The sequence below is a fragment of the Mus caroli genome, unplaced genomic scaffold, assembly GCF_978045245.1.
Source record: "Mus caroli unplaced genomic scaffold, Mus_caroli_1 scaffold_10, whole genome shotgun sequence".
In the NCBI taxonomy this organism is placed as follows: domain Eukaryota; kingdom Metazoa; phylum Chordata; class Mammalia; order Rodentia; family Muridae; genus Mus; species Mus caroli.
This window is the reverse complement of record NW_028227265.1, coordinates 107347426-107418252: the sequence shown is the minus strand read 5'-3', so window position 1 is coordinate 107418252 and position 70827 is coordinate 107347426. Positions and strand designations below refer to the sequence as shown.

At 46.6% G+C, this 70827-nt stretch overlaps 2 protein-coding genes and 1 non-coding gene across 5 annotated transcripts in view; 1 reads left to right on the top strand and 2 right to left on the bottom strand.

The window, feature by feature from the left end:
• The window catches only part of Plat (plasminogen activator, tissue type), a 24842-nt gene extending 1530 nt beyond the window's left edge, over positions 1–23312 (top strand). Inside the window, exons 2-14 of the mRNA XM_085844084.1 lie at positions 8061–8148; positions 9368–9410; positions 12604–12741; positions 13112–13222; positions 13542–13716; positions 14511–14602; positions 16474–16648; positions 17674–17759; positions 18986–19181; positions 19296–19432; positions 19538–19678; positions 21310–21473; positions 22418–23312. Of these exons, the coding sequence (XP_085700210.1) occupies positions 8074–8148; positions 9368–9410; positions 12604–12741; positions 13112–13222; positions 13542–13716; positions 14511–14602; positions 16474–16648; positions 17674–17759; positions 18986–19181; positions 19296–19432; positions 19538–19678; positions 21310–21473; positions 22418–22576 (1692 nt within the window). The 5' untranslated portion in view covers positions 8061–8073 and the 3' untranslated portion in view covers positions 22577–23312. The remainder of the gene's footprint in view (positions 1–8060; positions 8149–9367; positions 9411–12603; positions 12742–13111; positions 13223–13541; positions 13717–14510; positions 14603–16473; positions 16649–17673; positions 17760–18985; positions 19182–19295; positions 19433–19537; positions 19679–21309; positions 21474–22417) is intronic.
• Positions 23313–28339: 5027 nt separating this feature from the next.
• Ap3m2 (adaptor related protein complex 3 subunit mu 2) lies at positions 28340–46217 on the bottom strand. 3 transcript variants are annotated; one of them, XM_021170289.3, is made up of 9 exons: positions 46126–46217; positions 44339–44681; positions 40575–40746; positions 38005–38142; positions 34025–34110; positions 33671–33804; positions 32189–32396; positions 31825–31969; positions 28340–30405 (listed from the first exon to the last, which is right to left on the bottom strand). In XM_021170289.3, the coding sequence occupies exons 2-9, from the start codon at positions 44609–44611 to the stop codon at positions 30305–30307; spliced, it is 1257 nt and encodes a 418-aa protein (XP_021025948.1). In that variant the 5' UTR covers positions 44612–44681; positions 46126–46217; the 3' UTR covers positions 28340–30304. The 3 variants fall into 3 exon arrangements, with proteins under 3 accessions (XP_021025948.1, XP_085700208.1, XP_085700209.1); XM_085844082.1 differs by having other exon boundaries at positions 46016–46135; XM_085844083.1 differs by lacking the exon at positions 46126–46217 and adding an exon at positions 46064–46111.
• A 16935-nt stretch (positions 46218–63152) lies between these two features.
• LOC147002486 (U6 spliceosomal RNA) lies at positions 63153–63264 on the bottom strand. The gene has a single exon (XR_015048882.1). It is a non-coding gene; the product is annotated as a U6 spliceosomal RNA (small nuclear RNA).
• Between the last annotated feature and the right edge of the window lie 7563 nt (positions 63265–70827).

Here is a 70827-nt window from a genome sequence, read left to right as displayed (position 1 = left end):
TGAAAACACATGTGCTGTCCTCCATCTAATGGTGGAGGCTGCAAACACAGCTTATCAGCCACAGTTAATAGACTTAACCCCATTCACAGAGTAAAATTCACACACTTCCCTGAGACACCAGGTCTCTGCAAGTGGGAGCCTTTGGCGGTCTGAGCTGAAACAGTGCAATCTGAGTACTGGCAGCTGTGCATCTATTGTCCCAGAATAGCTTTTTTTGTTTCTTCTCCTTCTCTCTCTCTCTCTCTCTCTCTCTCTCTCTCTCTCTCTCTCTCTCTCTCTGGGCAGGAAATGCTGCAGGAAGCAACTAAATGCAGAAAACAAGAACTGAAGGCCAACTTTGAGCTGGCCATGGGATAGGTCTCACTTCAAACCCAGTCGGGTGCTGATGACCCGGATTTATAGAGGACGGAGCTGGAGTTGGGGCTGCAGCTTAGTTGGCAGAGAGTTCACGTGGACTGCAGAGAGTCTTTAGGCCTGATTCCCAGCACCAGATAAACTTGGCGTGGCAGTGAACACTTGTAATCCCTAGTGCTCAGGAGATGGGGGCAAGAAGAGCAGAAGCTCAAGGCTAGCCTGGGATAAGTGAGATCCTGTTTAAGGAGGAAAGGAAAGGAAAATTACAGGTAGAGATTCACAAAGCCTTAGTCAAGTACCATCATCTTTCGTACTGGCCCAACTGTCTACTTTCACGATGTCTGGGAGACTAACTTTTATAGATAGGAGTGCAAGGTAAGATGAACTCAATTCTTGGTTACTGGAAAAACAAATGAAGCAGACTGCTGGTCATGTCTCACAAGTTTCTCTGGCATGTTTAAAGGCACAGCCTAGGAGAGCTGTGTCAGCAGCCTAGGAAACACAAGCCAGCTGTTCCTCATATTCAGTGCTCCTGGGAGAAGCCTCTAGAGTTTTCTTTGGGGATTGACCTAACAGACCTGAGTCCACCCTGTGCCTCTGAAATGGTCACTGCAGGCATAGACTGGTCCCATACGTTGTAGACTTTTCTACTGCAAGTCTATTCTGTGGAAGCAAATATCCTGTTAGCTTATACCTTAATGATTCCACCGAAACAGCCAAATGTGTCAAGTGCTGATTCCAGATGCCCAGAGAGTTTCAGAGGCCCTGCTGTGGGGTGGAAAAACTGTCCTGAAAAAGGCAAATCAGGAAAACAGATTGAAGATGGGGATACAAGATATCACTCTGCTTTCAGGAAGTAATGGCTCCTGTGTGTACTGCTCTCTGACCCTGGTGCAGAACCTGGGCTTTCTATCATGTCATATGTGCGAGGAAAAAGGATTCGTTATTAACCCTTGAAGACCAGGAGGACTGTGCCCCTACACACACACACCCCAGAAAGCTTGGTACCTCTTCTTTATCAGTAACTTTGAACAACTTGAGTCCTGTTGATGAGGGCATTCACGTGAAGCCCGGTGCACACCGGCCGTGCATCAGGCTTCCAGGTTCTCTATCTATTGCTCCTTTAACTTTCAAAAACTATACAAGATAGAAGGGATTAGCCCATTGGGAAGCCCAGGAAACCGAGGCTCAGAGGGGCAACATTGCCCACCCAGACCTGTAAGTGGCTGTTGGGAGTCCAAGTTCAAGGATCCTGTTCCTAGCATTGAGAAGTGTCCGCTCTCTTTAAAGCCGTTTAAGAGTGTTAGCAGTAGGGCTGAGTTGCAGTTCAGTGGTTGAACATGCGCTTAGCAAATGCAAGGCTCTGAGTCCAATCCATAGCACCAGAAATTAAAACTAAAAAATGTCACAAACAAGGATCATGCAGATCGTTAGTGGGAAGAGCTCAGACAGCTCGGGAGGCAGGTGGCAGTCCTCAAACTACCACCTCGAGGAGTCCTTTTGAAGTTCTGTCTCATTTTCATGTCTGTAAAATGAGGTCAGAAGCCTTGAGTAATTAATGAACGTAAGGTGCTTTGAAAACTCAATGCCAGGCAAGTGATAGCATTCAGACCTCTGCTGAGTGCCTGGCTTCCATCCACACACATCTCCTATTCACTGTGGTGGCGCCACTTTCCAGAAAGGCTGGTGAAATTCAGATACGTTCGGAATGGAACGACAGAGTGAACCAACCCTTCAGACCGGGACCTCCTGATTCAAGAGTGCGAACCTCAGAGACAGGCTGAGGAATTGCCTAATTATTTCATTGTTAATTCATTGCATCTGGAGAGGGTGGTGTTTACTTTAGGGAGTGGAAGGAGTTGAGATTGGATGGATACTGGATTCCCTTTGTTTAGGCTCTTCGGAGTGAGCAGGCACTGCCTGGCTAAGCTTGCCTTTATCCTCGAAGGATATGAAATCACTAAACCAAGTTTCTTTTGTTTTTATCCCAAGAGGATGCAGGATACACTTCCTAAACCCACAACCAATGCTTGCTTGCTTCTTCCAAACAACTAGATCACCCAGTGGGAGGTAGAGCAGTGGATTCAACAAGGAGCAGGGTGGTTGTTGCAGGATAACCCCATGTAGCTTAGACGCAAGTCATACCTACATGCTAAAAATGCTATACTTCCTCTGGTGGGGGGGCACCAGAGAGAATTCGATGCAATTCCTCTTCCACCCTCTTGTAACTGGTCATATTATATCAAGAAACAGATTTTCCAGGCACCTGGGAGGCGGGGTCTGGAAGGTTCAGAAGTTCAGGGTTAGTCTTGGCTACTTCAGTTACATAGTAAATTTAAGGCCAGTCTGCTATTACGTGAGACCTTGTATCAAAAAAATAAACAAGCCGGGCGTGGTGGCGCACGCCTTTAGTCCCAGCACTCGGGAGGCAGAGGCAGGCGGATTTCTGAGTTCGAGGCCAGCCTGGTCTACAAAGTGAGTGCCAGGACAGCCAGGGCTACACAGAGAAACCCTGTCTCGAAAAAACCAAAATAAATAAATAAATAAATAAATAAATAAACAAACAAACAAAAAAAGCAGAGACAGAGAGACAGAAGGGTTGGGGGAGAAGGAAGGAGGGAGAGAGAGAGGGAGGGAGGAAGAAGGAAGAAAGGGAGGGAAGAAGCTGAGAAAGAAAACTTTCTTCTCTCCTTGTAAAGAGCTCCGTTCAAAATGGAAAGGAAAAAATAAGCATTTGACTTATGGAAAGTTACTTTTTTGAGAAGTTAAGAATTGCTTTTGGAAACCACAGGCTTGGGATTAGAGGATAGCTAGCAAGAGCTCTCTACCCCGTGGGTTTCTGGGATTTGAACTCACGGCTTCAGACTGGAGGCCAGGTGTCTTAACCTGCTGAACCATCTCATCAGCCCAAGAGTTTCTTATGTGATGGGAGAGTTTGAAAACAGTTTGGCTGGGTGTGGTGGTGCATGGCTCCAATACCAGCGCTTGCCAAACAAACACGGGAAGATCAAAAGTTCAAGACCAGCCTGAAGGGGACAGCGAGTTCTAAGCCAGCCTGCACTACAGAGGGAGATCCTGTCTAAAACAAAACACACAAAACCAAACAATAAGGCCGCAGAAGGAAAATTAAGAGCTAGGAATGTAGGTCAACGGTAGAGCCTAGCTTGCTCAGCATGCTCCTTTAAAGTATGTTCACTCCTGGCAAAAGAACCCATAGACTGAACTGTCATTAGGAGGCAGGGGGTGGGGTGAGGGTGGGGCTGTCTCTGCTTGGATAAGGAAAGGCAAGCTGATTTTCCTTTCTTTAGAGGGACTTTATGTTGCTGGACTTTGATAGTCCAGATCGGCCTCAAATTTGGTGTGGTCTTTTTCCCTCTGTTCCTAAGTGGTGCTGGGGTCCCAGGTGTGTCCTGCCAAGCCGGGCCCAAAGGTGAGCTGTTGTGGGACTCCCTGCCCTTTCCCAGGCCCAATTCCAACTCTAAAGCAGCTCACCTCACCTCTTAAGCTGTTCTAGACACATGTCTGTGACGGTGCAGAGGTTTGGGGGACTTTCCTAATGGGTTGGCATTCTAGGCTGTGGTCGTTGAGTGTCAGCAGAAGAGTGGCTTCAAGGCCATGTGTTATTTTAGGGTTATTATTCCTGACTCTCCGACTCGGATCTCCACAGGACTTTCGACAAAGTAATAAGAACCCCGAATGTCCTTGGCAAAGATGCAAGCAGTACAATCTAGCACATTGTACAAAAGTTGACAACAGGGTGGGTTCCCAAGTGGCCTTTCCTGGTTGGGCTCTGGCCTCTTATAACTTGTTGGCTGCTTTGTTCACATACAAAAGTTCAAGTACTTCTGGCTATCAACATGTAAGTAAACAATAGCAAAGCAGGCACACAGCCAATGTTTATCATTGACCACATGCATATACGTCCTTGATTGCAAACCACTTTCTGATATGCTATAGAGAAGGGACCGATGACCAGCGTATGAGTAAAAGCACTTTATCCATTTACAGCTGTGTCACCACTCAGATACAACAGAAGCTGGAAAGCTAGCTCTGGAGGAGGACTCTAAGAGTCTAGCCACTTGGATTTGCCTTGCTGGGAGTTCATATTCTCTCTCCGTATCGTTATTCATATTTCTGCTCAGTCACCTTTCCTTTCAGTGAACGAGTTATTATGTTCCATCCTAAGCACAGAGCTTGTTGGGGGGAAAGGGTTTTGTGAGGAATGTAAAGAGGACAGGGTCATACAAAGGCCTGAGGACATATCACCTGCCTTTTTCAAAGCTTTCTGTCAGTCGGCTTATTACTATTCCGGTAGCTTTGTCCGACCCAGAACCATGCAGTTACTGCCTGGCTTCCATCAAGTGCCATAGCCCCAGGTGTCATACTTCTGATAAAATCCCCACTTTCTCAGAATGGTCCATGTTCTTGACTCTTAGAAACAACAGTCTATCTCCATGGAAACAGTCTATCTCCAAGGAGATCCAGTTACTATCAAGCTCGCTATCTTCTTCCCTTTCCCCCCACCATTTGCAGGCGAGAGGGAAACTAACATATTTGTATCTTAAAGCCAGCCTCAGTTGCAGTCCTTAGACCCCACGCTGGCCTCCCCATGAGCACCCATGAATACCCCTGGTGAGTTCCCAGGGTCTACAGAGTCAAACCTCCCACTCTGTGGGCCTGGACTTTAGGTCCACACTTCTGCTGGTCACTTTATTTTTGGTGCCCTCATTGCCCGTGACCTTTCCAGCCACATCTCCCACAAAACCAGACGAGTCTTTCCTTTCTCTCCTTCCCTTGCTCTGGAACTGCACTGGTTTTCGTCTGGCATGTGACTAATTCCCCTGTCATCCTCCTCTTCTGCCATGTGGTCCATCCAGCAGCTTGCTGTGATTGTCTGCATGCAGTGTGGGTAGAAGCAGTTACTTATTAGCTTATGTGCAACTCATCATCACTGGCTCAAGGCCCAGCCATCCAAAGCCCAGATGGAGATAGGTAGCAAGTCCTTAGAACCTGAGCTCCTGTCCCTCCTATGAGGAGGAGCCTCCCATGATGCAGCTGATCGGGTCTCGGGAGGAAGAGGGTGGGAACATGTACCAGTGATGTACTTTTTGCTCTGCGTTTAACTTGACATCTAGAGAGCCTTGAGTTAGTCGGACATGGTGGGGAATTCCTGTAATCCCAATCCCAGTGTGGTGGTTTGGATGCTTGGGGGTGGACTTTGAGGTTTAAAAATCCCACACTATTCCCAGTCAGCTCTCAGCTACTTCTCTAGAGCTAAGGCTGCTTAATGCTGTGCCCTCTAACATGCCAGCCACGGTCTGACTCAGTCTCTGAAACTGTAAGCAATCCCATAGTTAAATGCTTTCTATTATTAAGTTGCCTTGGACTTGGCACAGTGTCTCTTCACAGCAATAGAAAAGCAACCAGAAACCCAGCCTTCCAGGGGCTGAGACAGGGTGGGCTAATTTCCCTGTCATCAAGACCAAACTGGCGACATAGCAAGATCCTATCTTGGAGGGACACAAAAACAACCCCAGTAACTTAGGAGGTGTCTAGAACAAAGACTCAGAAAACGCCCCTGAATGGGCTGATTGGTTTGAAAAAGAGGGGGTGCGTCTCTGAATCACACCTGCAATAGTGTTTGGTTTCTTCTCATCCCAAGGTTACCAGGTAACGAAGGCAAGAAAACCAGGGGAGAGTTACCTCTACATTTAAACTCGGTTTATTAAGGGTGAATTTAAGTGGAAGGTTGAGAAAGGAGGAGTCTGGCCGGCCTCCATTGTTACTTGTGTCCTTCTGGGATTGCCAAAAGGCAGGCAGTTGCTAGCCCAGAGGGCCCTCCAGTGAGAAAAGGCTTCCAGAGCCCTCCAGTCCGCCATGCTAAGGCAGATCAAAACTAGCAAAGATCCTGGAAGCTCTTCTGCTCCTGCCATGGGGGATAGTCATGGAGGGTGGGTCCAGCGGGGCAGGACTCCTTGTGAGCCCATGACCTGGGTTTTCTCACAGGATGACTTTGTTCCTTTCCCCATACCCAGCACCCCCACTCTCTCCCCCACAGCCTTGTGTTCCCTCCCTTGGGGCTCTGTACTCCTCCTTCCTCTGAGGTTCTTTGTTCCCACTACAGTGGCTCTCTTTCCTCCCCTGCCTGCCACCATCACCCCACTGTGCACTTTCTTATTGGACCACTTTAGCTCTGCGCCTTGTGCCTGACATCACTACCATCTCCCTGTAGCTCTGTCCACTGTCCCAGCAGCCCCAGATGAACCCAGAAGTTAGTGGTCTCCCAGCTCAGTTCCTCCTCACCACACCACCCCCTTTTTGTTTTCATCTTGAAGCTAAATGAATCTTGGGCCATGTGAAGAGGCGAGATGGCATCCTCAAAACTCAGAGCCTGCTGGCTCCAGGCAAGGTGGATCCTGCTGACTTCTGAGCCAGTGGGCTCAGGGACCCTGAGTGGCTAGTGGTGGGAATCAGAGTTGTTGTGACTGAAGGGGAAATGAGTCAGAGAAAGGAAAGTCCTGCTTTGATGTTGTGGACAACGGGGGAGTGAGAGGGCTTGCCAGACCACAAAAGATCCAGGCCAACTAACCTACTTTCAGACCGAAAACAGAAATCACTGGGAAGGCAAGTGGAAATTGGATTGGGGATCAAGGGAAATGTGAGTTCAGTAACCAGACAGTGTTTGCAGATCTGCTCATCACCAGATCTGTGAGTCTACATAAAAAGAGACGGATATTCCAGAGGGAACGGGGGCCAACGTGGAGGGAGCCTTCCCTTTGGTGGAAGAGGGAGGCCCTGCCCCAGATGCAGCATTAGCCATTGCAGTCACCAAGGCTGGGGACACATGAGACAGCTTGACCAGGCACCATGATGTGCCAGGAATAGAATTCCTGCAGCTACTTCTGAGAGAGTCAGACAGGACAGTGATGTGACTCCTAGCTCAGCCCTGGACAGGAATTCCTTCTCAGGAAGCCAGGTCCAGGTGATGTAGTACCTGAGCATCCAAGAAGCACCAGAGATGGCTCCTACCCTGCAGCCTACAGGGATCTCTGGGAAGAGCTACTTGCAGCAATCACTATCTATCAGCAGATTATGAGGCAAGCAAAATGGGGTCTCAGCAGACAATGGGCTATTGTTCAGGCTCAAAAAAGGGCGAGAACTCTACAGTGTGGCTGACCCTTCAGGATATCACTCTAAGGGGTCTACACCTACAAAGATGTAAAAAGGACGGACACTATATGATTCTGCATCTATAATACATACAGATAGTCAAACTTACAGACGAAGCAAGGGTGGTGGTAGACAAGGGTCAGGAGAACAAAGAGCCACTCTTCAACGGCTAAGGGATTTGAATTCACTGCGATGACTCTCTGGAGACGGATGTGATGGTGGGTTGAGTCCATATCGGTTTGTATATGTTGAATACCACTGAGCTGAATATTGAATTCTTAAGGTAGTAAATGTAATGCTGTTGTATACTTTTCACACACATGCACGTACATACACACACACAAAATCTCTCCTCCCACCCCACTCCCCGTCTAGACAGACAGATACAGATGTGTGTGAAATCTTCCAGATAATGTCTGCAAGAGTCATTGCTGGATGGGTCACCTGAAATGAAACGACAGCCCTGGATGTCCTATGATCCTTTGCCTGCCCACATCACGTTTTTCATTGCTTTTATTTGTCTTCCAAAATTTAAGGGACACAGAAGAAATGGGGAGCAAAATGAAGAGAGAGCTGCTGTGTGTACTGCTGCTTTGTGGACTGGCTTTCCCATTGCCTGACCAGGTGGGTCTACCTCCCTGCCTCACCACATCGGGTCTCCAAACTTACAGATGATGGCGGTGTAACCAGGAGTCTCCATGCGCCCAAGCAGCTCAGGGTGTAGGACAAGTTCCCAGGAGTGATCAGACACATAGCATGCACTCCCCTGTGGGTAGGATACTAAGGATTTGAGTTCCAGAAGTAGAATCTGGCCATGCCTCTGGCTTAAAGCCATTCTTAACTTGTGCCCCTCCCTGCTTTGGAGCCATTATGGAAAAAGTGTCTGTGCTTGAGTACAGTAGTGCACGCACATGTGCATTCCCATCAACCAGGAGGCCGAGGCAGGAAGGTCACAAGTTTGAGACTTTGTTGACATAGGCTTCAAAGAATCCATGGCTAGGGTTGAAACTCAGTGAAAAAAGAGCCTGCACAGGGCCCAGGGTATGATCCCCAGCACGGGTCGGGGGAGGAAATGTATTTGAATTCACCCATAGGGTACTAAGAAAAGACAGGCATTATGAGCCACTGAAGCAGGTTAGCTGATGGGGACAGAGGCTGTACCCACTTGCCGAAACCTTGCCTCAACATAGAGCACGATATACAATATACTATATGGCCAAGCTTACCTGAGCTGTGGGAAGTGCATCCGGGACTCGGTTAGTGGTTAGCGGTTAGGGTTTAGGGTTGGGGTTAGGAATAGGGTTAGGGATAGGGTTAGGGGTTAAGGTTGGGGTTGAGGTTAAGAATCAGGTTAGGGATAGGGTTAGGGGTTAGGTAGGGTTGGGGATAGAGTTAGGGGTTAGGGAAAGGGTTAGAGTTAGGGTACACAGTGCTCAGGCACAGGATTGATAGAGAAGGGAGGATCCCAATGTCTTCATGAAGGACGCAAGGACCTGCAGCTTTATTTGAATCCACTAGCCATGTGCCAATAACTTAAAATTTAAAATGAACTAAATCAAATTGGAATTCCAGTTTATCAGTCGCACTGGCTACATTTTAAGCAGTCTGTGGCCACGTGGCATTAGTGTCTGCCACACTGGTTGACATGAATAGGAAGCATTTCTGTTGTGCAAGAAGTTCTTCATGGGTGGGGACGGGCATTAGGCATGTAGGAAGAGCAGGTATTTGACAAAAAGGTAAGAAAGGGTATTCTATGTCTCCTTAGGTAGCAGCTGGTTGGAAGACTCTGGTTGGTCTTTCCCCAGCTCTTGCTGACCATTCCTCCATTCTGGTGTCTTTGCAGGGAATGCACGGGAGGTTCAGAAGAGGAGCCCGGTCCTACAGAGGTGAGTGGTGAAGGGAGGCAGACCCAGGCCTCATAATACTTGACTGTCAGAAGGTCTGTCTTCCGTCTGGCACCCACTTGCAGCATTGTTGAGAGGTCTTCCAGTGCTTTTGTGAAAAATGCCTGCTTAATCACTATTTGTCAGTCAGATATGGTCTTCCAGGGGCAGCTAATCAGGAGATAATAAAGCTGTGACTTATAGCTGGGTGGGGGTGGTGTGTGTCTATAATCCCAACACTTGGGAGGCTGAGGCAGGAGGATCATGAATTCAAGGCCAGTCTGGGGGCACAGCAGACACTGTCTCAACACGGCTCAAAGTATTTGAGAGAGAGAGAGAGAGATGAGAAAATAGCCCTGGGCTGGAGAGATGGCTCAGAGGTTAAGAGCACTGACTGCTTTCCCAAAGGTCTTGAGTTCAAATTCCAGCAACCACATGGTGACTCACAACCATCCATAATGGGATCTGGTGCCCTCCTCTGGTGTGTCTGAAGACAGCTACGGTGTACTTCCATATAATAATAAATAAATCTGTGGGCCTGAGCGAGCAGAGGTCCTGAGTTCAATTCCCAGCAACCACATGATGGCTCACAACCATCTGTACAGCTACAGTGTACTCATATACATAAAGTAAATAAAATAAATCTTTTTTTTTTAAGAGAGAAAGAGAGAAAGTAGCCCTAAAAAAGATGACTTACCTACAGCCAGTCATCTAGGTATTCCTGGGCTCTCACCAGTGCCTGGTCAACATCTACTACCATCCCCATGTTTTCATTACTTCTTGTTGGTAAAATTAATCAATTTCAATCCTTGTTTAAATTAGTAATTCCATTACTAATTTAACTAATTTATTTTAATGAATTTCATTTCTTCCAGAGGTAACTGACTTAGGCTAACACAGACACTCGAGAAGACTCCCCTAGATAAGTTCTTGTCTTGAGTTAATGCTAACACACAAAGGTTTCTATCAGGGTTCTAAGAGAAAATTACAACAACCAACTTCTTGACTTGAAATCAAAGAACTCCCAAGTTCAGCTTTAGATCCCAATTCCTACCCCTCTCTGTCTCTCTCTGTCTCTGTCTCCTTTCCCTCCTCTCCCCTCCCCTCCCCTCCCCTCCCCTCCCCTCCCCTCTCTTTCTCCTCCCCTTCCTTGGTTACCGTCTCCCCTGTCTCTATGTTACCCTCTTTCCCCCTCTTTCCTTCTCTTCCTCCATTTCCCCCTCTCTCCCTTCTTCTTCCTCTCTCCCTCCCTCTTCTCCTCTCCAAATTCTCTCCCTCCCTCCCTCCCTCCCTCCCTCCCTCCCTCCCTCCCCAAAAGCCACCAAAGGACCCCAAAAGTACCTGGGAATGCATAGCTGCATTCCCTGACTCTGACTCCCTCCATCTCTCTCCTTCCCTCTCCCTCCCTTTGTCCTCCCTCCCTCTTTCCTTCTCTCTCCCTCCTTCCTTCTCCCTCACTTAAGTGAGGAGGTGCCAGGCCCTTCTGTCTCATTTTTTTTCTATTTACTTTTTAAAATGTTATGGTACTTTGTTTGCTTGATTTTGGAGATAGAGTCACATATATAGCCTAGTCTGACTGGGCCTTACCATGTAGCTGAAACAGGCCTCAAACTGCCATCCTGTCTCAGACCCGTAAGTGCTGAGATTACAGACATGCACCACCCAGCTTAGCTTTGGAATTCTTCTCAAAACTCTGAGGAACAAACAAAGGGGTTTGATGTCCCAAGTCTGTCTCCTGTGGTAGAGAAGGAGCCGGAGTACTGGTGAGTTGGGTGCAGAGTTAAGTGGCTCTGGTGAAGACATAGCCTGGGAGGAAAGCCTGACTCCCGAGAGGTGCTGTCTCCCATCTAGGCCCAGCATCCACATGGTAGATTACAGCTCTCTCTCACTGGGGTTGGGTTTATCTGCCCTGCAAGGCTCTGCTGTTACTGAAGTCAAAGGTGATTGCAGCCTTAGGAAGATTATTGGAGACCTTTAGACAGCTTGTGGAGTCTGGAGCAGGTCTTGGCTCAGTTGTTCTAATCAACTTTGTCTCTTCAATTTGAAGAGAAATAGAATCCCCTAGTATCACTGGGTTTGGGTGGACACGGAATGAATAAGACCTCTTAGTAGGGTTAGACAAGAGCCTGACAAAGTAGACAGAGAAAACAAAGGCAGACGTGCCAGTCCCCACTTTGCTGTCAATACCGTGTGCTCCACGCCAAGTCGTTTCTAGAAAAGCAGTGACTAAATGCCTGCTGTATTTTTGTTACATGAAAAATAATAACAAAAGTATCACATTTTCTGACAGATTTAAGTGCCAGTTTTCTTATTCTAGCCCAAAGTGTGTCTTTTCTGTGTGGCAATACTCTTGTAGATCAGAAACTCTGGTAGGCAGTTGTACAGAGAGGTATATATCTGAAAGGTTTTTGGTTTGTTTTTTTTTTTTCCGGGCACGGTTTCTCTGTATAACCCTGGCTGTTTTGGAACTAGCTCTGTAGAGCAGGCTGGCCTCAGATTCAGAAACCTACCTACCTCTGCCTTCCAAGTGTTGGGATTAAAGGTGTGCACCACCACCAACCAGCTTTATTTTTAACTGATTAAAGTGGGAGATAGACTATTACTTAATATAAATGTATTTTCATAGTCAAGTTATCTCAGGACAAAGATAGACTATTACTTAATATAAATGTATTTTCATAGTCAAGTTATCTCAGGACAAAGGTTCACCCAGGAAGATAATAGCAACAAAGAGTTCTGGTGAAACATTATAAGTTTCTATTATCGCCATCATATTCCTAAGGAAGACACAATGGATCACAGTCGCCTCTGTCTGTTTCTGTTGGGGCTTGGTTCTAGGGCCTCCTCCAGGTACCAAAATCCACTGATGCTTAAGTCTCTTATAAAATGACACAATGTTTGTAAAAAACCCACCTTCCTGCATACTTTAAATCATTTCCAGAGTACCCATGATCTCTAATATATCTACATGCTATAATCCCGGTTATAAATGATTGGGCATTATAATGTATTCTGTAAGGAATGATGACAAGAAACAGCCCCCACATCAGTTCAGTACAGGCTTTAGGCCTCACCACAGGGCCACTTGTAGAGCTTACTACAGAACCTGGAGGCACAGAGGTTTTGCTGCATGCTGCCTGCAGAGCCAGGAGTGATGACTCTTTCCTTTCATTTGCAAATCTGCTTTGCTTTGCAGCGACCTGCAGAGATGAGCCAACGCAGACAACTTACCAACAGCATCAGTCATGGCTCCGACCCATGCTCAGAAGCAGCCGGGTGGAATATTGCCGGTGCAACAGCGGCCTGGTACAGTGCCACTCGGTGCCTGTCCGAAGTACGTACCAGCGTCTCAAGGAGGCCTTGCTCTTGGGCTCAGGGCCCAAACCCTTCCTCTGTGGTTCCTAGCCTATTCAGATCTTCAGCACGTTTGGGGTGGGATCTGCCCAGGCATACATGAAAGCATTCCAGAAGGCTGAGGTGGGGGTAGGGGTACGGGTGGCTTCACTTGCCCAGTCTCAGTGTCCATATCACCTATGTGAAGTGGAGCATACTTTCCATGCTTCGAGGTCGACAGGGGGGTTACTCAGGCTGTGGACTGTGGAATGGAGGCTGACATCTAAAACGCTTTGATGTTTTTAATTCTTACATTCATGGAGCTGTGTTGAAAGCAGTAGTTGAGGGTTATCCTTGTTTGCGCTTGGCAGGTTGCAGCGAACCAAGATGCTTCAATGGGGGGACGTGTCAGCAAGCCCTGTATTTCTCTGACTTTGTCTGCCAGTGCCCTGATGGATTTGTAGGGAAACGCTGTGACATAGGTGAGTGCTTGGGTGGGTGGGTGTGAGAGACATTCTGAAATTCTGCCTCTCAAATGGACCAGAAAAGGAAAGGAAATCCTTGCTGGAGGGCAGGGCCCGCAGAAGGGGAGCTGAGGTCATTTAGAGACTTGACACTATTGGGCCCAGTGGTCAGAGCCTGAAGTGACAATCTGGAGTCTGGCTTGGCTGTAGCACTTTTAGTGACCACGTCCACCCAGCTCACTTTGAGCACCGGCAGCTTCGGCAGCAGCCTGCGCCACGGTGCTGAGGCAAGGCAGAGGATCCCTTGAGAGCCTTTTGGTGTCCTTCTGTCAATCAGATACCAGAGCAACATGCTTTGAGGACCAGGGCATCACCTACAGAGGCACATGGAGCACAGCAGAAAGTGGGGCTGAGTGCACCAACTGGAATAGCAGTGTTCTGTCGCTGAAACCCTACAATGCAAGGAGGCCAAATGCCATCAAGCTGGGTCTTGGGAATCACAATTACTGCAGGTAAAAAGTGTTTTCCACAGGGAGGGGAGTCTCAGATGAGAAGTATTACATTCAGGGAAGGCCTGGCCAATTAGTCACGTATTCTAGACAGGTAGATGGATAGCTAGTTATGTAGCTATGCATATGTATATATGTGGGCATACATAGATACATATGTAGATGGGTAGAGAAAGGATATATACATATACACATGAATACATACATGCATATATACATAGGTAGATCAATGCATTCATATATTGATTGATATATTGACACATAAATGGTAGATAGACAGAGGTTGATTTGAAGGCATCAATTCATATCTCTGTGTAGACATCTGGATCTGTAGTCGTAGGGTAGACCAGTAGGCTGGGAACACGGGCACAAATTGCCATTTCTGTTTTGATGCTTTTAGACCTTAAACTGATTAGACAAGTACACCTTCCTTGTCTGGGATAATTTACTTAAACTCAACTGACTGAGGATGTTCACTACAGTTACAAAACACATTTATAGCAGTGCCTGGATCACTGTTTAATTACATGCCAAGACTACAGGCCAGCCATGTTGACACATAGGCACTTATTGTATATTTTCATCAACTTGGCCCTCATACACATTTCCTTATACCCTGCTTAATTCCCCCAAAGAAAGAGCATAACAAAACCATATTTCTACCTAACGTCATAAAACTTGACAGTGTTCAGCCCAAGATATGCTAACCCTACCCCCCCAAAGCATGCCTAGTCCTTTTGCCAGGAAGGAAGTCTTCCTGTTCAACCCTCACTCTTCTTCCCTGGCTGATTTTTCAGAAACCCAGACCGAGACTTGAAGCCCTGGTGCTATGTCTTTAAGGCAGGGAAGTATACCACGGAGTTCTGTAGCACGCCAGCTTGCCCTAAGGGTGAGTATCTTAGTTTGGGTTTTATTGCTGTGAAAAGACACCATGATCAAGGCAACTCTTAAAAAGGACAACATTTAATTTAATTGGGACAGTTTCAGTTTAGAGGTTTAGCTCATTATCATCATGGTGGGAAGCATGGCAGCATCAAGGCAGGCATGGTGCTGGAGAAGCTGAAAGTTCTACATCTTGATTCAAAGGCAGCCAGAAGGAAGGTCTTTTTGCACTGGGTGGAGCTTGAGCACTAGGAGTGCAACAAGGCCACACCTATTCCAACAAAGCCTTACCTCTAACATTGTGCTGCTTCCTGTGGGCCAAGCATATTCAAACCACCACAGTGAGAGACAGCTACCCTGCACCTTCTCCTGTAGTATCTCCATGGGAGAAGCATCAGGGGATGTAGACCTAACTCTCCTCAATAGTCCTTTCATGCCCAAGGAAGAAAGGAGCCACTGTAGCTGCAGAGTGCAGAGCATCAGAAGGCTCAGATCCTCAACCAGACTTCTCATCTAGTGCTAGTGTAACCTTGCGCTCACTTTCTACCTCCCACTGATAGCCTCTTCTACAAAGCAGAGAATGAGGCAGAACCCATGACTTCTAGTTCTTTGGGGTTTTAAAAAATTATTTCCTTTATTTTTTTGAGATTATAGTTACATTATTTTTTTCTCTTCCCTTTCCTCCCTCCAAACCCTCCTTATTGCTTTTTAAAAAATCCATGACCTCTTTTTTATTACTTATTGTTACATGCATTTATATATTTGTGTGTGTGTATACACACATATGTATATACATATATATAAACACACGTACATATACATATATATGAATACATTTTATATGTGTGTGTGTATATATGTATATATTCCTAAATATAGCCTTCTCAGTCTGTATAATGTTAGTCATTCTGAGGGACTGTGTGTTTTCAGGGCTGACCATTCTGTATCAGATAATCATCTGGTGTGCTGTTCCCTAGGGAAGACTGTTTCTCCTACTCTCAGCATTCCATATTTGCCTGTAGTTCCTTGTGCAGGGTTGAGACCTGGCAGGCATTCCTCCATCTGCTTTGGCATGTCTGTTGTTCTCACCCTTGTTCAGCTCGTCAGTAGGCAGTCATGTAGGTGAGACTTGATGGCCATAGCTTCTGACATCCCTAGAAGGAAGACACTTCTCATAGCAAGCTCCCTGATCCTCTGAATTTTGCAGTCTTTCCACCTCCTCTTCCAAAATGATTCCTGAGCCTTCGGTATTTGTATCCATTGGGACTGATTTCCACAGCTCTGCATTGTGATTAGCTGTGGTTTTCCCTCTGTAATGATCTCCATCTGTTCTGGAGACATTTCCTTGTGGGGGAGGGTCAGGACTACACTTACGTTTGGGCATAAGACAAATATTTAGAGTGTACTTAGGGATTATGCTGGTTTAGTAAAGTAGCGGTTGTAGGCATTCTTCCAAGATGCATGGCTTCAGTAGCCCTGGGTAGCTGGCTAGGTCTCCAGTACTAGTGGCGGGCTCTCTCCTGTTGATCCCTCCCTCGTCTGGTCTACACGAGGGGTCAAGAATCAAGATAACTTTACAGATCCCTTTCAACTATAGTGAAGCAGACAGGCAAACGTGGTCAAGTTTCACAGAGGGCATCAAGGGCAGGATGGAGCAGGTGGATGGAAGTGGGCAAGGTTGGCAGAGCCAAGCAGAGCAAAGCAGGCTGGTAGCACAACCCCATTGCAGCACCTTGGTTCTGACCGAATAGACGGTCATAGTAGTGCCTCTAATGCCTTCACAGCACATCCCAGCATCCCTCTCCTGCCGAAACCCTGCGACTTGCCACATCAACTTTTAACCACTTTGGCTTAAACTTGAGAAATGTTCTGTTCCAGGAAAAAGCGAGGACTGCTATGTTGGGAAAGGTGTGACTTACCGTGGCACCCACAGCCTCACCACATCCAAGGCCTCCTGCCTCCCCTGGAATTCCATAGTCCTCATGGGCAAGAGTTACACAGCATGGAGGACCAACTCCCAGGCACTCGGCCTGGGCAGACACAATTATTGTCGGTATGTAGCTCAGCATCTAAGGGAGTCAGATCCCAGCAGAGAGGCCTGGGATACTGGGCAGGAAAAAGATTCAGTGTAAAGCATTGTATGAAAGATGATGGACGTTATTTAGAGAAACCTATTAGTTTTCTAAGACACATGGGTTTTGCTATTATTTTTCGGTTGGGATGGAATGGGGTATGTGTGTATTTGATAGTGTGTGTATGTATGCTCATGCTTAGAGGTACATGTATATATACATAGGTGTATGTGTGTGTGTGTGTGTGTGTAGGCCTGTCTTTTTTTTCTTATCCATCTCTACCTTTATTTTTTGAGACACAGTCTCTTTCTGAACCTGAAGCTAATTTATAAGACCAGGGTGGTCCGTGAACTTCAGAGGCCTGCTCTCCACCCCAGAGACCCTGGCCCCTCTCCCCACTGGGCTTACAGGAACAGGTTGCTATGCCTGAAAAAAATTTTTTTTAAACAGCCAAGGCCTCACTACATAGCTCTGGCTTGACTGGAACTCTCTATGTAGACAAGGCTTGCCTGGAACTTACTAGGTAGGCAGAGACCCTCCAGCCTTTTTCTCTTGAGTGCTGGAATTAACAGTGTGCTCTGCCATCCCCTGTTCTCCCGCTTTCTCTGTGAGTTCTGGAAATTCAGACACAAGCCTTCATGCTAATGAAGCAGGCCCTTTATGGGCCATCTTCCCAGCCCAAGAGACAGAAACTTTGCAAACAAGACTCCTGTTCTTTCCTCACATGGCACTTCCATGTCATTGTTAAAAACAGACAGACAAAAAAAACAAAACAAAAAAACCAAACCCAACCAAACCAAAACAGAACCTTTCCATAGAGTAGCTTTCAGTTCTTCCCAATGCTCATAGAACAAATGGACATAAAGGGAGTTCTCTTCCCCCATTGTGGGCCTGCTACAGGCAAACTGGGTTTGGGATGCCTGGTTTCTTGGCTCTGCCATTGGTCTACCAGATTCCTTCTATCAGGATTCTATGCCATGACTAAAAACCTCAAACTCTTCTACAGGAATCCAGATGGTGATGCCAGACCTTGGTGCCATGTGATGAAGGACCGAAAGCTGACGTGGGAATACTGTGACATGTCCCCATGCTGTAAGGGCCACTACACCACTTCCCCTTTCCCAGGCTCAATCCCTCACTATTTTTTCTGCCACCTCCTGTGGCCACCACCGATCTTCTGTAACCTCTGGACCTCCAGGAAGGCCAGGCCTTTGTCGGGTAGGGAGGCTTTCTTGACCACAGCTAGGGTAGGCAGCCACACTTGTGAGATCTGTGGGGAAAGAGGGAGGGACAGAAAGGAAGAACAACGCATCCATTCCTCTTCAAATGCAATAGGCTCCAACTTCTCTCTCTGGCAACCTCTGTTGAAGGTGGTGGTAGTCCTGGTAACCATGAAGAAAAAGAGGTCCCACATTGTGGTTCCTTAGACGACAGTTGTTACATTTCTCCAGTAGCCTGGTGACAGAGAGACTTCAGTGTCCATTTATCCAAAAATGCCCTCAGAAGTCATGTGGCCCGCCAAGTTCTGCACACTTCCACGTTCCCATGGAGCCCATTTAACATAGGGGATCTGAGCTGACAATAGAGGCTTTGGGACAGAAAATTCAGGTTGGCACATGTCCCCAAAGTGAACATTTAGTTTGGAAGTTGCCCAAGAATAGGTTACTACTTAGTTTCCAATGAACGCACAGATAAATCAGGGTGTTCCTCCAGGAACAAAGAGTCTGCTTGGAAAGTTAAGACACGAACTGAACTCTTAGGCAAAGTCATTCATGATGCATTCACCTCAAGGAAGTCCACCTGGGGTCTCCAAGGCTATGGTGTCAGTGAGAGCCTTGTGAGGCAGTGGGCCTTGACTCGGCCTTGAAGGATGGATCAGGCTGAGGAGATGGAAAAGGAAGGGCTTCTCTAAAGGAAATCTGCAAGGTTACATTATATCTTAAGCCGAGAAACTGCTGTAGGCAAGATGGGAAGGAATGTGCAGAAGAAAAGCCCCTGGTTTGGGGTGGGGGGTGGAGGCCTAATCCCAATGTCACTGTAATGTTCAAGGAAAGGTTTCCTGCCCTCTTGCAACCTAGTGTTGGGAAGGAAAAAGATACACATGAGTACAATGACATGCCAAATAGTATACAACAAAGGGAAGCTGCAGCTGTCACCATCATTGAGACAGTTACATCATTCTGTACCAGCACGTTGAAGGGTTGTCCTCTGTAAAAATTCAGGGTTCTGACAGGAAAAAAAAACTATGGGGGATTCTCTCTGCCCTTGATTCCACACTGCAGGTCTGAACCCTCACATCCCTGTTCTTTCTTCCCCAGCCACCTGTGGCCTGAGGCAGTACAAACGGCCTCAGTTTAGAATTAAAGGAGGACTCTACACAGACATCACCTCACACCCTTGGCAGGCTGCCATCTTTGCCAAGAACAAGCGGTCTCCCGGAGAGAGGTTCCTTTGTGGAGGGGTGCTGATCAGTTCCTGCTGGGTGCTGTCAGCTGCCCACTGCTTTCTAGAGAGGTATGGGTTTCCTAGTCCCCAAGGCCTTGGGGCCAGCCCATGAGAGCAGCCCACAGCAGTAAACATCGATTAAAAACAAAGTGATAGGACATGCTAATGCTGTTCTTCCACCAGGTTCCCCCCCAATCATCTTAAAGTGGTCTTGGGCAGAACATACAGGGTGGTCCCCGGAGAGGAAGAGCAGACATTTGAGATTGAAAAATACATAGTCCATGAGGAATTTGATGATGATACTTATGACAACGACATCGGTAAAATGTTATTATTCACATACACCCTTCTCTCTCACCCGGGCCAGTCCCCCACTTCCCCTCCCCTAATGCCGTCGACTCACCCCTCTTCTCTCTTGCTCACAGCATTACTGCAGCTGAGGTCACAGTCCAAGCAATGTGCCCAGGAGAGCAGCTCTGTTGGCACTGCCTGCCTCCCTGACCCCAACCTGCAGCTCCCTGACTGGACAGAGTGTGAGCTTTCTGGCTATGGCAAGCATGAGGCATGTACGTGTCTGGAAGTCTTGGTCCCATCCTTGTCTGTGGTGTGGCAGTCAGGCTGATGGGAGGAGATGTGGTCATAAAGTGTCCTGGTCCTAATTCTGGCATGAGACAGAAAAATGTAGGCGAGGGCTTGGCCTGTCATACGACGAGAAGCTACCATCTACTTCCTTGCATTACGGGGACACTGTGTGGGGCACAGTAAGTTGGGACAGGGAAATGTTCGAAGGAGCTTTACAGTCCAGTGGAGGAGGGGAGAAGGGTCATGGGTGTTTGTTCTTAGACAATGGAGTGGCACAGTTCAAATCCCAGACATGCATCTGGCTTAGCTGTGGGACCCTGGATGTTTCTTTCATTCAGCTTCCTAATAATGTCAACAAGTAAGAGATAAATTAATCTAAAGACAGGAAAACTTTGTTCACTCTCACAGGTATTAGAAGTTTCAGATCATGATCAGTTGGCCCAGTCTGTGGGCCTGTGGTAAAACAGCGCATCATAGGAGGGAGGACAGCACACCACAGGAGGGAAGAAGGCACATCATAGAAGGGAGGATAGCACATCACAAAAGGGAGGATAGCACAACACAAAAGGGAGGACAGTATATCACAGGAGGGAGGACAGCACACCATAGGAGCACAGCCCATCACAGAAGCACAGACCATCACAGGAGGGAGGACAGCATACCACAGAAGGGAGGACAGCCCACCACAGGAACACAGCCCACCACAGGAGGAAAGCACGCCACAGGAGGGAGGACAGTACAGCCCACCACAAGAGGGAGGACAACACAGCACCCCACAGGAACACAGCACACCACATCATAGGAGGAGCCCACAGCAATGGAGCAGTTCACCTTGTAGGAACACACAAACAACACGGGGGGGGGGGCACTGGGTCTCAACATCTCTCCCAAAGGCTTAACTGCCTTTGCCCAGAGCCACTTCCTAAAGCTCTGCCATCTTCAAAGAGTACCAAGATCTAGGACCAAGCCTTCAGCACACTGGCCTTTGAAGGAGCAATGGTCCAAGCCAGATAGCATTTGTATTATGTTATGAGGGGGAGGGTTGTCTCACAGTGTTTCCTAGAGTGGTTTCGAACTTGTAATCCTATCTAAGCATCCCAAGATCACAGGTGTGGACCATTAGATTGACCTATAGCACTTCTTTTTTTTTTTTTTCCAAGCCTCAGTTTCCTCGCTGCCAAAGTAGAAACAGAAGTAGCTCCCTGATTAAATTATAAGGCATAAATACTACAATGCATGATTAAATAGATGGTTCTTACTTGGGGAGATCTCACTGCCTGGGCCACATTTGGCAGCGTCTAGAGTCCTTGTGGCCATGATGTCACATGTGTGGCTGAAGGCTGATCCTGACCTTTGGTTAGCAGACAGAGGCTACCAAGCATCTGTGGTATACAGGACATTCCTCACGACAGATAGCTATCTAGCAAACTGTCCGTGGCACTACTGACCAGCTGATCTCAGCCTAGAGGACTGTTGGAGGTTCCAAGAGTAAATTAGGGTCATATCCTAGGGGGCAACCCGATTTATGATAACTTTTACCAGGAAGTTTGGCTTTCTCTTTCCAAAATGCTTGAAAACAACATTTAGACCCTAAGATCTAAATGTTCTCTTTCAGCGTCTCCATTCTTCTCTGACCGGCTGAAGGAGGCTCACGTCAGACTGTACCCATCCAGCCGCTGTACCTCACAGCATCTGTTTAATAAAACCGTCACGAACAACATGCTGTGCGCTGGAGACACCCGGAGCGGAGGCAACCAAGATCTTCACGATGCATGCCAGGTAAACACGGAACCCCAGCACTCTGGGTCCTCCTCTGTGCCCTTAGTGGGGGCGGGGGCACACAGAGGAGGGTGTGATGCTGGGATTCAAAATTGGAGCTTCAGAGAAGAAAATGATAAGAGACCAAAACACCTCAAATCTAAGAAATCTGAATGGCAGGAAGTTTTCCCAGTCTGTGGACAGGAAACTCCACCTAGCGCAGGATTTCCTGTAAGCCCTATTGAAGTGATCGGTAAAGCGACATGATTTAGTATAATTGATCCTTGACTTGTGAAGGTGTTGGGGCATGTGAGACTGCTACTGCTTTGTAGGATGAAGAAAGGCATTCCCCCCACACCCCCAAGACTCAAGGCATAGATAGGATGTGGGGGGAGGAGGCGGGGGTCCAAGTTCATCCTGGGAAGCAAAGCACTTTTGGTTCTCAATGCTGAGCCCACTGGACTTGGTACTTGGGTTTCCTCCTTAATAAAGTGTGGGATGTAAGCACAGGGCCACCACTGACACTGAGACCCAGATAATTATCACCTGATTAGGAAGAACGAACCAGAGTGCACAGAGGCCACACAACTAACAAGTAGCACAGTTCATATGTGCATACACACACACACACACACATCTCTCTCTCTCTCTCTCTCTCTCTCTCTCTCTATATATATATATATATATATATATATATACACACACACACACACACACATATATATATATATATATATACACACACACACACACACACACACACACATATATATATATATAATATATATATATATATAATCAAAATAACTGAGCCTCAAGTCTCAGTCTCTCTCTCTCTCTCTCTCTCTCTCTCTCTCTCTGAATCAAGTACTTTGAGGGCTACAGTCACCAAAGTACAAATAGCAATAGAAATCTTCCAAATAGTCTGCCACGCGTACAAACCACTGACCGATGCTCTTCCACAGGGTGACTCGGGAGGCCCTCTGGTGTGCATGATCAATAAACAGATGACACTGACGGGCATTATCAGCTGGGGCCTCGGCTGTGGGCAGAAGGATGTGCCTGGGGTCTACACAAAGGTTACCAATTACCTAGACTGGATTCACAACAACATGAAGCAATGACAAAGAAAGCCCAGCTCCTTCAATCCAGAGGAGGACCTGCCTTCCTCTTCCTCTTCTACAGAAGATGCGCCTAAAAGGCCAAGCATTCTTTACACCGTCATCTTCGTGAGCTGCCACTCAGGAGGGGGAGGGGGTCTTTGGGAGCAGATGTAGCATTTACCTGTGACAGGTACGTCACAACTTGTAAGTTTTAAGGACGAAGGTCTGGCTTTAGAATAAATCCTGTCAGATGAGATGACCGGGAGATGCCAACCTTCCTATAACTCTAGGATTTTAAAAAGAGAGAGAGGTGGACCAAAGTCCGCCCTCCTGGTCCACTATGTTGTACACTGAACCACAAGATCATGTCTCGACAGCAAAAAAATACAACTTGATCTTTCAGGAGTTTGCACTGGGAACAAGAATGTGTTTTTATAGTTACACAGGGGGCCCCACAGGGCCTCCACGAGAAGGAAGGGGTGTCTGACCAAATCACAGCGCCATAAAACCCTTGAGATCACATATTCCCCATCCCTCCACACTCCTCAACTCTTGGGACATATCCATTTGTATACAGTGTAAATGTCTTTTTCTTTATAAACTCTATAGATGGTTGGAAGAACTGTATGATTTTAATAATTGATAAATAACTAGTATATTTATATATTAATCTATTTTAGTTTTTACTTTGTTACTATAACTTTGTATTATACTGTACTTAAATAATAAATTCAGAGGTATTTTTCACACTTTTCAACTGGTACATATCCATGGCTTATTTGTGTTCACATTTCTTTTCTTTTTGAGTCAATTGAAATATTTCCTTTCATTCAGTCAATGTATGGAAATTTTCACCCCCAAGGCAATATTCTGGGTGCCACCCAATAGAAATAGAATGGGGGAGGGAGCTGGAGAGGTGGCTCAATGGTTAAGAGCACTGACTACTATTCCAGAGGACCTGGGTTTAATTCCCAGCAACCGTATGGCAGCTCACAACTGTCTGTAACTTCAGTTGTAGGGGATCTGACACCCTCACACAGACATACACGCAGTCAAAACACAATGTACATAAAATACAAGTAAATACATTTTTAAGAATAGGGTAGGGAGAGCTGGCATGGACAAGAGGCATTTACAGAATTAGAACGGAGCTAGTCACAGCACAAAGGAGATCTCACTAGAACGCAATCGTGAGATCAAGAAGGGTTAGCAGGAAAAGCAGGACTTGGGACGGTCTTCATGCAATGGGTAAGACTGGGTTGGTGGGCAGATGCAGGGCAGCCAGTCCTGAGTCCCTGAATTTCATTATTGAAACAATGAAGAGACAGGGCATGAGCGACAGTTTGTCTTAAGTGAACTTAAAAAAAAAAAGTCTTTTGAAATATTTTATTTATTGTATGTGTGGGGGGCGGGGACAGTTATATTTGCATATGTGGAAGTCAGAGGGTATGTGGCAGAGTCTGTTCTTTGCATTCACCGTGCGGATCCTGGGGCTTCGACTCAGAAGTGGGCATCTCTGCTCACTGAGCCATCCTGCTGACACAAAGCTACAACCTGCCATCATGGGACTGAGGGTTGAACTGAGGACCTTGTATGTGCTAGACAAGTACTCTACCACTGAGATGCATCCCCCCACCCCCACCCCCATCTGATAAGAACTCTCGATCGGGACTGCAGACTAGAAGCCAGGAACCCTGGAGACCAAATGACTGTTTTGTTCCAGGAGGTGATAAACTGAAGATACATCTGGAAAAATCAACCACACTATGACCACAGTCTGAGCATACAGCTGTGTTAGTCTGTGGACAGTAACTACGGCAACACGGAGGAAGAAAACCCTGAGCCAGCCCTTACTGACAGCAACGGCTCAACCAGAGATGGTTCAGTTTGACTACACGTTACTACTGTCTTGGTTGCTTTCTCCCCCCACCCCCGTTCTGCTTTGGTTTTCTACTCCCCAGGAACAATTAGCTTGCAAGCCAGTGCACACAAACGCGCTGCTTCGGCCCTGCCTCTCCAGCATCCCCTTTCTTTAGTGTGTGTGACGTGGGTGTCGGCAGGTGTGTACGCACGGAGTGCGGGTGTACAAGTCAGAGGAGACCCTTCAGAAGCCATTTCTCCCCTTCTGCCACAGGTTGGAGCATCACACTTTAGGCCTGTGTGGTGTGCACTCTGTGGCTCATCTCTCTCAGGCCCCTGTACACTGTCTTCCCAATCATGGGACACAACCTCTGTTCCAGCTTTCTTCACCACATCTTCGTTCCAAGAATCTATCTCATGATGTAATGCTTGCTTTTGGGTGTGGCTAATTAATTTTTTATTTTGGAAGAGAAAGAAAAGTCTTATCTCTCTAGGATTTATTGGTACTGCCCTGTTAGAGCCTCTTGGGAGAAAAGTAGTTTAAACTCACAAAAGACATTTGCTGAAGCCCAAGGACTTGATGGGGGAGGTGTCAGGTGATTTCCCGAAATCTCTGAAGTTCCCAGACCAGTTCCACCCATTGAAGTCAGAGACTAAGTCACAGATTTCTTGACTTCACATGAGTCGGCCTTCACGCTCTGATCTAAGATTTTAGACAGAGGTGCATCTCAGTTCATTTCTGGAAAAGAACGCTTGAGATAGCAGTAAGCAAGGCTCTCCCAGGCCCTTGGGTGAAAGCTGGCTTCACCCCTCCCCCACTGGAAAAGACTTTCTTCAGACACTAGGATTACTGAGACTGAAACCGAAGCTGAAAAGCCTCCTGGGATGGGAATACAAAGTCAAAAGGCCCCAACATTCCTGAGGGGAGTCCTGGAAACCATACACAGATGAAGACAATTGCTCATTCTTGCAGGGAAGTGTCCAACTGGACAGTCATATGAATCATATTAAAGGGTCAGGCGAGCTCATCCCTGCCCAGAGTTGGTTAGGAAATGCAGGGTGCGAAGTCTGGAATTCACCAGAAGAAGGGGAGCAGTCAAAGGGGAAGTCAATGCTACCTCATTATTTCTGGTTGGTAATACAAGGGGATAGCAGACCCAAAGAGCAACTATGATCCCAGATAACGCCATGGTGCGTTTTGGTTGTCAGAGACCAGAGGAGCACAGAGCCTTGGTCCTGCCCCCCACAGAGCCCAGGTCTGTGCATGGCAAGGTGTAATAGACTTTCAATTCCGTGTACAAAAGCTGAGCACACAACCCTTAGTGTTTAAGATCCCTTGGGCTTCTCATCAAGTCCCTTTTTAAAGCCATTAAAAATCATAACCAGTTTTGATGGCACCTAGTCACCACCTACTGGCGTAGAAGAAAATATAAATTGATGACATTTCCTGCTCCCAGGCCCCATCCCTCTAAAACAAGACCAAGGGAAGGGATACAGCAGCCAGCCCTGATCTGTACAGAACCCATTCCAAGATCCCAGTGGGAGTTGGAAGACAGACACAGGAAGCACCTATCCATACAAAGCTGTTTTTCCTTTAAGTTGTATCCTACAGTCAGATACAGTAAGACATTGGTGGTGACTCAACAGCGGACTACAACAGGTGCCTCTTGTCGCTGCTAAGTCTCCGTCCAGGTTCAGCACAGCCTGTGAGTACAGAAGCAACCAGAACACAGGTTTCTCTTCCCTTCTCCCCCAACGACACCAATGCCTTTGTTATTCACTGCCAAGGCACTGCAGACTTGCCACAGAACTGCATACGTTTTTTAAGTGCTTTACAATTTCAGTTACAAGTATTGTCCTTACTGAGGCCTTCACGTGGGATTTTTGTTCTTATTGGGAACTTTGAATTTCTCATTGAGAGGAAGCACTTTCTTTCAGTCTTCTTGGTTTTTCATTGGCCTATCCACCCCCCCCCCCCACGTCCCGCATTTACTTGTGAATTAGGGCTACTAAATAAAATAGCGGTTACCTGAGCACAAAGAGACCAGATACTATGGCCATTGGTAAGAGTGGAGTCTGGCCGGTCCTTAGTGGCCAGCGAGACCAGGGGCAAGGTGTGAACTGTGTCCAGGGAAAGATGGGGCCTGCCAGGGTGGGTGGGATGGCAAGTCAGTGAAAGACTTCATCATGCTACTCAGAATAATACACAACCTGAAAGGTTACCCTTTCCTGGAGTTTTCCATTTAATATTTGCAAAGTTGCTAGGGAAAAGGGAGGGCACTGTACTAGAGACATGTGTGAGAAGTGGGCAAAAAAACCCAAACAAACCAACCTGGATCCATGAGTGAAGCCACTTACAGCCAAACCTGATGACTTGAGTCCTCTGGAGTCACATAAAGGAAACAGAGAAGTGAACCCCCTCCCCAAGCCACAGGCTGTCCTTTGACTTCATCACGAAGGCTGTGGTATATAGAACCTGCCTCCCAATAGAGACATACAAATGCAATGTCTAAGAGAAACAGAAACTGAACTTTAAAAAATAAAATGTTCATTGGTGTTTTGGCTGTGTGAAGCAGTTGCAGTCTCTGGAACTGGAGTTACAGACGTGAGCTTCCACGTGGGTGCTGGGAATTGAACCCTGATCCTCTGGGAGAACAGCCAGTGCTCTTTACCGCTGAGCCATCTCTCCAGCCCCAAAACTGAGCCCTTAACAAGCACAACACACTTCCAGGTAGTGAACAGACATCTGTTGGGGTGCACGGTGTGAAAGCTGACTCTGTATATACAATTGCTGATCACTGTACCAGCTGAGAGCTGGCCTGATTTTGGTGGTGGTATCCTTAGGTGGTATCATCATCTGTCTCCGTACTTTGTTAATACCCTTCCTTCCTCACCCATTGATTGGCTTAATAAAGATCTGATAGCCAGTAGCTAGGCAGGAAAGGGAAGGCAGGCTGAGAGAGGGTCTCTGGGAAAAGAATCAGAGGCAGGGATTCGCCACCAGATAAGGAAGTAGTTGTAGGTACCGAGAAGGTGGTTGGACAAACTGGGACGGAGAGCGCGGCAAAGAACTAATCACATGGTGTGACGTGGGCTAGGATAATAAGATTAAGTTGGATGAGCTAGATGGGAGATAGCCCAAGCTAAAGGCCTAAGCTATACTAGAAATTAGTAAGTCCCTACGTCATTTAACCTCTGGCAGGTCCAGAAAGTCCCGCTATAGATGTCTAGAAAATTGGTTTAGAAAGAGTTATCAGTGACTACGCGTATCAACTGGCAGCATCAGACTCCACCTGGTGCTTGGAATGAGACGCACTCTTTATAGGCTCATGTGTTTGGATTCTTGGTCCAGTTGAAAAGGATTAGAAAGTGTGGTCTCATGGGAGGAGGTGTGTCGATGAGGGGTGGATCCTGAGGTTCAAAAGCCCATGTCATTCCCACTCTGCTCTCTGCCCCCTGCTGGTGGGTCAAGTGGTGAGCTCTCAGCTGTACCTGCCATCTTGCCTTTGCTCCGGCATCACGGACTCTAACAGTGTGGAACTGTAAGCCCAATTAAACACCTTCTTTAATGAGTTGCCTTGGTCGAGGTGTTTTGTCCCAGCAATGGAAAAGTAAGTAAGATGCCCATCTCCCTCAGAAAAACCTCTACAAGAGACACTTGGGAACTGGCAGCTCCATCCCCTGCCCGTGTGGACACAGGAAAGGGACTGGCATGGGCACCTGGGGCTTTAATGGCTTTGCCTTTTACAACCTGGAGAAACTATTAGATTCCTCTAGACCTTAGCGGCCACCACCCTTACAAACAGCACTAAATGACCCATCTCCCAGGGTAGCTGGAGACTCACACTCTACCCACAGTTTCAGTTGTCCCAAATGAGTGCCTTCTACTTAGTGAAGGGTAGTCTCAGTAACCAGACAGAGTCCCCAGGACTGGTAAAGCTTTATTAAGACTTTAACATGGACCACACACAGAGCGAGCAGCTATTAAGTTTCCCTGCACAACCTCTGCTGACAATCACTGGGTGGGGTTGGTGAGGCTTAGCAGTACCCATGATGCCTAGGTCTGCTGATCCTATACTCCCAACACAGCCTCCTAGAAAAAACAACTATGTTGTGCTCGAGGGGTTAAGCTGCACTCACTAACTTAAACACGCTCAGGGTCCGATATACATAATTCCCTGTGACCCAAGAAAACTTGGAATCCCCACCCCCAGAGCCTGTGAAAGTGACCTGCAAAGTGTGTACCCGCCACAGCAGGGTGTAGGACACTCATCCAGATCCTGGTAGGAAACATCTGATTGCACACAGCACAGTTCAACCCCACGAGGAAACCACAGAGAAACTCTACTCGGCAGCAAAAACAAGTCCTGACCGCAGCAAAATAACACTAGCCAAAAGATAGAAAATAAGTAAGTGAAGCCCAAGTTCTTAGAAATAGGACTTCAGGGGAGAGCCGTGCAGACTGAAGGAAGCCGGCCTCCTTTTCCCTCCAAGCACAACACAGAGGCAAGTTGCTCCCTAAGCTGTAACTTAAAAACAACACACCTGCCTTTTATGTATTCAGTAAAATGACTTAGTGGACACATTGAAACGATTTAAGAATAATCTGTGCTTACTCTGTGCTCCTTCAGCTGCTGTGGTTTAAACTGTGGCCTACTCCTGGTCAACACAGCCTGCCCTCCTATGTATTCATTTTATTCAGAGGTTCAAGACACTTTTTTTGTTTGTTTGTTTTTGTTTTAAGTGCAAACTGGGAGCTATCTGTCTATCTGGGGGCTGTAGACGATAGGTACAGACAATGGAAAGCAGCTTCGTACACTGAATGTCCTCAGTGGGCTCACACTCAAGCGGGGATTCTGATGGGACCTTCAGACAGGGAAAAGCAAGGCCCAGGGCCAGTCCGGCTTCACAAACGCCAGTGGAGGTCAGGGAGCACGGGCATGATCCACTGGGTGGCGAGTCCCCCACATCAACTCCACCGCTATCACTCATAAAACCTGCCTGCACCGAGCACTGCTGTTTGGGGGTCAATCCCACTGAGGAGTCAGATAACCAGCAAAAGGCTGTACACTGCTCTAGCAGGTAGCCTTCCCACCAAGACGATGGGCCAGCGCAAACAGCCAGTGAGAATCTTAAGAGCCAGGCTGTGGCACCTTAGTCTCCAAAGGAAGCTAATCCCAGTGCGGTTTCACGTCAAGCGTGGACTCGAACTTTGAAAGTCCTGGACATACAAATCCTTTCTACACGTGAGAGGGGTCAGAAAGAAACTACCGCACTCTCCTAGCCCCACCGGGGAGATTCCAATCGCTTTTCTTGCCAACCCTTCACTATGGTATCTCTTCACACCAGCCTCTCAGTCCTGTCCCCTGTTGAGCAGATCTATCTTGTATTGTGGGTGGTACCAGGATGAACCAGGACTCGCACCAGATCCAGGTCAGGGCTTGATCACCGAGGTACAACCCAGACCCATGAGTCAAATCTCAACTCCTCTTTCTTGGACTAACACCCATTTTTCTTCCAATCTTCTTTTTTCCCCGTTCATATCTTTCTATCTTAAAAAAATAAAAAAACAATAGAGACATCTTCCATTGGGTTTAGGTGACTGAAACCAAACATCACAGGCCTGTCTTTCCCCACGGCAACCATGTTAAAAGCGGTGAAATGCAGTGTCACAGGCCACTGCTCTCCAGGCCACGCCTCGAGGACTCAGTCAGTGCTGCGCTGGGGTTGGCCTCTCCCTCCATCACTTATGTGGCTGAAGACGGAGGACAAAAGGGAGTAGATGGAGCCTGGAGGGAATGGACCTAAGAAACAGGCTGACATTTTACTTTTAGACAAGTAAGAAATGAAAAAGTGTCCATGAACTGCTCCTTCGGCAAGACATTCCCTTCAGGTTCGGACTTGGAACTTGCCGGCTTTGGTCATGTATTTGATGCCTTTAAAAGGCTTGTACTTCTCTCCGTACATATCCAGACGGTTCACTTTGAGTCCTGGAGGTAGAGGGGAAGAGAGGAGTGAGACGTGAGTATCTCCCAGGAGCCACCCAGCAGACAGTTGTCTGGGTCTGTGTCAGTGCACACAGCAGGGTGTGTGGAAGAGACTGTCTTAACAAGCCTGTTCTGCCAAGCAGAGGTGGACAGCTCAGCGATCTCACTTCAGGCATTAACAGCAAAGGTTACTACGTCAGCAGGCAGCTCTCCTGCGGGACAGGGCAGAGAGGCAGGCATGGACTGCAGTGAGGGTGAGACAAAATAACGCGAGGCATTTTGCTCAAGTTGTGCTGCTGACTGAATGATGACAGAATTCATGAGTAATGAAAGGGAATGAACGGATCGATGAGGGCTTCCTAAACACTGTGGCCCAGCTGACCGAAAATGAGTTTGCCGATAGCTTTAGGGCCCATTAAGAGGTTCAGGAGAAAGAGCATATCACTTAACGTAATCATCCAAGTTAAAGAGTCTTTCAGTAATGAGAAACAAGAATGGTCTCTAGAGAGAAAGCACATTTCTTTCTAAGGCTTTCAGAAGGCCCTTCGAAAAGTTAAACAAGAATAAAAAGTGTCTTAGGAGATGCCAGGTCATAACAAATACCCAGCAAACGACCTATTATTATTATTTATTAGAAAGTATCTATTATTACTTTCCTAAGTGTAGACAAACTGGTGAAGTCTGGCAATCTCTAAAGATGGTGCCAGTGAACAGTAAGACGGCTGAAGCTGGGGCAGAGGGGGCTTATTTCTCCCCATTCCTGGTGAAGAATGGAGAAGTACCCTAATACTGAAAACCGAGGGCAGCTCAAACCGACAGCTCTCCATGATCTAACAATGGCCTGTGGAGGCCTCTGTCAGCCCATTTCTTTCTCTCTCTGGAACTCACTTTGTAGAGCAGGCTGGCCTCGAACTCAGAAATCCACCTGCCTCTGCCTCCCAAGTGCTGGGATTAAAGGCGTGCGCCACCACCGCCTGGCTTTTTTTTTTTTTAAAGATTTATTTATTGTTATATCTAAGTATACTATAGCTGTCTTCAGACTCACCAGAAAAAATCATCAGATCTCATTACAGATGGTTGTGAGCCACCATGTGGTTTCTGAGATTTGAACTCAGGACCTTTGGAAGAGCAGTCAGTGCTCTTAACCACTAAGCCATCTCTCCAGCCTGTCAGCCATTTCTCATTGGTGTCCCAGACATTTTGACTCAGGGTCTTTATGGGAGCTTGTAGGTAGTCTGTACACTTCCCCCAAGACTGTACTGGGAAGGACCTTACTAATGATTGAGTCTGCATCGGGGAATAGAGCCAGACTCAACATGCCCATCCTCAGATAGCCCCAGGAAGAAAAGACACTGAGGTCTGCCCCTGGCAGAAGGAAGCCATCTCCACTCCTTTCCAAACCACCCAAGATGTGCCACTCACCAGAAATGGCCAGCTGCTGGATCTTAAACTGCAGGTTAATCGTAGGGTTCTCATCTGGTTTAGAAGCTCCGACCTGGAGACCCATCGTCCCCTTCAAACTTGGCAGCTTCTGTGGGTTTATTTTTCCTACATCCCAAGACAGCATCTTGGAAGGAAACATAAAGAAAGTGGGTGTTCCCACACAACCACAGTGGCGTCTTCATCTGAGCTCAGAGCTACAACCTCAAGGCATCTGTCTGCCTTCCACACTATAAACCACCTCTGATGGGAGGAGGGGGCTCCACAGAGAACCTTCTGTCAGAAATATTCACCTTCCACCACGTGTAGCCTGTGTTGAAGGTGATTCAAATGCCCGCTGCCCTACCTTTGTCACGGGGTCAAACGTGTGTGTCCCCTGAGATGGAGTGAGGCTCATATTCAGGACTCCTTTGGGCATCTGGCTGGTAACAATCACACCCTCTATGGTCTTCCCCATGGTCTGCTTGGGTCCCACCGTGATTTCAAAGCGTCCAAGTGAACTGCTGTCCCGGAAGCTGATGCTATGTTTGACATAGACTGGAATGGCAACGAGGCTGCGAAAGAGACAAAACACCCTCTTCAAAAAGGAAACACCAGGGGCTGGAGGGATGGCTCAGCAGTTAGGACCACCTGCTGTTCCGGCAAAAGGCCCAGGACTCCAGCTCCAGTGGATCAGACGCCCTCTCCTGATCTCTGTAGGCACCAGGCATGCGTGTGGTACAGATACATACACATAAGTGGAGCACCCATACACATGAAATAAAATAAATAAATCTAAAACAAATTGGGGGACAGAGAACACCCTGTGGGGGCCGGAGAGGTAGTACATCAGCTAGAGCATCAGTGAGAAGCCCTTGCTGCTCTTGCACAGGACCGAGGTTCGATTCCCAGCACCCGCATGGAAGCACCCAAGAGCTCCCGTTCTAGGGGATCTGACACCGTCTTCTGGCCTCCACAGCAGCCAGTGATGTATGCAGTGCACATACATACATACATACATACATGCAGCCAAACACTTCTATACAGACAGCAGGTAAAGAAACCTTCAAAAAATAAAACACCCCCTTTACTATTCTCTGGATAGATTTTCTCACTTATTTAAGATTATTTTAATTTTTAAATGTATCGGTGTGTGTGGGGGGGAGAGGTATACATGAATACTGATGTTTTTCTGCTTCTCTGAGGTTGAATAACTTGCCTGGTCATATCTATAGGGAGAGGTCTGAGTTGGGTGATTGGATCCAGGCACATAGACTCGAGTCACCAGGGAGGAGGGATTGACCCTGTGTCTTTAGCATCCTAACTCTTCTCAGTCTCCATCTACTGCAAAACAGAACTCCCTAATAAGGAAGCACGTGAGACCAAAACTCACTGCATTGGAGTCTTTCAAAGCATGATTAAGCGCTTTATTGAGTGTGTCAAGGATACACTGATATTCTAAGGAAAACTTTCTTCTTTTGAAGATAGCAACAACGTTACAGCAACTACTGTGCTGATAGCTCACACCTGTGGGCCCAGGAGGAATGATGTAAGTTCAAAGCCAGCCTAAGCTGGCTTTGACGGACTCAGCAGACACCACCATGAAAGCAGTAATGGCAGCCTCAGTGACCCCTCAGGGAAGCAAGGTCCACTCAGTCCTCACAGAAAGACACTCGCTATCCCCAGAAAAGAGACAGACAGGGAAGGGGAAAGCAGCTCACAGCACTGGCACAGGTAGGGACCTCAGGAGCTGAACCTGAGCCCAGGTAAATGGAGCCAAAGAGCTTGAGGCTGATCCCTACGGACAGAGCTTCCACAGGCATAGATTCTGCTCCTGGTGGCTGCTTACTTCTGTGCACTGACGTGGTAGGCGAGCAGGCGGAAGTTGCCGTCAGGAGGGATGAAGGAGAGGATGCGCTCAGATTCCCAGCGCTTGAAACGGACACAGGGGTGGAAGCTAACATCGTCCAGCAACCTGGGGTTCTGCAGAGCCAGGCGGGAAGAACAAAAAGTGGGGGTAAGCTCCGGGGTTTCCTTTGAGAAGCAACGCAGGTGACACTTTCACTAAGCACATACAAGCATCCAAAGCCCGGCATAGGCTTCACAGCCACCATGATTACTTCTTGTGCTAGCTCGTTTTCATTCTTTCCAGAAACACCTCCTTTCCCATGCCAAGAAGGTGAGCAATGGCTCTGGACATTACCATGAAGGACAGAGTGAGATCCGGCATCCCCGTCAGCTTAACACAGGCATCGATCACCCCTTGGATCTCAGCGGTGACTGTGGAACCTAAGAGGAAAAAGAAGAGGACCTCTGGGGACCACACGAGTCTCATCCAGGTGCTCTCTCCTCTGTCTGCCCTGCTTCCCTCCCTCCCTCCCTCCCTCCCTCCCTCCCTCCCTCCCTCCCTTCCTTCCCTCCCTCCCCCTCTCTCTTCCTCCCTCCCTCCTGCCCACTTCTGTTCTGTCTAACCACCCACATCATTTATCCATCCATCTGTCCATCGTCCAAAACTCAAGTCTACGAACTCCAACAGAAGCCTGAAGACAGAGGCCGGTGAGAGATGTTCTAGAAGGGTTTTCCATGGAGTGCCAGTCACAGAACTTAACTAGTTGTTGAGTGGATTTGGTCGAAGAAGCTGACCTCTAGGAGCTCAGCTGCCAAGGCTGAAGTTGCCTGCGGTCCTCATCCTACAGATCTCTGTCCACACATCTTCAGACTTCTCCCTCTATAAGCAATCCCCCCTCTCCTCCTCCCTCTCCCTCTTCTTCCTCCTTTTCTCTCCCTCCCTCTCTCTCCATCTCCTCCTTCTCTCTCCCACTCTTTCCCCCTTCCTCCCTCCCTCTCCCTCCCCCTCTTCTTCTCTCCCTCTCCCTCCATCTCCCTCCCCTCCCTCTCCCCCTCCTTCCCTCTTCTTCCCCTCCCTTCCTCTCCCTCCATCTCTCACCCCTCCCTCTCCCCCTCCTTCCCCCTTCTTCCCCTTCCTCTACCTCCCCCTCCCTCGCTCCCTTTTTTCATTAGTCTCCCCTTCTGTCCTCAGTTTCTCTTCTGCCGCACAAGCAGGTCTCTCTGCCTGTTCTAATAGTCACCGTGCACTCAGGCCAAGCCCCTCTTATTCTCCCCGTTCTCCTTAGCCTTCCCCAAGGCTTCAGTCTCCACCACACCCAGTTACCTGCATTGTTTCTCATTTTAAATGGAAAAGAGATTGTTTTCACACGATATTTTCTCATCACATTCCCCCCCAACTCCTCCCAGATTCTGTCTACCTCCCTACTCACCTAACTCTATGCCCCTCCCTCTTCACTCAAAAAACAGTCCAAACACAAACAGAAAAAAACCCACAAAAGCACAAAATTGGAAACCAGAAGATGCAAGTGGAAGTCCAACAAAACAAAACAGGCTCCTCCCACTTCAAACATGCCCAAACAAAGCTGTAAAAGGCAGAAAGTCAACACAAACACCATTGAACTCATTTTGCATCAGCCATCTACTGCTGGGCACAGAGCCTGCCCCAAGTGTGGTTACTGTGCCCAGTGAGACTCCATGGGAGAAGACTTCTTTTTCCCTTGCAAGCGGCGGTCAATTGCAGGCAGCTTTGGTTAGGGGTGGGAGTCTGTGTCCACATGTCAGTCCCGGGACCCTGTCTGGCTTGCATCTGTGCAGGCCCTGTGATACAATACACTGTACTTCAAGCTCAGCCTTACTCCTGACCAGGGGATGACTCTCCAGGTGTCACCAGTGTTGCAAGCTCATTGCCAACAGCAGATTCGCTGTTTCCCTGATGGTCCCATCTGTACTATAAGGTGGTACCCCTATCCAGGTGCCTCAGCCAGGTATACATGGCCCACTCTCACCCCTTCTCTCCCCATGCCTACCTAAATACTATTTTTTTTGTAGGTCAGGATGGTCTCAAACTTGCTCCTTCTGCCTCAACTTGCTAGTGCTGCAATAGCCAGCTTTGGTCTGGGAACCAACTCCTCACTTTCCGGGGATATTTATCTACTATGGACACCTAAACTTCCTCCTAATGGTGTCCCTGCCTCCAGCCCACCCCACTGTAGAACAGTCTCTCACAGTGTAACAAGACTGGCTGTGGTAGTTTTAACATGCTTGGTCCAGGGAGTGGCACTTTTGGGAGGAATGGCTTTGTTGGAGTAGGTGTGGCCTTGCTGGAGGAAGTGTGTCAGTCACTGTGGGGTGGGCTTTGAGACCCACCTCCTACTCACATGGGAAACAGTCTTCTATTTGACTTCAGAACAAGGTGTAGAACTGTCAGCTCCCCAAGCTTCATGCCTGCCTGGATGCTGCCATGCTTTCTGCCTTGATGATAATGGACTGAACCTGTAAGCCAGCCCCAATTAAACGTCGTCCTTATAAGAGTTGCCTTGGTCGTGGTGTCTGTTCACAGCATTGGAAACCTTAACTAAGACACTGGCCATTGGTTTGTTTGTTTGTTTGTTTGTTTTTTAAGACAGAGCCTCACTACAGAGCTATGACTAACCTGGAACTTACAATATAGATCAGGCTGGCCTCGCATTGACAGAGATCCACCTGCATCTGCCTCCTCAGAATGCTGGAGTTAAAGGTGTGTGCCTCCAGCCATTATACAAATTGCTACTCTAATAATGATAAAAAAAGGTTTAAGATATTTTTCCTGTATTTTTATTCTACGGTTATGGGGTATTCCCTGCTTGTATGTTTGTGCACCACCTGTGTGCAGTGCTGATGGAGGCCAGGAGAGGGTGTCAGATCCCCTGGTACTGGAATTCTAGCCAGATGAAAGCCAGCCTGGGGGTGATGGGAATTGAACCCAGCAGAGGCACAACCAGGACTCCTATCTACTGAGCCATTTCTCTAGGGTCAATTAAAAAAATTAATGATGATATAAAATATCAAAATGTAAAAACCTGGGGCTGGAGAGGTGGCTTAGCAGTTAAAAGCACTGACTGCTCTTCTGGAGGTCCTGAGTTCAAATCCCAGCAATGACATGGTGGCTCACAACCATCTGTAATGAGATCTGACACCCTCTTCTGGAGTGTCTGAAGACAGCTACAGTGTACTCACATATAATAAATAAATAAATCTTTTTTTTTTAAATGTAAAAACCTTATAGCTTAGTGAATTTTAAGCACAAACACATATACTTAAATATGGTCCACATCACATGTGGAGGGAACTTTCTAACATGAAAACAAGGCTCCTCCCTCTCCTTCCTAATGGTGTCCCCCTTAATTCTGACTTCTATGACCTCAAGTTGCATCTGCCTTCAAGTTTCATTAAATGCAATTCTCTGTTTATGATAACACACATCTGACTGTTTCCCCAATAGTCTAAGAGACACTCACATTGATGGGTAGACCAATTATTCTTTTTTTTTTCACTACTGTATCGTGCTCCACTGGATGGTTATATCAAAGCTTATTGATCATTTTCTTTGCTCATGGACAGTTGGGCATCTCTCATTTGTGTTAATATGAAAAACTGTAGTGCCAGCCCAGTTTTAGAGTTTCACCATTTCCCTTTTTTCTCACGTCCCTCGCTCCAGGCACATTTCTGTGAAGGCTGTTGAGCCGCCACTCTCAGGCACTGAGGTGGTGGTTAATCAGCTTACTCTGCTGCTAAGCCCGTGCACCTGCACATCCATCACCTGGACCACCTTCCATCTGCTGTGCTAGGAGTGAGGTTCCAACAGCAGTCAGCAAGTCGGTGGGTAAGCACTCACATCAGAAGCGCTCCCACGTCCTCAGAACTACTGTTACTTAACTGAAGCAAACAGGGAAAAGAGCCTTGTCATTCCGACTCCAGTTCTGCCTCCAGACCTGAGAAGCCAATACTGTCAAATGGGACACCTAACCAATGACAGCACACCTTGTACTGCCCTCTCTCCCCCATTTCTTTCAGTTTCCTGAAACAGGGTCTGGCAGCACAGCCCCAGATGGCCCGGAAATCTCTATCCTCCTGCCTCAATCCGGTGACTGGTACACACTGCCAAACTCGGCCTTGTTACACTTCGCCCCCTTCCTCACCCACAAATCTCAACCCCCTACTCCTATTTCTCATTCAAGAGAAGTCCCGCAAAGGGCGCCTTGTGAGAGACCGGGCTGCATCATCATGGCTGCATCATGGTGCCCGCACTTAGGGAAAGCAGCCTCCCTCTGCCCTTGGCGCCTGCGCAGTACCTACCTGATTTGTCGATGATGGCGTCTATCTCTTCCACCACATCAAAATAGGCCTCGTTGTTGGTATATTTCACCCCTGTCCGTCGCCAAGGCACCACCGACAGCTGCCCAGTTGGAAGCTGGTCCCCCACATTGGTGCTTCCTGGGACAATTAATACTGGTCAACTAGAATCAAATTGGTACTTTGAAGAAAATTCACATCAAACAATCTAAGGATATTCCCCTACACGTTTCCATGTCCTTGCTACTCGTGCAACACCATATGGAAGATAAGCCTTCCACTTCTCCTATGTAGGACAGCCTGGTCTATTTTTAAAAGCCATTGTCGCCATCTGGTCTGCTGCCTGCAGCAAAGGTTGGAGGAAGAGCCACCCGAGCAGTGGATATCATATTCTGGTTTTGAGAGTAACAAGGACTGGGGGGATCTCAAATTCCACAACCGCATAGATAATGTTCTGTGTTTCTGTAGGGCTGGGCACCTACACATGGACACAGGGCCATCATTAGTGAAGCGCCATTCTAGTTTAAGGCTGGTCCTCATCACCGGGATCTGTGTCATTCCAGCACTGAACAAAAGATCCCGAAGCCAGATCCCGCCCTATCCTTGCAGCTGTGCAGTGGTTCCTCGCTACCCCGCTACCACAGACATCAAAGCTTATTTTAGAGTGAACTGATGACTGTAACTAATTTAAATCCTTTCCTCTTTCCACTGCCTGCATCTTTTTACTCTTAAGAAAGGATCCCTAAACGCATGTATAGTCAGCATATGTATAGAACATTACAGCTTTTCAAAAGGGGGGTCTTGTGGGAGACTGTTCTATAGCTGAGTGAGATGGAGACCCTAAAACTTTATAACAAAGCTCTCACAAAGGTTTTAAGGTTTAACCTAAACTCAGAATGCTGCAAAAACACAATTGGGCCAGTACTGGTTTGTTTGTTTGTTGTTGTTGTTGTTGTTGTTTTTAATCATTAAAACAGCATTGCATGTATCTGGCACGTGTACCTGGTACATTGCATTTTCTCTCAGCCTCCTTTTTAAAAAAATTGAAAATTTGTCTTGTCTCTTCCAAGGTGGTTAACTCTTGAGTTTCTGTCTCATGCACCACATGAACTTATGCCTCTTGATGGATGATAGAGCAAATCTAACCCTTCAGTAATCCCTTCACAAAACTGTCCTGTTCCTCCCATAGTTGTATTCCCCCCAAAATTAGTTTGTCCAGTTCTCTGAAACCCCCACTTACATTATAACTAAATCAAAACATTTCACACGGCATGGCAAGGGCCACGACAAGGCTACATGCTCTCAAGGGAGTGCTCTCAGGGCAGAGCCTGCAAACTAGCTGGCACTGCCAATACAGAGGGCTACGGAGCCAATCAGAGGGATTCCTCAAGTCAGTGTTGAGAGACACAAAAATATCTCAATACAGAAACAAACAAAGGACACAGAATAGTGACTCAAAACAGAGGGAAAACACACTCCCATAGGTTCGAAACCTTCCTCCTGGTAACTTTGACGACTTTGTGAAATGAAATACACAGCAGCCCACACCCTCAGAACTTAGCAGGATTGGTGACAGTGGATCAGTTCTTTAGCAGAAAGTAAAGGCTGCCAGGAGTTTTGGGGCCTGGTATGTTGGTGTCTCTAAAACCCCTCAGTCTGGTTCCTCCTTTTCCAGAACTGAATAGACAAGATTCAAACACAAGAATCCTATGTTTTGAAAGGATTAAAAACATAATCAGGAACATCATAGACAGGAGCTGGACAAATAATCCAGGGTCCAGCAAACATAGAAAAACACTAATCATTAACAATGACGTCAGTAGATCACAGTTAGATGCTCATAAAACATTGATAAGAGCCATGATTTTGAAAAATATACATGCTATTATTTAGAAGTATTGTATCTGGGTACAGGAGAGATGGCTCATCGGTGAAGAGCACTGGCTGCTCTTCCAGAGGTCAGGGGTTCAACTCTCAGCACCCACGTGGCAGCTCACAACTCTCTGCAACTCCAGTTCCAGGGGATTAGATGTCCTCTTCCGACCCCCTCAGGGAACCAGGCACACACGGTGCTCAAACATACGTGCAGGCAAATGCCAATATTACATAAAATAAAATTTAAATAAGAATGTATTCTATCTATGCATCATTCACCTGTTTAAAAGAAATAAATATGTACACATACTATATATGTATATAAATATTAAAAGAGTAGCTAAATTTGGAGAATTTCATGTGTTTCTGAAGTTTCTATACTAATCATATTTTCCCCTTTAACTGGAAGAAAATCCTGTTAAATGAGGTTATTTTTCCCTTCATAGCTGAGAGTACATGCTACAACAGGTGCCATGCCACCGGGTGCTACATAAAATTGAAGTACAATTATAATTATAATTATTAATTAAATAATAATTATAATCTCCACATACAATTATAATTTCAGGTTAGATCCCCAGCACATGAAAGATAAGATGAGTTTCACAAGAACTCAGAGATGCCAGGGGATGCGGAGCTTCCTCAATACCGCCCCTCCCCCAACCCCCCAGGCCCCTCAACCCCCACCCCGCTCACACCTGTGATGGTGTTGACCACTGTCCGGAGAATGGTGGGAGGCTTTATCAGTTCTTTGAGGATGTTTGACTCCGTAGCCAAGGGGAACCCATTGTCCAGCATCTCTTCCAATACCTCGTATACCACCACCACATTGTCTTTGATCACTGGCTCGGAACAGACCCCAAAATAGTCCTGATGAAGACATAAGAATTGTATTTATCACCCAGGCTGCAGGAAGAGATGAAGCAATACTCGTGACAGGAGGGACTTGCCTGACGGTGATGTTTACCAGCGGGTCCAGGACATTCACTCAGGGGGAACAGGGTAGGGACTCCCTTCTCCTGGGCGGCCTGGCTTAGGTTAACAACCAGGACTGGCATCTGATACCTGTGCTGTCAGTAACCAGAGGAAGTGAAGCTCTTTGGATTGATTTCCTCGACTTGATAAAAAAATGTAACAAGGGTTACTCTAGTCTAGATACGTTCCTACGAAACGTATGAGCTGTGCAAAGTTGTAATAACTGACGTGATGTAGAATTGTACAGAAAACCTTTTAACTGTCCTTGTGTACTTTTCTTTGAAATTCACTCAGGAAAGGATGAAATGGAGAGAGATACTAGCCCAGCAGAGGTCCCTTTAGAGCATCCCTGAGGTTGGGATTCCCAAAAGTCTATCATTTACTTAAAGGGCTCATCACACACCGAACGTATCCAGGGCGTGGGGAAGTACGGAAGACCTAGATCACACTCTTCTCATTCTCTCTCCCTTCCCAGCGCTCTGGATCAAACCTGGGGTCTCTTAGGTTGTAATCTTAAGTGTCACTTGTTAACTATTTTGGGCCCTGATTTAATGGCATAACGGGGCAACACTATGTGGGTATGTAAGCATGTTGTGCAAACTAAACAAGGTTAAGATGACAACAGGAGCCGGGCAGTGGTGGCACACGCCTCTAATCCCAGCACTCTGGAGGCAGAGGCAGGTGGATTTCTGAGTTCTACAGAGTGAGTTCCAGGACAGCCAGGGCTATATAGAGAAACGCTGTCTCGAAAACAAAACAAAACAAATAAACGAAAAAAAAAAAAAAAAGACGACAACGACAGTGACCAGCGTATGTTTCTAAAGTGTCAGGCCTGGCTCTTGCAGGGCCTCCAAGAGGGCGACACGAATCACTGAATGGGGGAAGCATAAGACGAGAAATCCTTCTTTCCACAGGGACGGTGCTGACTGCTGAGCTGAAGCCAGCCTCCTAGCTCTTCTATCTAAAGACATAGGACAAGCTTGTGCTACATTCTTTCTTCTCCAGGTCACACTGAGGGCCCTTCACTGCTCAGGCAATGGATGGGCCTCGGAGAATGTCATTACCTGATCCTTAAACTGATGCTATGAGATGTAGCCTAAACTACATCAGTGATAGGCACCAGTGAGAATCCAAGGTAAACTCAAAATAAACTTTAGGAATATATTCCAGAGAGAGAGAGAGCAAACGAGCGCATAACTGAGGGAAAATACCATGTTTCTTTCTCAACAGTGATCTTATATGAAAAATAAGTACTCATCTCAGAGGATCTATAAACCAAACGCAACGTATAAGAAGCCCTTCAATGCAAGGTGCTACACAAAAGCAGTTGGCAATTCTGCCACCGGGACTCCGTTGCCTTTAAGAACTAGGAACAGATATTGCAAGAGGAGAAACACTAAGCGAGGTGCTAAGCTCCATGCCGGCCCACGTTCCCCTGCAGCTTCAAAACTGAACCTGGTTCTACTTCCCCAGACCCCTGTATGGTTTTGAATTTTTGTTGTTGTTAATTTTTCTTTGTGTACAGGTATTTGTATGTCTGTCTGTCAGCACATGTTCACTGAGTGTCCACAGAGGCCAGAAGAGGGCAGCAGATCACCTGGAACTGAAGCTCTAAATAGATGTGAGCCACTGTGTCGGGGCTGGAAATTGAGCCTGGGTTCTGAAGAGCAGCTAGTGTTTTTTAACTGATGAGCCCCATCTCTGTGGTTTTAAACAGACAACACACACACATACACACACACACACACTTCCTGGCTTGCAGTAAGTTACACAGTAATTGGTATGGCAATAGATTGTTAAGTGGTGTATGGGGTAACATACTTAGAAATCACAGCAGGACCCATGGAAAGTAGCTTAACAACTTAACTACTGGATTCTTCTGTCTGCTCCGTATTCTGGGCTTGAAATAGTTGGCTTTTCACGGTGCATAGTTGCTGGCATGCAGCATGACGACTGGAATTCCAGAAGAGTATTTTGAGATAAAATACGCTTTGATTCTCTTACCGTGAAAATTGTCCTGCTCCTGTGATGCGGGCGTGAGCACCGTGGACAGAACAAACTTGCTCCCACTGGGTCATTACAGGCTCCTCCCCTTTCCTAACCCCATAGTCCTTACACACACACACACACACACACACACACACAGCTAACTCCAGACCTCACATGACAGACAAGTTAAACCAAAGAGAATCTTTCATCCATGTAATGCAAACAGCCACAGCCAGTAAAGTTGGGTGATCATCAGGACAAGGACTGTGTGGACCTGTGCTTACACCGTGCTCCCATGTTGGGATCACTCTCCTCCCTCTCCCCGGCTCCTGCAGAGTAGTGCTCTCAACCTACCTTTAATATAATTTCCTTATGCTGGGGTGACCCGCCCCAACATAAAATTATTTTCATTGCTACTACATAACTGTAATTTTTCTACTGTTATGAATCATAATGTGAATATCTGATATGCAGTCCCTGTGAAAGGGTTGTTTAACCCCTAATGGTGTCTCGACCCACAGGTTGAGAACCACCACCTTAGAGCGACAAATCAAAATGTAAACTACAACATACCTCACATTCTCCCAAGAACAGAAAACCATGACAGCAACTCACATCAGCATACATGCTACGTGTACGCAACTCATTCAGAATGAAGGCTGAACCCAGAGACCCCTGGCAGGAGCAGTCCAAAGAAGTGCCTCTTAGCTTCTCCTCTTTGTTCTTTTAGAAAACTTGACACTTGTCATCTTTGGGACACAAGTCAAAGTAATGTGGCTAACAACGGCTAGCATGAATTTAACAGTACTAAAAAAAAAAAACAAACAAACAAACAAACAAAAAAAAAACAAAAACAACCCTCACAGAGTGGTGGTGGCCCACACCTTTAATCCCAGCACTTCAAAGGTAGAGGCAAGAAGATCTCTGTGAAACTGAGGCCATCCTGGTCTACAGAGTGAGTTCCAGGATATCCAGGGCTACACAGAGAAACCCTGTCTCGAGAAAAAAAAAAAGGTCTGTGTGTCTGTCTGTCTGTGTGTCTGTCTATCTATCATGAATATATGAACTCTAATTGTGAGCAAAGCTAAGAAAGACCATGCATTCATGTGTAATGGGTGGCTCTCTCATGCAAGAGACCTCAGAGCATCCAAATGGTTTTTTTGAATGCAGCCAACTAAGAAAATAGGAAGAAACTTAGACAGGATATGAGCTATGCTCAGTTTTGATTCTTAAAAAAAAATGCTCTAAACCCAAGCTAAACACAATGGAGACAGTACTATAAAAATATGTTTGCAAGATGGCATGACAGCTTATGCCTATAATCCCAGCACCTAGAAGGCTGAGGCAGGAGGATGGCTGCAAATATGCTGGGCTACAGAGCTCAGGCTAGCCTGGGCTACAGAGCTCAGGCTAGCCTGGGCTACACAATGACAGCCCACCAAAGGTTTGGTTCTTTTATGGCTTATATACATTTCTATACACTCTCACATTTACAAACCTGAAATGTATCCACTACTCGGTGAAGGAATTCAATGACAAACAGAGGCGGGACCTCTGTCTGGATCACAGCCACAAAGAAGATCTTGTGTCGGTAAACGCTCAGGAGGTAGTGGTGAGGGGTGGGGATGACCGGAGGCACATTTTCTGCCTCGGTAGCTCTCTCTTGGGCCTCGAAGAAGTAATCACACACAGAGCGGCTGACCACACTTTTCCAGTGTTTCTCCAGGAAAATATCTCCGGAAGAGTTAATCAAGAAAAGACTGTGAATCATGGTGGAGAGGCCGGTGGGAGAGGAATGCTCGTTCAGTCTGCGAGCCTCTGGATTCAGCTAGCTTTCAACCCTAAAAACAAAGAGGCTGGGCTCATTTTCACTGAATTAAAACAACCTTATTTTCCAGCGGTTTGAGGATCAGGCCCAAGTCCTCTTCCCATTGGCGCTTTCAACTTTTTGATAACACCAACATGACACTGTCATCCACAAAAACATCCTCAGAAACCATACAAGTCACAAAACAAGATGGGAAAGGTAGATCTCCCCATGACTTAAGGAAGTTTACCGTTTTGTGTTGGGCAACATTCCCAGCTGTCCTGGGCCACCGACCAGATATACCTGCTACTAATACATGAGCCCTAAGGATTCTTCCCCTGAATTCCCAATAATAATTAGCAGCCAACTTGTTTGTCCATTGTAGATTTTCAGTTCTCTGTTATTATTGCCCGAGTTAGATCCACTTAAAACACTAGTTCCAGGCTTGTGAGATGGCTCAGCAGGTGAGGCTTGCTAACGATCCAAACAATGGGATTCAATTTCATCGGGACTCATAACGTGAGAGAAGAGACGTGACAACCTGCTGCTCACATGGGTGCACATAAATATACTTAATTTTCTTTTAAATACGACTTTGTCAGGCACCTGGGAGCTAAGACAGGAGGATCACACGTTTGAGATTAGCCTGGGTTACATAACATGATCCTGTCTCAAAAAACAAAACAAAACAAAAAAAACCTAGATGAAATAAACAACGATGGCAGGCACTATTTAAATGGGCAGTGGGCATTTGAAAAGTGGCTGACAGTACTGACATATACGGTAAGATAAGAGACTGGACAGCTTCGGTTGGGGAAAAGGACACAATTTTTAATATCTTACCACGTATTTAATACTGGTAATATGTTTGGGTCAAATGAAATATATTAAAATCTAACTTATCATTAGCCTACCACAATTCCTATTCGAAACAGCATACGTGGTGTGCTTTCTACCTCTCCTGAGCAGAGCCAGCCCCTGGAATCTTTGCCACTGTGATCTTTACTCATTCACTAAGGACCTATTCTCTGAATTATTTGTACACAAAGCATTCCTTTGGATGCTTAAAAAAAAAAAATCTCTGGAGACACCCTAGTTTGTCTACAGTGACATCTCCAGGATGAGGCAGCTGTGCTGCACCCAGGGGTGGCCTAGAAGCGAACTGACTTGAGCTAGCACAACTGGTCACATTGCTAAGACCTGTTTTCCTAGTGCCCCAGGAGTCCAGATCGCAGGCTGCCAAGACAGCCATCGAGAGGTTGCTGCCCCAGCAGCCTGTAAGCCTAGGGTATTGGAGGCCCTATGGGCCTTGGGGCTCCAGCCTGAAAACTGTCCAGAAGCAGGGACCCTGGTCCCAGGACTGTGCACCTGCGTTGCCATGGCAACGGCGTTTGTAGCCCGCGACTCCTCCCGTACCTCTCTCCCAGGCGACGCCCAACGCAGCCCTTCCCATCCGCGCGCGCCCAGCCCAACCCTACCAGCTTCGACCAGGTCTCGCTCCGTTCCGGCTCCGCAGCGCAGTCGCGCTGCGCAGTGCTCCTTGCACGAAGGCTCCGCCCCCTCCTCACCGCTCCCACGTTGATTGGCCAGCCGCTCCCCGGCTGCCGCTCCTGCGCTCTGATTGATCGCCGTTCGCTTGCTAGGCTCTAGCATCCGATTGGTCTTTATTGAAGGTCCGGTAACCTTCAATTGGTGTAGCTCTGAGACTCCAAGCCCCGATTGGAGGATGAAGACAGTCGGTCATCCAGTCACAAAGGGCCTCCGGGGAGCTAGAAAGTGACCGGAAAGGTAAAATGATTCCCAGGATGCGACTAATTTAGTGCATCACAGATTACCAATCATAACTAACCTCCATTACACTGGTGCACTTAAAAAGCGACTGCTTGCCGGGCCTGTGGCGCAGGTCTTTAATCCCAGCACTCAGGAGACAAGCAAGTGTATCTCAGTGAATTCGAGGCCAAGCTTGTTGTCTACACAGGCAGTTCTAAGCCAGCGGGAAAGAACCGGGAAGAATAGAGGAAAAGAGGGGAGGGGAGAAGACAAGAGAGGAAAGGAAGGGAGAAAAGTAGAGACCTAGTGGGAAGGGGGGAGCAAGGCAGAGAAAGAGTGACAGACAGACAAAGACGGACTTCTCCTTTCAGACTCTCAGTTCCCAGATCCGATAATGAAGGTGTTGGGGCAGGTCTTTGAAACCACCTTAAATTTAAAGAGATCGCAGGTTACTGTGACTCGGGAAAGTGTGAAGCAGAGATCCGATTGAAATTTTATCTTCAGTTAGATTAAAATGAGGCATTCGGTAAGATGAAGTGAGAAGGGGGTTGCAAAAACTGCTGGGCACAGATAAAATGACAAACTGCGGTGATGACGGTCATGCCAACCTAAGATGAGTCTCCGAAAGGTCTCTGGCAGTACCTAAAAACAAGAGGCCCCACCTCAAATCAGATGGAAGGTGAGGAGTGATAAACTGACTCCTACAAGTTTTTCCATGCACAAATGCAAACACGTACTTCATACATGCAAAAACGGGTGTTTTCTTTCTTTCTTTCTTTCTTTTTCTTTTTTCTTTCGTTCTGTTACTTGAGACACTTTCGCTGAACAATTCTGGCTGTCCTGGAAGTCTCCAGATCGGGACAGCCTTGAATTGTTTCCCTCTGCCTCCCGCCTCCGGAGTGCTGGGATTAAAGGCTTGTGCTGCCTACCTGGTCGCTACTCACCCGGGGCGGGCGTGCGCCGGGGAGGGGTGTGAGAAGAAATTTTAAAAATAATTTCAAAGCTAAAAAAAAAACAAAAACAAAAACAAAACCGATTTGTGGCATTGCCTCATACGTCCCGTTTGAAATTACAGAAGAAATAGTCATCAAATGAGAAGATTTCCGGAGGAAGAAAAGAGATTGGTCCAAAAAAAAAAAAGTTTTCAAATAACATACTTATTTTCTAAGTAGTTATTTAGATAAAGATTACTCTCAGAAGCAAACCAAACCTCTGCTTTGCAAACATTTGTCTACTGTGTGCCAGACCCAGCTGCTTCCTGTTCATCAAATGTGGGGTTTTTGTAGCTAGAAGTGAAGACCAGAAAAACTTCCTCTGTCAAGTCACCTGCTGGGTTTCCTGTTCTCTGCGTGGCTTACTTAGCATTGTCTGAGTGTCACAGGTGGCCTTTTTATCATTTGAGAATGAGTTTTCAAGTTTTGTTAAAAGTTGACTCAGTGAGATGTGACGCAGCTGCCCCAGAATTCCCTTCAGCATCTGCCTTTATTAAGTACAATGTTAGGAAGACCGTGACCACTCCCTCCCACAGACCAGACGCGGAAATGTGACTTTGTATAACTCATCCTATGCTCCTCAGCACACGGACACCAGCCTATTTTTCTCTGCACACTGTTCCGCCTTCCCTCTCTTGATCTATTCTCTTAGGCTGTACTCCCCCCACGCCCAGTTCCCCAGACAGATCTTGTAAGCTCCATCTGTCCTCATTCTAGGATTCCTCAGACAGCTTATAGGCGTGTGGACCTATAAGAACCTCCCAACTCCCAAATTCACGTGGCAGCCAAAGATTGTTTTCTGGCGCTATAAATTTTTTTATTTTTTTAAAAAGTTCCTTCATAGAATAGACAAATATTGAGAATTTCATCAAAAATACAAATTCTTTGAAAGTGCATAATCATTGAAAATAACCATCTGAAACACAAAACAAATCATCTTGATTGTTTACATAACCATTCTGTCTTTTCAGCCAAGAAAGCTTTAGCTGTTCAAATGTGAACGCCACTAGAATAGCGACAATGGGGAGTCCCACGGAGCTTTTGCGCAGCGGCGGACTGGGCAGTGCGCTCTTGGCCACGGAAGGTGGCGCTGCTGAGCCTGCGGGGACAGGCTCTCCGGACCCAACCATTCCTGGCTAAAAAAGAAACTTGCGGCTTCCACAGTGAATTCCCGGGGGTGACTCCTTTCTAGTCCACCGCAAAGGCGGGAAATAAAGCCGGCCCCCGCGGACAAAGCGGCGCCTCCACCCACGCAGCTGCGGGGAGCCGGGAGGGGAGGGGAGGAGGCGGAGGATGGTTGCCATGGCGACGAGCCAGCATCTGAAGCCGCTGAATGGACTCTTTGTTTTGAAGCCAGCTGACGGGTGGTGCGGTTTCTAAGGTGCAGGGGGAGGCGGGTCTCGCCGGAGTCACTCGGGTTGCGCTGCGGGGACCATCGGCTCCCACGCAGGCCTGCCCTGGGATGGCGCCGGACACCTGCTTCCTGTCCACATCGACTCCGCTAAGGACTGGGCGAGCAGGCTCAAGGGAAGCCAAACAGAATCAGTTTGCCGGAAGAAAAACAGAAAGGGAGCACCTTACAGAGACTAGAAGTGGCCAGCGCTGGCCTCTCCCTTGTGAAAGTTGGTCCCTGGGGCGAGCTGAAGGGGTAGAGATTTCCCTGAGTACTCAATAATCAGTATGTATGGTATGGGGTAGCGAGTGTGAGCGCTGGCGTGTGTATTTGCATTTCAGGAAGTGGTTGCTTAGGCAGCTGTGAGACTAGCGGTTGGGATGGAAACTCTCAGAGCAGCCTGTAGTTTTCAGTTTTGCCGTGTGTACTATGCGCTATGTGTAAAGCAAAAGCAAAAGTTTAAACAAGGAACTTTTAAACGTCCGTGTGTTGGAATACTCTCTGTCTACCTAATGGGCTTTGGAACACTGGAGAGCACCTGAACCTTTATTTAATACTTGAATTTTTTAAAATGTGCAGGCATAAACTGATACCACTAGCCTGCAGACAGGCAAACGGAACAGCAAAACCTGCCGTCCTTCTCATCTTGTAGGATGCGGAAGGAGATCGCCATTATTGGAGAAGCACATTGCATAATTCAGCCATAACAGCGTTCTTTCACCAAAGTTCTAAAGAAGATTTATAAGCAGGGAAGGTTTTTCTCAAAAGTTTGGGTCCATGGCTTCTTGGTTTAGGGCTTGTGGCCACACCTGTCACGGAGTACGCTGAAGGAGCCGCTACTTTGGATATTTTCATCACAGGGGAAGCAAAGACTGAGATAGGATGGGGGTCTAAGTTCCAAACCTCCTTCAAAAACACATTCTCAATTGGCTCGATTCCTTCAGCTATTTTTTAACAGCATCAGAGGCAGGGGGTCAAACCTTTTGGGATGTATATGCTCAGATCTAAACTATAACACCGCTATCTATTGTAAGATCAAAGTAACCAAGGGGACCCTAAATTAACCATATACAGACAATATATCAAGAGCAGTTTTTCTCCTAAAATGGTGTATTGTTAATGAAACAATTAACTTAAAGAATTTAAGAAAGAGAAAGAACTTGAGGTTGGGTGGGTAAGAAGATGGGGAAGATCTGGGAGGAGTTGGGGGAGGGGAAGCATATGATCAAAACGAAAAAAAAAAAAGTAATGATGTATTTTACTATCCATGGGTGTAGGTGCACACACATTCACAACACGGGTCGTGGAATGAGGACAACGCTCAGGAGTCAGTTCTCTCCTGCCACCTCCTCAGATCTGGGAGGGAGACTCCGGTCCCCAGGGCTGCATAAAAGCACCTCTACCCACTGAGCCACCTTGGTGGCCCAAATAAGAAACTTAGGAATTCCAATGTCACAGATGATCTCTCTACATAGACAAAAGGAACTTCCTCAGGGTAACAAAGGTGACCAATGGGAGGCAGAAGAGGCAAGCATGGGGAGGAGAGAGAGATTGGGCACAAGGGTACAGTATACACATGAATTTAAAGTTAGCTATTACTTAGTGAATAGTGATTGCGTGTTTCATCTATTTGAACACTTACCGTGTGCCTCACTGAGTCCCACATTAAGAATTCGATGGGGATTATTTCATCTATAAAACGTTCCCTATTTTACAGGGGAAGAAACAGTTATGCCCTAATTGCCCCAATTTCACACAGTTAAGGCAGCTACAGGGTAGATTTGAATTCATGTCTGAAAACCCAGACTTTATACATCGAGGCCTCAAGTATCACAGATCACATAACGGAGCTGGAACTGCCTTTGCCAAGGTGACCGAGGTGACCGCCACTGTTTTCCTTGGCTTTCAGACAACTGGGGCTGGAGTTAAGCCTCAGTAGTCACGACAGTCCTTTTTGTCTTGCAGGGGACCGCAGTGCGATTCCCAGCACCCACGTGGTGGCTCACAATAGCCTGTAACTCCAGTTCTAAGGGCTCTGTCACCCCCTTCTGACTTCTGTTTGTTCCTGTATGCACACAGTGCAGTCAAGCACATGCATACACATAACAATAAATATTTTAAATAAAGGAAATGTTGTGTTCGCCTCTACAACATTTTGATGCCTCTGGAAAGCAGAGAAGGTTGGGCAGTGTGTTATCCAGGCTGACAGTAGCCTATGAGCCCAGGGTAGGAAAATAGATGTTGAGGGACTTGTACAAGTTACTACCTCCTCTGCCCCTCAGTCTAGAGCCTCTGTCGGGGAAAGAGCAGTGGTGGTTACTCTCCTGCACACGCAAGAAGAGTCTAGTCTATGCCTGTGGGTATCACCTGCTTCTAAGAGTGGGAAGCTGTAGGTGTGCTTAGGCAGCAAGCCAGGTGACTTTGAAAGTTTGTTTCTTTAAGCTGGGAAGGACTCTCTGGAAGGTCCTCCACCCAGCTAATGGTTGGCTTGTGCTGACTTGTTTGAAGCATCCGTGGAATTGGCCACAGTACAGCAATCTTGTGAAGCACAGAGAATTCTGTGTGATTACGGTGGCACATTAACTTTATTCCATGTCACTCATAAACTTAGGGAAACGTCGCTTCTGACTGATAAAAGGCGAAACTCTGACTATAGGACTCGGGTGGTCAGTATATGCGCACCTACATTTCTTTCACATTCTTGACAGATTTGAACTTTTTTTCTAATCAGGTGTTAGGGAAAATTGGATTATGATCTGAAACTTCTATTTTCTTCAATTTTATGAGAAAAAAACCCCAGATATTAAGAGAGTGGTTAGAATTTTTTATTTTAAAAAACCTATATACTTCCCCCCCCACACACACACCCGAAAGAAACTTCAATTAAGATCACAGGGAGACTATGAATAATAAAAATACAAGACAAGGTGTAGGCATTAATTTTTTTGCAACCTACTTTTAATTCAACCTCTCCTCTAGTCCACCACCCAGCAGAGGTAGTGGAGGAGAAAAGTTATCAGGATCTGGGGGAAGTGGATCTGTTAAGCAACAATTCTTTGCGGGTGAACTCGATCTTCCGGGGCAGCAGTTCGGTCCTGTAGCCAACCCCAAATACGACTCAGCAGCTACAGTCCAGTCCTTTTGGCAAGCAGACACCAGACATCTGTAGTTCAATCCTAAAGCAGCCACCAGGCTCTCCAACCGGCCTGAGGTGAGGCCGCAAAAGTGGCAAGCTGCTGCAGGAACTTCAAGAGCAGCTCTTGGGCAGGCGCCTCTCAATGTCAGAGTTATCACAAGCTGGGCTCAACAACGCATTGTAAGGTGAACCAACACATGCTTGTCTTGATCAAAGAATAGCGAGGCAGAGCAAACCAAAGCTCAGTGCTCATCTCCCACTGTCTGCGGGGTCATATTTATACTCTGTCATCACCGGTCTTCCCGAGTGTTTGCTATATCCAAACATCCTTTCACCTGTGTCTGCTTCAGGAAAACACCCTTTCCCGTGTTTGCTTTAGCAGGACATCCTTTTCACCTGTGTGCCCCAGCAAAACATCATTTGATGCAACTAACTTTCCAAAGAACTAGCAGTCTCTGCTTCAGTGCAGCTTCAGAAACTGTGAACTTTCAGTGGCCTTTTCTCAGAGCTTGAAGACACTTTGAGGGGAAGTATTTGGACATGTTCTAGTAAAATAGGTTCCCTGTGTTATTGTCGGGTGGTCAGAGAACGGCTCTAATGCTAACTGCGTGGGAGTGGGATGCTGCCTCCCTCCTCTCAATTTTAAATGTCCATCACTCAGTTGATCCTGGGTCTCACGTAGCCATCTTTGTACACTGGCATCCAGCAGAAGTTCCTGGAGAGACTAGGGTCTCACAGAGATCGGTGCCGAACCTGCGTCCTGTTCATTCTTTTATTCTGACAAGTATGTCTTCCTCTCCACCCATGGCTGCCAACTGCTCAGTAACCAGATTTCCGTCCATGTTTCAGCACACACGTCTATAAATAGATTTAAAGTGGGAAGCGACTGGAGAACGCCCCGTATTGAGCTTGAGCTGGTTAGTCTTAATGATAATTCTTAGCTTAGTGATATATTTTATATAATATAAAAAACGATAAGGATACAAAGAGCTAAGTATTTATCCATTAGACTAGGATAGAAAAAGTAGAAGAGGAAAAAAAATACCAAGAGTTAAAATTGATGCAAATGAATACTGATTGTACAATCACAGCTCTGTGAGAGATTTGAAACTAAAAGTTTTTTTCATAGGATTCTTTGGAAATAAATCTAAAGATCTTTTCCGAGCAACATATAAATTACAAATAGTTGCAGAAAAAGTCAGAATGGTCCATTATAACAGAAGAAATTGGAAATATAGTTAAGTATCATCCATTAAAATATGACACAGTATTATGGAACAAGAACAAGACAATATGAAAAGAATAACTAGGAATGAGAAAGATATCCAAGGTTAAGTCTAGGACATTTGCAGAAATGCAAAAAAATCTACAAAACAGAAGAAAACAATAAAACCCAGCTAGATCACAGATCAGTGCCGACTCTACTATTTTATGCCCAGGGATGCTATTGATAAGAGATGAACAAAGCTATATATATTTTTTAAGTCTAGTAACAGTGGTGGCGTACACCTTTTACTCCCAGCACTCAGGAGGCAGAGGCAGGTGAATCTCTTAGTTCCAGACCATCCTAGTCTATAGAGTGAATTCTAGGTCAGCCAGACTACACAGAGAAACACTGTCTTTAAAGACAGACAGACAAACAGACATTTTTTAAATGGTGAAGGAAAAGGAAAGCAGCGTCTAAATTGGAAGAAATACCCGAGCGTCCAGGTCCAAGAATGGGAACATTCCCACTACAAAGGAAGTGTCAGCTTTCATGGATGCTTGTTTGCTTGGGGTTTTGGGGGGGTTGCTTGTTCTTTGGGGGGCTGGTGGTTGTGTTTTTATTGTTGTTGTCTTGAGACAGGGTCTCACCATGTAGCTTTGGATGTCCTAGAACTTGCTATGTCAACCAGAGTTGGCTTCATAAGACCCAAACAACACTGCCTCCCAAGGGCTGGGATTAAAGTGTGTGTCCCTGCACTCAGATTTGCTCCCCTAGAGCAGGCTGCCTAGACCAGACTGGCCTTGAACTGACAGAGATCTGCCTGTCTCTATTCCATGGTGTCTGGTGATCTACAAGGATTTTTAAAGGAGTCAAGAAAAGGAGAAAGGAAGCCGGGCGTGGTGGCGCACGCCTTTAATCCCAGCACTCAGGAGGCAGAGGCAGGCGGATTTCTGAGTTCGAGGCCAGCCTGGTCTACAAAGTGAGTGCCAGGACAGCCAGGGCTACACAGAAAAACCCTGTCTCGAAAAACCAAAAAAAAAAAAAAAAAAAAAACCAAGAAAAGGAGAAAGGAAGAACTGAGTAGGTCTCTCATGTGGGGAAACATTGAAGAGAAGTCACCCAGTCCTACTGAAGGGGAAAAGGAGGTGGGCACAGCGAGACCTGAGCAAACAATGAAACTGATGGGGACCAGGAAGAAAACATAATATCCTACAAGAAAGAAACATCACTGGCAGGCTACCTGGCTTCCCATCATGTTTTAACTAATCGTTATAAACTTAACAATACTAACGGCTCTCCAAGCACCTGCAATGATGTACTCCACTAAAGAAATATTCAGTGAATACAGGGATAGATGCAAAAGTGGGCTTAGCCTCAGCCATGACCTACAGACGCAGGGGAGAAGGACTGGGAAGGCTAGAGTGTTCAACCTTTGCTCTGTGTCATTGAAAACCTGCCAAGTCAGGGGAGAAAAGAGGAGTCAACATAGAGTAGCGTGGCTGGAGTTGTAGTTCAGTGGTAGATCAGTTGACTATTATGTACAAGGCCTGGTTCCATCACCAATCACACACACACACACACACACACACACACACACACACACACACAGCAATAAAAATGTATAATCCCAGATAAAATCCTAGAAGAGATACAAGTGGTTGATCGCCTGGGCTGTAGGGCACAGAGGCTGAGGTGGCGTAGAGAGAGAATCAGGCTTTGCTTACTTCTGTGAAACAAAAGGCATAAGGGTGGGTCTGGAGGTGGCTTCTCACCACCTCCACCCTTTATCGGCGACAACCAATAGGCTACCTGAGCTAGTCAAAGTTAGCTCAATAGAAATAGTGGCTTCCGGTGGGTGATCTCGTCTGTGGAACAGCCCACTTTCTCCCCTCAGGAAGTTCCTGCTCCCCACAATTGACTCATTTCCCCTCCCTCCCCTCTTCCTCTCCCTTATAAACAAGTTCAACAGCTCAGCGCAGCTCTTCTTGTATTGTGGAACCACTGTGTCTGGGCCAAGCATAACTCCCGGTGGAGAAACATGAGTGAGTGGCTTTGGCACTTCGCTAGACAGTGCGCCCCGTCTTAAATGCTGTGGGTCTGTGTCCTGAAGGACATCATCCTTGCTCACACTGTATGTAGATCAGGCTTGCTTTGAACTTGAGATCCTCCTACCTAAGCTTCCCAAGTTTGTAGGATTCTAGGTCACTATGCCTGATCATTGTGCTGGGTTTTGTTTATATGGTTGGTTTGTTTTGTTTGTTTGTATTGTTTAATGCCACACACTGTATGGCTTCTGTTAAGAATAACACTAGTGTGATAGGGCACAGCAGTGATTCCAGCATCAGGGCACAGACAGGATGACGGAGGACTAGAGATCCACCTGAACTGTAAAGTGTGACCTTGCTTGCAAAAGCCCCAGACGAATACAAGTAGCTGGGATGTAGCTCAGCGGGATATTGGCTACTTTACTTGTGTCGCTGCTATAAAATACCCACAAGCACAACTTAAGGAGGAAAGGACTTGTTTAGGCTCATGGTTCATCATGGTGGGAAAGTCACAGCGGCAGGAGCCTGGGCAGCTGTCACACTGCATCCACAGACAGGGAGTAGTGGAGAAGATTGCAGTGCTCAGTTACCTTCTCTTTTCAACTCACCCCTGACCATGGCTCATGGCATGGTGACCACAGCTCATGGCATGGTGCTGTTCCAACTTCAGGTGAGTTTTCTCACTTCAGTATGTGCATACATTTTATTTATTTGTGTGTGTGTGTGTGTATGTGTGTGTGTATGTGTGTGTATATACAGTATATATATACATACACACACACATATATATAGCATATATATGTGTGTGTGTGTATATATGTGTATGTGTATATATCAATATAGATATATACACACACACATATCAAGGTACACACACACACATATATACATATATATGTATACACCTTTATGAATCTCATAAATATTCCTAGAGCTTCCTTTACTAGATTCTAAATATATCAAGTTGAAAATCAGTATTTCCCATCACACCCAGCATATGTAAGCTCCTGGGTTCCATTCCTAGTATCATAAAAGCAAATAAATAAATAAATAAATCTAGTTTTTCTTGGAAAAACTTGGTGTATCCCTTGCAAAAGAATGAAGCTGGATTTTTGTATTGATATGTTTGTGCATTATGCATGTAGCAACAATTAAAAAGAGGCCATGAATTTGAGAGGGAGTGTGGGGACATAGACAGAGTGGGAGGCAGGGAAGGAGTAAGGAAATAATGTAATTATATATATATATATATATTTTTTTTTTTTTTGGTTTTTCGAGACAGGGTTTCTCTGTGTAGCCCTGGCTGTCCTGGAACTCACTTTGTAGACCAGGCTGGCCTCGAACTCAGAAATCCGCCTGCCTCTGCCTCCCGAGTGCTGGGATTAAAGGCGTGTGCCACCACGCCCGGCTTTGTAATTATATTTTAACTTGAAATATTATTTTGTATTTTTTAAATGATATATTGCATTTTAAAAGTATATCTTTAAAGTTGCAAAACTAAAAATAATCTGGATGAGGAAAACAAGAAAAGCGAATTTTAAATGTACCAGAAGTATAAATGTGACGCCCAAACCGTAAAGCTTATAGAAGGAAACATGGAGCTCAGTAAGGACTTCCTAGACAGGACACCCAAAGCACCAGTGGCCTGACTGAAACTCAATGAAAGGCAGGTAAACTGCACAGCAGTCAGATGAATTCCTGTGCATGCAGGGACATAACTAACAGGGTGGGAAGACATATGGACTAGGAGGAAATGTTTATATAACATACATCTGATAAAGGGTTAATATCCAGATTGTGTAGAGATACTTACACCTGAAAAGGGGGCCAAAACAAAATAAACAATCTGCTTAGAAAATGGACCATGAGAGGCTGGAGAGACAGTGTGGGGTTAGAAGCAACAGGCTGTTCTTTCTGGGGGCCCAGGGCTAGTTCCCAGCATCCACATGGTGGCTCAGGAGCATCTGTAACTGCAGTTCCAGGGATGCTGACCTCTTTTATGACCTCTGTGGGTACCAGGCATGCAGGTGGTGCACATACATACATGCAGGCAGACACCTGTACACATAAATTAAAATCAATAAATCTAAAGAAAGTGGACAATGAACTGGTATATATTTTCTCTAAAGAAGACATACAAAAGACCGATAAGCACAAGGAAAAAATGTCAACATTGTAATTGTGAGCACAATAAAGATCAAACCCACCAGGAAACAACACATCATACTAGTACTAAAAATAAAGCAGAAGACGCTGGGGATGATGTGGAGAAATTGCAACCCGTGCACATTGCCCACAAAAACGTAAAATGGTAGACATTACGGAAATAGTATGATCAGAAATGAACGAACAAACGAAGAAAACCACAAAGAACAGGGGCTGGAGGAATGGCCTAACAGTTATGAGCACAGATTGCTCTTCCAGAGGACCCTGTTTGGATTCCAGTACTTGCCTGTAACTTTAGTTCCAGGAAATTAAGCACCCTTTCTGGCCTCTGAGGCATTGCATGCATTTGGTACATATACATACATGCAGGTCAAATACCCATACACATAAAATTTAAAAATGGGGAAAAAAGCCCTAAAAATAGAATTACTATATGCTCCATCAACTCCATTGAGTGTCCACAAGAATGGAAAAGCAGGGACTCTGACAGCTATGTTGTAGACCTGTATCCAAGACAGCATCTCCTAAGGCAGAAGCAAGTCAAGAGATGAGAGGATGTGGTGTGCACATAAAATAGTATCCAGACCTTGAGAGGAGTAAGCTCTGCTCAGTGTTTAGTGTGGTGCACCTTGAGCCAGTCACAAATTAACACGGAAGGTGTGAATCCACCGATGTGAGTTCTTGAGAACAGTCAGACTCACAGAAAGGACTAGTCGTCGTCGGAGCTTAGAGGAGAGGGGAATTGTTTAATGAGCGTGCTGGCTTGTTTCAAGCTTGATACAAGCTCAAGTCGTTGGGGAAGAGGGAAGCCCAACTGAGAAAACGTCTTCATTGGATTGGATTGTGGACAAGGCACATGCTCATTTTCTTGATATGGGGGAGCCCAGCTCTCTTTGGCTGGTGCCTCTCCCCCAACCCCCACCCCACACAGGTGGTCCTGAGTTATATAGAAAGCAGGCTGAGAAAGCCATGAGGCACAAGCCAGTAAGCAGTGTTTCTTCGTGGCCTCTGCTTCAGTTCTTGTCCTGCTGGAGTTGTAGCCAAAACATACATACATATAAAATAAATAAACAGAGAGATAGATAAAATAACTTTTGTTTTGGTTTTGTTTCTTGATATTTCAAGAAAGGTTTTTATTTCAAGACAGGGTTTCTCTGTGTAACCCTGGCTGTCCTGAACTCATTTTGTAGACCAGGCTGGCCTTGAACTCATGCCTCTGGCTCCTGAATTAAGTCCCTGGAACAATAATGCCCAGCAATGAACAACTTTTACAAACTAAAACTGCGATGAATAAGCAGAAGTCTCTGTGACTTTAGGGGATCGCTCCTTAGGTATGAGGCTGTCTTAACTAGGTCTCCGTGGTTGTAATAAAGACTGTGACCAAAAGCAGTTTAGAGGAAGGATCACCTGGAGTCAGGAAGTGATGCAGAGGCCTTGGAAGAGTGAAGAGTGCTGCTTACTGGCTTGTTTCTCATGGCTTGTTTGGGATGCAAATTATGTAAAAGCTGTCAAGAAAGTGAAGCTGGCTGTGTGGTTCCTACGTAATCCCAGCCCGCAGGAGGCAGAGGTAGAAGATCAAAAGTTCAATGCCATCCTTGACCGCTGCAAAGATCTAGGTCATACTGGGCTACCTGAGAGCCAGTCTAAAAGCAAAACAAATGAAAAGATACACAAAGTTCAGAGATGAAAAATAAACAAACAAACAAATCAAATTCCACCCATTATTACCCTTAGGGAAATATTAAATCCATATATGGTACACACACACACACAAACACACACGTACACACACACAAATGATTTCATTACAGTAGGGTTAAATATAGTTGTTTTTTATTTTCTAGACAGGGTCTCATTATGTAGCCAAGGCTAGCCTTGAACTTGTGACCTACCCAAGTCAGCCTACAGCACTCAACTTAGATATCATTTTAAATGAAAAGTATGCCATTTTTATTTTCATCTGACGTATTTTTTAATGAAAACGAAGCACACCAAAGTCAATTTTCAAAAATTTCATTTTTTCACTGTAAAATACATAATCCCATTAAATGAAAAGTTTAAGAGTTGTCTATAGAGAAGAAGGGAGGGGACAGAGGGGAGGAGATATTGAGAGCTAATAGGAAAACAAAAAAGAAAAACATAGTACAGTTTGATTTTAGATACCATCCATTGTTTTTCTGCTTGGAAGATGAAAGAAATTATTAGCTTGCCTGCCTACCTGCCCTCCCTCCTTGCCCTCCCTCTTCTCTTTCTCTCTCTCTCTCTCTCCCTCCCTCACTCCCTCGCCCCTCCCCTCCCTCCCTCCCTCCCTCCTTCCCTCCCTCCCTCCCTCTCTCCCTCCCTTGTAACCTGGGTAGCCCTTGAACTCACTATGTATCTGAGGATAATCTTGAGATCGTCTCCATGCCCGCTGTGGAGTGTTGGGAGTACAAGTGTGCCACCACCGCATCCAGTATTATTGATGGGGCCCAGCTCAGGACCTCCCGCGTGCTAGGCAAGCACTCTAGGAGCTGAGCTACATTGCCAGCCTGACTCACTGGGTCTCCGTAGATTTCGTTCATTTGACTTTTAAACTTTCCGGTCCAGAGTCTGCTCGCCATAGGCTTCTGTGATTCGGAATCATCTGCGATGGATCTTGAGTGAGGGTTTCTAGATCGCACTGCCAGCGGTTCGTTCTTCCCTAAGGGGGAGAAAATTACTGAGAAAAGAAATGTTCTGAAATGTTCTAAATTGATTGCGATAACCAGAGAACAGACATGAGCTTACCAGTTAACAGAGAGCGGGCTGTGTTAGCTTCCTGGAGCTGACAGGATATTTGAAAAAAGGCAAATCAAGAGAAGGGGAGATCTCCACAGCTTCGGGTGTTTCTATCCTTGAAGAAGTCTATTCACTCCCCATGGCAGGGAGAAACAGGGGGAGACTGGAGTCCCCATCTTCCCTCCGAAGCAAGTCTTCCTTCCACTTTGCCCGGCCTTCTGTCATCTATCAAGTTCTATCGTCTCCTAGGGGCACCAGGCTAGGGACCCGTGCTCAACACGTGCTCAACACGTAAGCCTCTGGGGAACACATGAGATCCCAACCCTAGCGTGAGCCGGGCAAACAAAAGAACACCCAGCCTTCCTGAGCATGGGTTGACACCAGATGCAACTCCTGAGTGTGAGCGAACTTTTCCGACTATGAGCCCTAACCAACCCAGACACGGGTACATCTGACCCATGTTCCTGTCTCAAACATTTCCTGCTTGGGTAATGGCGTGGGTTCCTGTGAGTTGGTTACCTTCCTCAACATTTTGTTTAAAAAATGTTTAGGCCTGACAGATTTATTCCCTACTGTTGTTGTTGTTGTTGTTCCTGTAGTTTTGAGACAGGCTGGCCTCAAACCAAGAGGTTGGCACGTGCTGGGATACAGGTGCCGTTACACACAGCCTTTGTTTTCCATTCTTGTTGGTGGTGTGGAAGTCATCTTGAGTCAGAAGCACCTAGCCCTTCACAATAAAAGAGATCCTTTTCTTCCTCCCTCCCTCCCTTCTTTCCCTCCTTTTCCACCTTCCTTCCTCCTCTCCCTTTATTTTCACTTCATTCTTGACATGGTGATAACCCCAGATACCCCATGGTCTCTTTAGATGACCCTGCCCCGTCACCTTCGAGTCAGTTTGAGTTCAGGAGCAATGGTACCCATTCCCCATGGCACCCCAACAAGCGAGCTCAGTCGCTTTCGCAAACTGGTGTGATCCACAGAAAGCCTACGGTTAGCGGCAAGGGTACTTTTGTGCACAAGACACCTTTGGTTTATCCAGATGGCACTCCACTTGCCTTCGTGTTGCGATTCTCAACCTATGGGTGGAGACCCCTTTGGGAAGGTGACTGTCCCTTTCACAGAGGCCCAAGACGATCAGAAAACACAAACATTTACATGGTTCATAACAGGAGCATAATTACAGTTATGAAGTAGTGATAAAAACAGTTTTATGGCTGGGGGTCACCACAACGTGAGAAGCTATTAATGGGCTGAAGCATTAGGAAGGTTGAGAACCGCTGCCTTAGTGGATCAGGCTGTTTGGATAGTTTTGTTTGCCCCTCCATGGTTTTTATTTGGATTGGTCTAAGAGTGGTAGCAACGGACAGCGGTGGAGAGCTGCTAGCTCCAGCTACTGGAGGCCAGAGAGGATAGTTAGCTAACACTATGAGGGGTTGCACTCTCCCTGTTGGTGAAAAGGGACCTGGAGCTCTCTGCTAACAACAGTTCCAGGACCACATTCCTTTCTGGTTAGCATCTGTAAGGACTCTAGTAAGTACTTGTGTTTTGGGAAACCCTCCCTTAAGACCTATGGGTTAACATCCTGGTTTTAAACTTCCTGAGATTTTCCATGCTCAAGAACATCTTTCTATTGATTTTGTACATGAGTAGGATCTTGCCCAACTAAAATATGGATCACAAGTTAAAATTTTAGTTTGAAAATGCCATGGCACCGTATAGCCTCCTTTTAAAACAACAACAACAACAACAACAACAACAACAACAAAACCCTTTCCAGAATGTTTAAAGAATTGTTTTCCTTTTCTTTTACATTCAAGAACTTGTTTGAGAGATTTGTTTCAGAGGAGTATTTTTTTTTTTAAATGCATCTGGTACTCCAAGTCGTATGTAATTCTACAGATGTAGGGCTTATGCTTCAGATTTAGATGTGTATTTGTGAGCAAGGTATTTTTGTTAGAGATTGACATAGGCAAATTGGGAATTAAATAAAGTCAGGCATCTCCAGACGCAGAATTGTTCCTTAATTGGAAAGATAGAAGTTGCCACGTCTCCCTGAAGTGAGACCATGCACGTGTGGAGGGGGAGGGGAGTGAGATTTTATAGGATGGAAAAGGGAGAACTCTGGGAATGGAAAATTCAGTCTGCAAGCCAATTCCCCTGCAAGTCTGGAAACACCAGCAGGGTTGGAATGTGGGTCTCCTCATCAGAAGCTTGCACCTGATCTTATCGGTCAAGTCACCTTTCCTGTTCAGAGCACCTCAGACACCTGAGGCTTTTAGATCATTAACCCTCCATTCCAGAGACCAGAGACAGATAAGAAAGAAGGGGCAAGGTGTTCTTTAATTGCCTACATCCTGTGGAGGAGGGATGGTTGGGTTCTGTCCCCAGGATCAAAGGGGACATAGGATGCTTTGGAGGAGTGTTTTAACTCAACCGCAGTCCATCCTGCAGTCACCACCCTGAGTTCCTGGACTCTAAGACCTAGAGAAACTTTTGAAAAATAAGTGTTAGGGGAGCCAAAAAAACAGACGATCTGGTTTTAGAGTGTCCAGGAAGGTAGAGGGAGTGGAAGGGCTCAGTGGTTCTATGAAGATGGAACTTGGGAGGGATGTGGATTCATAGTGACCAGTCCCACCAAAGTGAGTTACCAGGGGCAATGCACAGGATGAGTTACCAGGGGCAACACATAGGATCCACAGCAACTGCAGGAAGTGGGCAGGAGACAATGGAGGATGGATGTAAAGAACTGTATCTGGTCTGGGATGAAAGGATGAAGGCCCCTTGCAGCCAGAGCTTCTCAGAGGTCTTCTTGTCGGTGTATCAGGAATGAATGGAACTGTTGTACAGTGAGAGGCACTAGGTGAGAGCTTACGTGCGGCATTGAAAGGAGGTGAATCCAATACGGAAAACATCTGAAGGACTTTTTAAAAAAATGTAAGCATAAAGATCAACAAGGGGCCTCAGACAGTTCACACTCTGAGGGTTAAGAACGGTGGCGTGAGTAAAGCTCTCATGAATTCAAGCTGTGTACAAACACAGGAAAATATGGCCAGCTCCGGCTCCCCGAATTTCCTGTCATCCTTGTGCAGAGACCTTGCAAATCTTCTCTGTATTGTTCCAGTTTTAGTATATGTGCTGCCAGAATGATCACTATCATTATTATTATTATTATTATTATTATTATTTTTAATTTTACTTTTATTGTGAACAAAATGAAGTTGGGCCAAGTTGACAGCCTTCGTTCAAATGAGCATTGACTTATGAGACAGGAAGACTTTTAGGTTCTCCTTAGGAGCCAACAACTGTACCTTGTAAAAACTGTGTCAACATTAAAATAAAACATTAAAAATTACCAAAAAAAGGATGGGGGCTGGAGAGATGGTTCAGCGGTTAAGAGAACACTGACTGCTCTTCCAGAGGCCCTGAGTTCAATTCTCAGCAACCACATGGTGGCTCACAACCATTTGTAATGGGATCTGATGCCCTCTTCTGGTGTGTCTGAAGACAGAGACAGTGTACTCATGTGAGACTCTGGCGAGACTTAACTTACTGGAGGACCCCCAGTGAACAACATAGAGCAGGGGATCGATGCAAAAGCAAGAGGAATTTTATTGTTCCAGCATGCTGGGGTTACCCTGCACATGAAGGAGAGAGAGAACAACACCCCCCCCCAGCCCGTTCAGTGAGTTTTTATGCAGTTTTTAGAGCAGCAGCCGTTAAGCACAAAGTGATTGACAGAACAGTGTGACTTTTAAACTGTTCGGTCTAGGGAATGAGGTGGCAAGGACTTCACTTGTCTGCAGGTGGCCCGTGGTAGGTCCACCCTGCAGAATGTGTCTATAGCTCTGGGCCTCCCCGATCCGCAGGTGGCCCATGGTTGGTTGCCACCCACTCCGAGATCTGAGGAATGTAGTCAGCCTCTCCCTTCCGGAAGGGAGGGGTGCCTGTGTGCTCTATGACCTTTCTCTTCCAGGAGGGGAGGGGTCTGGTGGAATTTTCTAAAGGTCCTGAACTGGCCTCTTCACCCGCATATATAATATAAATAAATCTTTTTTAAAAATTACCAAAAAGATCCCCACACTGGAGGTCTGATAGTTTTTCCTTAGTCTAATATAAAAGTGGTGTGGCGGTACCTGGGGAACTCAGTGGGACCCTGAAGTTTTATGGGTGCCAGCATTTTGCTTGTGCCATATGGTGCCATCAGATGGTGGTGAAATCAAATGGCATTAGCAAAAAAGTTATTAGCAAAAAAATTATCGTTACCAAAGAAGGCTGCCAAATCACATCGCTGCTACCATCCTGATGAGCACACACACACACACACACACACACACACACACACACAGAGAGAGAGAGAGAGAGAGAGAGAGAGAGAGAGAGAGAGAGAGTTTTCTGCCAAAGACGAACTCAGCCCTGTGGAATCCTTCAATTTGAAGATCAAATGTGGATTGTTACAGCCCTTCTTTTAAAAGGATGCTTTTCTTAGGTAGGTTAGTGTGGCTATAGGAGGAGATAGTACCTATGGCCTAGGCAGCTAGGCAGAGAGAGAGAGAGAGAGAGAGAGAGAGAGAGAGAGAGAGAGAGAGACAGACAGACAGACAGACAGAGAGAGACAGAGAGAGACAGAGAGAGAGTCAGGGGAAAGGATTTCAAGGTCTCAGCTCAAGGCAGCTGAGCATGGTAAAGAGATGATACAGTAGCCAGAATCACAGTGCAGGTTTCTTTCAGAGTTGCATAAGCTCAACTTCCAAAGAATGTCACCCGCCCAGTTCCAGGATGAGGCAGGAAATGGGCTGCCTTGCTCTCCTTTTCTCCTTCACAGAGTCAGAGGGCTAGCCTGAGTCAGGCCAGGTGGAAATAAAAAACGGGTGTCCCTAGAAGCAGAATTGCTCTTTCTTTAATCAGAGCAGAGGAAGGCAGAATTGTGCCTTAATCGGAACAGCGAGAGGCCACAGTCTCTTCCCGGAAGTGAGACTGCACTCACGTGGTGTGGGGTCTTGGGATTTTTTTTTTTGATAGAAAAGGGGGGATTTCTGGGATGGAAGAGTTAATCTGCAGGTCAGTTCTTCTTAGTCTCAAAGTGGCAGATACTAGCAGCTTTGATACGTGGGTCTCCTTATCAGGTGTTACCAGCCAAGGCAACTTTCTTGTCCAGAGCTTCTCATCCCCTGAGGCTGGCCTGCTCTACGTAATGAGATCCTATCTCAGAAACCAACAGAATAATACTGTTACTATTTGGACGCAGGGACACAGGCTCAGAGAGGAGAAAAGGAGAGCGTTGGGCCTGGGGTGGGCGGCTCAGTGGTAGACTGCTTAGCAATCAGAACCAGGAAGCAACCCAGGCTCAAATCATGGTTACAGAAGTAATGAAAAGAAAGAGAATCGGACCACACTGCCACGAAGAAGAAACAATAGAGAGCAAGAAAATAATCATAGCAAATGCAAACGAATAAGACAAAACCAAAGGAAGACTGGAGAATCTAAATGATTGGGATGGCAGATAATATGTTCAAAGAATCCACCAAACAAAAGAAGTTATAGAAAAACTGAAAGTGTTGGCCAAAATGTCACAAGAACGGCCTCTAACCTGGTTGTTAATGTTGTTTTCCTCAGAAACCTTTTGAACTGGGCCTCCACAGCCCACATGACCCTCAGCACTGTGGTCTTTTATTCTTCCTCTAGGATGGTCTACTAAGCCCTGCTTAGAGTATTCAACTGTTTTCCTAGTTCAAAGTCTGAAATTCCTCCACATTCCTCAATAAAAACAGCACAGCCAAGTCTGTCACAGCAGTATACAACTTGTGGCACTAACTCTTGTCTTAGTTGTTCCTCTGTTGCCATGGTGAAATAATGTGACCAAGGCAACTTATAAGATAAAATGTTTAATTTGGGGCTTAACCATGGTTGCAGATCATTATAGTCCATGACTGTCATGGTAGGGAGCATAGCACCAGGCAAGCAGGCACAGCAGGCAGGCAGGCAGGCAGGCACAGCAGGCAGGCAGGCAGGCACAGCAGGCAGGCACAGCAGGCAGGCAGGCACAGCAGGCAGGCAGGCACAGCAGGCAGGCAGGCACAGCAGGCAGGCAGGCACAGCAGGCAGGCACAGCAGGCAGGCAGGCACAGCAGGCAGGCACAGCAGGCAGGCAGGCAGGCACAGCAGGCAGGCACAGCAGGCAGGCAGGCACAGCAGGCAGGCAGGCACAGCAGGCAGGCAGGCACAGCAGGCAGGCAGGCACAGCAGGCAGGCACAGCAGGCAGGCAGGCACAGCAGGCAGGCACAGCAGGCAGGCAGGCAGGCACAGCAGGCAGGCACAGCAGGCAGGCAGGCACAGCAGGCAGGCAGGCACAGCAGGCAGGCACAGCAGGCAGGCAGGCAGGCAGGCACAGCAGGCAGGCAGGCAGGCACAGCAGGCAGGCACAGCAGGCAGGCAGGCACAGCAGGCAGGCAGGCACAGCAGGCAGGCAGGCACAGCAGGCAGGCACAGCAGGCAGGCAGGCAGGCACAGCAGGCAGGCAGGCACAGCAAGCGTGCAGGCACAGCAGGCAGGCACAGCAGGCAGGCAGGCAGGCACAGCAGGCAGGCACAGCAGGCAGGCAGGCACAGCAGGCAGGCAGGCACAGCAGGCAGGCAGGCACAGCAGGCAGGCACAGCAGGCAGGCAGGCAGGCACAGCAGGCAGGCACAGCAGGCAGGCAGGCACAGCAGGCAGGCACAGCAGGCAGGCAGGCACAGCAGGCAGGCAGGCAGGCACAGCAGGCAGGCAGGCAGGCACAGCAGGCAGGCAGGCACAGCAGGCAGGCACAGCAGGCAGGCAGGCACAGCAGGCAGGCACAGCAGGCAGGCAGGCAGGCACAGCAGGCAGGCACAGCAGGCAGGCAGGCAGGCACAGCAGGCAGGCAGGCACAGCAGGCAGGCAGGCACAGCAGGCAGGCAGGCAGGCACAGCAGGCAGGCAGGCAGGCACAGCAGGCAGGCAGGCACAGCAGGCAGGCAGGAACAGCAGGTAGGCACAGCAGGCAGGCAGGCACAGCAGGCAGGCACAGCAGGCAGGCACAGCAGGCAGGCACAGCAGGCAGGCACAGCAGGCAGGCAGGCAGGCAGGCAGGCAAGCGTGCAGGCACAGCAGGCAGGCAGGCAGGCAGGCAGGCAGGCAGGCAGGCACAGCAGGCAGGCAGGCAGGCAGGCAGGCACAGCAGGCAGGCAGGCAGGCAGGCACAGCACTGAAACACTGAAACAGCAGTTGAGAGCTTACAAGTTGAGTCAAGCATGAGGCAGAGAGTAATAGAGCTAACTGGAAATGGCATGGGCTTTTGAAACTTCAAAGCTCACCTCTAGTGACATGCCTCCTTCAACAAGACTACACCTCCTAATCCTTCCCAAATAGTTCTACCAACTGGGAGCCAAGCATTTAAACATATGACTGTAAGGGGGCCATTATCATACAAACAATACTACAAGGCCTATGTAAGATTAACTCTCAACCCTTTAAAGAAAATTGTCATTAAAAGCTCTTCTTCATGGCTTACAAAGGAAATGCATCTTCTAGCCTGCATCTGCCTGAGAATCTACACCCCCTGGTAAACTAGAGGGTGTATTGTATTAGTGTATCACTGCTGTGATAAATAGTGCAACCGAAGGCAGCTTAGTGAGCAAAGCGTTAACTGGATTACATACCCCAATCAGTTTATCAAGCCAAGGCAGGAACTTGTTCAGGGCAAGAACCTCCAGTCAGCAACCAACACAGAAGCCATGGAGAGCACAACTTATTAGCTCACTCTCCTTGGCATACTCAGCTTGGATTTTTATACAATCCACAATGGTCTGGGTTCCCCTACATCAATCACTAGTTGAGAAAATGCCCCACAGGCTTATCTCCAGAACAAACATAGTAGGGACACATTTTTCTCAACTGAGGTTCTGTCTTTTCCGCATGCATGGCTTAAACTTGTGCCAGGTTGACAAAAAAACTAACCAGCCCAGGGGGTTAAATATGGAAACCCTAAAAATGAAGAAATCACAAAAATAAGTAAAAGAATGTTGATACAACAGTACCTATACTACTTTTTAAAAAATAAATAAATAAATTTAATCCCAGCACTTGGGAGGCAGAGGCAGGCGGATTTCTGAGTTCGAGGCCAGCTTGGTCTACAGAGTGAGTTCCAGGACAGCCAGGGCTACACAGAGAAACCCTGTCTCGAAAAACAAAACAAACAATCAAACAAAAATAAATAAATTGTGACATCAGGTGTTAACAAGTATTAAAAATGTATGAAGTTATAGAGATTTTTCAGCAATAACATTTACCAGCCTCAAACAGTATGTTTTAAACATAAGATGTTTTCTGCAAACCTGATAGTCAACGCTGTAATAGATTCACTGAAAAAAAAATCAGCAAAGGACCAAGCACTCTACTATAGAACAGCATGATCACAAAGGAAAACCAAGAGAGAGAAAGAATCTCAATAAGAGGCAGTAACAATACCACCCTCTCCTGTCAATAGTCACCTTGAAAGCAAACATAGTTTAAAAACTTGAAGACCTGACATGATGCAGCCCAAATAACAATTTACATGTAAGGTTTTCCACAGCTGAAATGGAAGGTTAGAAAGAGATTCAATACAACAGGGTGTGCAGCTGAGAGGGAGAGGCAGGGAAATCACCAATAGCCTGAGATACGAGGATGAATTTCAGGCCAGCCAGGGGTACATAATATCTGTCACACACACACAAATAAAATCCCACAAAAGGAAATAGAACAGACAGCACATGTACTACAGTCTTCTTACTTTTCTATTGTCAGGATAAAATACCATGACCAAGGCAACTTATAAAAGAAAACATTTACTTGATGTGGTGGTTTGAATATGCTTGGCCCAGGAAGTGGCACTGTTTGGAGGTGTGACCTTGTTGAAGGAAATGCGTCACTGTGCGTGTGCTTTGAGAGCTTCCTCCTAGCTGACTGAGGATGTCGGTCCTCTCCTGTTTGCCTTTGGAACAAGAATGTAGAACTCTCAGCTCCTCCAGTCCCATACCTGCCTGGAAGCTGCCATGTTCCCACCTTGATGATAATGGACTGAACCTCTGAACCTATTAGCCAGACCCAAGTAAATGTTGTCTTTTATAAGAGTTGCCTTGGTCATGGTGTCTCTTCACATCTTGATCAACAAGAATGAGGTAGAGAGCAGTCACAATAGAAATGACACAACTCTTTTGAAAACTCAAAGCCAACCCCCAGTGGCACGCCTCCTCTAAGAAAGCTGCCCTGTCTAAGTCTTCCCCCAACAGTTACACCAACTGGAGATCAAATATTCAAACACATGAGCCTATGGGGCCCATTCTCTTCCAAACACCACACTGTAACAACTAAATTCCTCTTTAATTCGGAAAAGGCAAAGACGGATCTTTCAATGACAAGAGATCAATTGAACAAAGTTGCTAACTATAAATACATATAGAGTTAAAATGTAAATACCAATGAACCTAAAGGGAGAGACAGATTACAATACAAATTTGTAGAGAGTTTCAATGCTCCCAAATAATGCAAATGATTTATTTGGCCTGAGATAAATCAGAAACCAGAACTCACCCAATAGCAGCAGACTAAGTTGAACGGCTACATTTTCATTGAATTTTTGTTTTGTTTTCCCTAAAGAATGAAAGCCATCCTGTGTTCCATTCCCAGCTAGTGAGCCAGCCTGACCCTAGCCTACACTCACTATATCAACACCCAGGCTTAATCCAGATCTCACATTTGTGCACTGGCATAGCCTCAAGAGTCACTGGAATTGCCCACCCTAGACATCCCCACCCCTCAGGCATAGCCTCAGTCACACAGCCTGTATGCTGGCCTAGCCTTGTGAGTGACTGAGACCCTGGCCCACTCATACCAGCCCCACACTCTCTGGTGTAACCCAGGGGGCACAGCTTGTGCCAGCCCAAGCAGATCGGGGCATTTGTCCCGTTCTCATACTTTCTTGCTTGCCACTGTATTGGGATCAGCGTGCTCCTCCAATCCAATATCAACATGGAGAATCTGAAGGATTGACCTAACAACTCCTTATAATTGTTTCAAAATTGACCAAATGTGGACAACAAAAATAAGGCCAAACTTCAACTCTGGAGACATATAACTAATAAAAGAAATCCATGTGCCTAGGTCTCATTGCAAAACTACAAACAGGGTGAAAGGCCAAGATAGTACAGCCCTTCTCTCCAAAATCCATGAGTTTTATAGAGATGGTCTAAAGTAAGGACTAACTATATGAACCCCACAGGATGCAAACTTGTAAAAGAACATAAACTTCATCAAAGGATTCAAGCAGTTTAAAGAAGGCACCAACAGCTCGATGAACTTAAAGAAACAAATGCTGATGAAACAAACATACAGCTGAATGGAGCAATGACAGTTCAGAGTTTGAAATTTGAATTCAGGAAAGATATAGAAGTATTGAAGAGAGTTCTTCCCAAAATAAAGATGGGATTGAAAAACTCAGTATCCCAATGTGCTGGTTAGTTTTTTGTCAACTTGGAAAAAGGGAACATCAATTGAGGAAAAATGTTCCCATAAAATTGGCCCATAGGCTAGTGTGTGGAGTATTTTCTTGATTAATGACTGATGCGGGAGGGCTCAGCCCACTATGGGTGGTGTCACCCCTATGCAGGTCATCTAAAAAAAAAAAAAAAAAAAAACAAGCTAAGCAAGCCAGTAAGAAG

Excerpts from the sequence above, each read along its gene's own strand:
- Ap3m2 (XM_021170289.3), bottom strand. The coding sequence starts at position 44,611 with ATGATTCACAGTCTTTTCTTGATTAACTCTTCCGGAGATATTTTCCTG. Across the intron at positions 31,970-32,188 it reads CGTTTGACCCCGTGACAAAG|ATGCTGTCTTGGGATGTAGG; the intron begins GTAGGGCAGCGG and ends TTTCCTTCCAAG. Across the intron at positions 30,406-31,824 it reads CCAGCAGCTGGCCATTTCTG|GACTCAAAGTGAACCGTCTG; the intron begins GTGAGTGGCACA and ends CTCTACCTCCAG.